Source organism: Amphibalanus amphitrite, unplaced genomic scaffold, assembly GCF_019059575.1.
Source record: "Amphibalanus amphitrite isolate SeventyFive unplaced genomic scaffold, NRLGWU_Aamphi_draft 000014F_arrow, whole genome shotgun sequence".
NCBI classification, from domain to species: Eukaryota; Metazoa; Arthropoda; class Thecostraca; order Balanomorpha; family Balanidae; genus Amphibalanus; species Amphibalanus amphitrite.
The window spans coordinates 405,740-475,591 of NW_024881510.1; the positions used below are offsets into that span (position 1 = coordinate 405,740).

The window sequence follows — 69,852 nt, forward strand, 5'->3', positions numbered from 1 at the left end:
CTAGCGTCATCTATGACCACACGCAGAACAGAACTCGGCCTGCAAGTGTCACTATTAGTAAAGGAATCCTGAGTGCCACAGGTTCTGCCCGGCGCCTCTGGACCAGCGCGGCGGGCTGCGGTGCATTCCCGCGGAGACGAGTGAGGAGCCTCTGCAGACTGGTGACTCCGACCCTACCAGACGACTGCGCACCAATGAAACGTCATCACAAAATCCACCCTGATCGACAGGTACTGCCTAGACCCCATGGATGTAAAAGAAATCAAAGTCAATGACAGTCATGTCATTATTATACCAATGTATTTGAGAAAACAAGACTAGGGTTTTATGCAGCGTAAATATAATGAAACTCACAACGTAAAATAGCATCATTGCTGTGTAAATGTCCACTGCATTTGCCAGCGCAAAACAACCAAGAAATAATAAAACACGATAAAGCTCATCTTGTCAGACATATACCAGCAGTGAAAGGGACTGGCAAAAAAGGCATAGATAAGTTGCAATCAGACGCTGGCTCCGACCCTTGAGCACGATTGAAAATGCCCAGTTGACGCCTAATTTTCTGTGAGATGAAGGAGCTTACGGCTGAGTAAATTTGGGCAGTTTTAAATAATAGATGAAAAACACTGCCGACATATAATCTCAAAAGAATCTTCATAAAAGGAAAAGAGCCACGCAAACGTATAATCCGCCAATTAAGTAGAAATTATAACCTTCCATTAAACATTTAGTCACTACTATCCTAATTGCATTGCCGCAGTAATGCATGCGCGGTTTGCGATAAAACAGTCCAGTCTGGAGGCATATCATACAACTGCGACTGATTAGACCTTCGTTCCCTAATCCAGACATGAAGCGGTCTTGGATAGAATACACCAGCGACGGGGACCATCGCTCCAAGTGGCAGGCGTTAGGCACACACACATTAACTACACAATCCGTCTGAGTTTAGCGGCTACTAGCGGGAAGGGCAGCAGGTGACGCGGAGGGCCCGGCGGGTCCAAACCGAACCACCACAAACGCCTGTTGGTGTGACACTAACAGAGCGCAGGACGTCGACAGAGGCCGGCTGTCTAACCGGGCCTCGCGAGGCTAGTCGGTGAGTACCTTCCCGGTCCCTGCATGGCACCTCTGAACCTGGCCTCAGCACAGCTGGGTAGTCGCCGGGCGCGAACCAGCTCACAGCTAGCCCTAGCATATGGTGAGTCAGCTTACAGCTAGCTCTGGCATACTGTGCGCAAGTCAGCTCACAGCTAGCTCTGGCATACGGTGAGTGAGCTCACAGCTAGCTCTGGCATACTGTGCGCAAGTCAGCTCACAGCTAGCTCTAGCATACTGTGAGTGAGCTCACAGCTAGCTCTGGCATGCTGTGCGCAAGTCAGCTCACAGCTAGCTCTGGCATACGGTGAGCGAGCTCACAGCTAGCTCTGGCATACTGTGCGCGTCAGCTCACAGCTAGCTCTGGTATACTGTGCGCAAGTCAGCTCACAGCTAGCTCTGGCATACTGTGCGCAATTCAGCTCACAGCTAGCTCCAGCAGAGGGTGTGAGTCAGCTCACGGCGAGCTCCGACCGGACATGCCTAATGTGAGTCGACTCGAGATACCCTGACTCGCGTGGCTCACCATGACAGCTCACGGTGGCTCATCTCACCATACTCATCCGTTATCAGTCTCAAATCCAACACACCCAACCTTCATCTTCGTCCTCACACGACCGACTCCGGTGCTCTGCATCCTCCCACCACCCGCTCCACCTCAACACCATCCCTCTCTCTCCCGTCTCACCGCTCTCACCGCCCGATGCGTATCTCACACGGCCGCTCAGTCCGCCGGGTCACCCGAGGCCCGTCATAGCTCGTCGTCGAAGCGGTGCAGGTTGGTCAGGTGCTCTCCGTAATCAGTCGCTTCGCTGCCCACGAACACGTCGTGGTGGTCGAGCACCTCTTCGAACGACAGCTGCTCGTCCATGTCGTCGTCGGCAGAGGAGAACAGGTGGTCCACCTCGTCGTCCGCGATCTCACTGCGGGAGGGAACAGGCCGGGGTTAGAGCGCAGCGAGTTAGAAGCAAGGTATGGCCGATGATGCATTTCTCGACAGTCATTGCTTGAAGAACTGCGATGATGAAAAATGAATCAAATAGGCAAATCGAGGAAATTTCGTCACCGGAACTGATCTGTTCAAAGGAAGGACCTAAACAATTGAAAGAAAACCGAAAAGGTGGTGGATGTCAGAATGAATTCCAAATCTAACGCACGTATTTTTTTTTCATGGGCATCAATATAAATACTCGCAATGAGTCTGAGAAGCCAAGCTTATAACGAAGACCTGGAAGTTTAGCTTTCCACGGACACACCATCCTTAGAAATATTTATGTGGGTGACATTTCGAAGAGGGACTTACTTGTTACTGGGCAGCACCCATCCGAGAATCTCGTCCCTGTTGAGGCGGCCGTCCCGATCCTTGTCGTAATCATTGTCGAACTTGTCCTTCTCTGAGTCCAGCCACGCCTGGTCCTTGTCCTTGGCTGTGAAACAATGGGATCAGAATCAGCCAGCGTCAATGTTTCATGATGAAAAATACCTACCAGTATCATTGACACCATACACAGGATGATTCCCAAATCCTAATGCCACAAATTTATCAGATTTCGCATTGAAAAGTTGGTTGTTAGCTAAACACATTGAGAGGATAAAGTGAAAATTGTTTAATCGTTTAATTGTTTTTTGAATGACCTCCTTACAAAATTATACTTTTCATTCATGTATTTTTGTTTTAGATGAATTTTCGGCCACGGGCCATGATCACATCAATGCCAAATATAGGAATATTGGAAGACAAAATACAAATTAGGTACAAGTCGAATCATCGTCAGTTTCTATCTTTCTACTTTTCGCGTGATAAGAATGACAGGCACTTTCACACTTGGTAATGGGTACACTCAAGTAATCGTTACATTCGCACATATCTGCATGGAAACATGAAAAAACACACTTAACCTCATCCTATCACTATAAAGGTAACACTTTGCTTTGCATGATACACATTTGGCACAAAATACTTAGGTATGAATTACTGACTTATGAATGTGCGTAGGCATGATGTCTGCGGCGAGTGATAACAGCTACAAAATGTGCCAAGAAGATATGTTTCGGTTGAGAACCGGTCTGTGTTTGCGAATTTGGATAGATTCACATATTTTTCTGTGTGGATGGTCACTTGTCTTTTGCAGGATTTCTACCGATAAAGGTGTGTTCCCTGAAGTGTCAAGATACTCCTGATGAGTGACGGTAAAATGATCTCCGATGGGCGTATCCGGTGTTTTGTTTTTAGCGTTTCTAAGGTGTTCGTTAAATCGCAGCCTGATGGGTCTTTTTGTCTCTCCTACGTATGTGACATCCTTCCCCCTTACTTTGCACAGCGCACAGGTGATTTTGTAGACTACCCCAGAAGTTAAGCATTTACCTTTAAGACCAGACTCACAAGCATGACATGTCCGTGTGCCAGACGGGCATTGTGGCTGAGAGAAAGCTGAACGAGTTAGAGCGCTTTTGAGAGTTTTAGTGTTACGCCATGCTACGCGTACGTTTAGGCCTGACTTTTTAACGATGGATTTCACTTTGGCGTTTACAGCTTCATCAATGTAAGGAAGAGTTAAGTATCCGTCCAGAGAGTCGGGTTCTTTTTTGCGTCGAGAGGGTTGCCCTCCTGCATCTGAGTCCCCCCTATAGCTTTGTGCGACCTCTCTGTGAAGTCGTCGCACGAGCTGTTTCCGGTAGCCGTTGGCTTCAAATAAGTCCTGTATTTTTTGACAGGAGCGGGAGGTGGCGGCTGTATCAGAGGACACTCGCATAGCCCGTAGGAACTCTGAACGTATTACGGCCTTTTTCGTGGCCATTGGATGTGATGAGGTTTGGTGAATGATGATGCCTGAATGATTGGGCTTGATGTACAGTTCTGTTGAATATTTGAAATTGTTATCTACCGTTACTAGTGTGTCCAGAAAGGCTACTTTACCAGAAGAGAAGCTGTCCTCAAGAGCATGGGTGTCGATTTGTATACCTTTGGGGGTGCTGCAGCACCCCCAATGCTCAAATGAGCACCCCCAATGGTTTTCCGGGCACCCCCAATGGTTTTGTCCCTCAATAACTCTGCTTTAGGAAAATAATTGTTCTGCAGTAGTTCACTACTAAAAATAAAACAATTACGCAACTTACAAGGCATGAAATAAAGATGTAAAGAAAAGAAAATTTATATTTAAGAAGAAGGGCGAAAAAAAACGTTAAGTTGCAAAGATGGTGTGGGTCCGTCGTACACGGGTGTCGGACCCTTAGAGCTGCTGGCGCGTACCCTTTACAAGCCGGCAGGGGGCTCCAGAGACCGGCGACGGGCCCTCAGAGGCCGGCAAAGGGTCATCAGAGGCCGGTGGTATGTACGTACCTTCAGAAACCCTGTGGGGTCATCTTTAGAGACCGGAACGGGCTCAGGCGCTGATGGGGCCCTCAGAGTCGCCGGTGTGGGGCCTTCAAATGTCACCGGTGGCAGGGTGGCCGTCACATGCGCACTTGTGGGGCCTTCAGAAGCTACGATGTTGGGCCCTCAGAGCCGCCGATATAGGGCCTTAAGAGGCACTAGTGTGGGGCCCTCAGATATGGCAATGTGGGGCCCTCGGACTGGAGGCGCCGGTGTGGGGGCTCTCAGAGACACTGGTTTAGGGCCATCACAGGCGCGCGTTGGGCCCTCAGAACTGCTGTTACGGAACGGATCCTTCATAGGCCGACAAGAAGATATCAAGAGGTCACCGGTGCCTTCAGGAGCCTTGTGGGGTTCTCAGAGACTGGCATGGTGCGCTCAGACGCCGCTGGGACCCTCCGTGTCACCTGTGTGGGGCCGTCAGGGTCGCTGGTAACTGTCAAGGGCCCTCAGAACCGCCCATGTAGGGTTTTTAAAGGCATTGGTATAGGGCCTCAGAGTTAGGGGTGTGGGGCCCTCAGAGACGCCGGTGTGGCGCTCAGGGGCGCCGGTGAGGGCCCTCACAGTCGCCGTTATAGGGGCCCTCAGAGAAATGGGTGTGGGGCCATTACAGGCGGGTGTGCAGCTCCTAGAGCTGGCCCCCTAGAGGCCGGTTAAGACCCCCAGAGGCCGGCAAATGGCCCTCAGAGGCTGGCTTGGGGCCCTTATGGAGATCTTAATGTTAGTACTTTTGGGCCCATGAGGTGTTCTTACGAGCCCTGTGGGGCCCTTCTGAGTCCAAATATAGCCAACGTAGACCCTCAGTGGCCAATTGGCGCCGCAGTGCCCCTCAGGCCCGAATAATCCGATGGGCCCCTGAACCTGATGGGGCGGGGGGGGGGGGGGCTCACGGGCCCACCTGGCTACGCCACTGAGGAAAATCGTAAACCCATGAATATCGAATTGCAATCACCTGTTATTTTTTTCAGCGATTATTGTGATCGTCTGATAAACGCCAGAGCCTCGTAGCTATACCGTTGCCTCCCGCGCAATGTCCGCCCCTGCGGACCGCAGGGGCTGCTGCACCGGTGCTAATCGCGGTCATCGGTTTCTGTCACCTTATTACAGAGGTGTCGGGGCTGCTGCCGAGCTGCCGGCAAATGTAGGGGAGAGTGGGGCAAAGCGGCCACCCTAACGCTTCTCACTATGCCAACGCTTGATTTTTAAATTTGGAAAGATTCTTTCTATACCAATGTGATCCCTATTAAGTTGCCTTTTATTTCAACAGCGTTTTATTTCCAAAGGCGTTCACATAGGAAAGATATTGACAAAACTTTAAACCTATGTATATTGGCCACTTTGCCCCATACCCTGGGGCAAAGCGGCCACCGGCGTCTTCTCAAGTCCCGATATGAGAAACAAAATAGTTGCCTCGTGTGCGACTAGGGTATTTGATGGTGACAAGGTTAAGCGAGGATGGATGTTTACTTTATCATCTTCCACCTGTAGGTAAACAAAGAAAGGATTTTCATGAAAAAAAAAAACATTTAATTGCATTATTTGGTAACTCATGCAACTGAAAAGTGGCCAAGATGAATGCATGACGACATATTTGAATATAAATAATGTTTTTTATCCAGATGGAAGCAACTTATGGCCAATTGGGGGGTGGCCACTTTGCCCCGGCCACTTTGCCCCGCGCATACCGTCCGAGACAAAAATATTCCAGCTTAGCTATTAGTGGGGTAAAAAACATTAAAATTGGTAGAATACATGTGCGATAACCATGCAATGCATGGACAAGAACGCTTATAAAAATTTCAAACGGTTATGGAATAACATAACATTTAAAAATTGTAAACATAGTTGGTAACCTGGCAAGAAATGCTTTCCGTGTTTCACAAAACAACGGTGATGGGCCTGAAACCCCGGTCTGGCTCATTCGAACGACCGTGAAGAGAAGTATAGGTAATTGGAAACCATAAATTGGAACTGACGCCAGCCATGAAGGGCTAAAACGATGGGTGGTCGCTTTGCCCCGGGTGGCCGCTTTGCCCCACTCTCCCCTACGCGTTTTTTCGGAAAGATGTTTATGTAATGAGGTAGCCAAGTACTAGGACGAGCAGAATGATTTTGAAGAACGTTCAACCTTTGGGAAATATTAGTGGAAATCCCGGGATTATCAGTACCTTATGGGGATACACAACCATGCCTTGTAGGTACGGTTGTGCCCCATGGCAAAGCTACAATCTTTCACCCGGTGCAGGGGTTGAGCACCCCCAACCATTTTGAAAAATCGACACCCCTGCTCAAGAGTGAATTTGATTGTTGGATGAATTGAATTGAGATAGTCAATGAAACTCAGAAGGTTCTCGCGACCGTGTGTCCACACTCCTATGCAATCGTCAATGTACCTGCCATAGAAATCTGGTTTTAGAGACGCGTTTCTGATGGCGCTCTGCTCGAAGTGGTGCATGAAGATGATGGCCACAGGAGAGGCCACTTTGTTCCCCATGGCGATCCCCACTTGCTGTTTGTAGTGGTCGTCATCGAATCTGAAGGTGTTGTTCTCCAGAACGTGAGTCAGAAGTCGTGTGACGTCCTCCGTGGATAGACCGCACAGGTCGATCAGAAACGCGTCTCTAAAACCAGATTTCTATGGCAGGTACATTGACGATTGCATAGGAGTGTGGACACACGGTCGCGAGAACCTTCTGAGTTTCATTGACTATCTCAATTCAATTCATCCAACAATCAAATTCACTCTTGAGGACAGCTTCTCTTCTGGTAAAGTAGCCTTTCTGGACACACTAGTAACGGTAGATAACAATTTCAAATATTCAACAGAACTGTACATCAAGCCCAATCATTCAGGCATCATCATTCACCAAACCTCATCACATCCAATGGCCACGAAAAAGGCCGTAATACGTTCAGAGTTCCTACGGGCTATGCGAGTGTCCTCTGATACAGCCGCCACCTCCCGCTCCTGTCAAAAAATACAGGACTTATTTGAAGCCAACGGCTACCGGAAACAGCTCGTGCGACGACTACACAGAGAGGTCGCACAAAGCTATAGGGGGGACTCAGATGCAGGAGGGCAACCCTCTCGACGCAAAAAAGAACCCGACTCTCTGGACGGATACTTAACTCTTCCTTACATTGATGAAGCTGTAAACGCCAAAGTGAAATCCATCGTTAAAAAGTCAGGCCTAAACGTACGCGTAGCATGGCGTAACACTAAAACTCTCAAAAGCGCTCTAACTCGTTCAGCTTTCTCTCAGCCACAATGCCCGTCTGGCACACGGACATGTCATGCTTGTGAGTCTGGTCTTAAAGGTAAATGCTTAACTTCTGGGGTAGTCTACAAAATCACCTGTGCGCTGTGCAAAGTAAGGGGGAAGGATGTCACATACGTAGGAGAGACAAAAAGACCCATCAGGCTGCGATTTAACGAACACCTTAGAAACGCTAAAAACAAAACACCGGATACGCCCATCGGAGATCATTTTACCGTCACTCATCAGGAGTATCTTGACACTTCAGGGAACACACCTTTATCGGTAGAAATCCTGCAAAAGACAAGTGACCATCCACACAGAAAAATATGTGAATCTATCCAAATTCGCAAACACAGACCGGTTCTCAACCGAAACATATCTTCTTGGCACATTTTGTAGCTGTTATCACTCGCCGCAGACATCATGCCTACGCACATTCATAAGTCAGTAATTCATACCTAAGTATTTTGTGCCAAATGTGTATCATGCAAAGCAAAGTGTTACCTTTATAGTGATAGGATGAGGTTAAGTGTGTTTTTTTCATGTTTCCATGCAGATATGTGCGAATGTAACGATTACTTGAGTGTACCCATTACCAAGTGTGAAAGTGCCTGTCATTCTTATCACGCGAAAAGTAGAAAGATAGAAACTGACGATGATTCGACTTGTACCTAATTTGTATTTTGTCTTCCAATATTCCTATATTTGGCATTGATGTGATCATGGCCCGTGGCCGAAAATTCATCTAAAACAAAAATACATGAATGAAAAGTATAATTTTGTAAGGAGGTCATTCAAAAAACAATTAAACGATTAAAATAAATGCCTTACATTCAGCAAGCACTTAACGAATGAAAATTGTTTATCACATAAGCTTCCATACGTCAACAAAGAACAAATTTAGAACAGTAACCCGTCACCCAAAAATATTACACAAGGAAAGCGATGACAAAAAGTCGTATCCTACCTCGACCCCAGTCTACAGGAGAGTTACGAACGCAAAATGCTCTCCTAATCGAAGCGTCATCCCAAACGCCAAATATTGAACGGGAGTCATCAATGAATAAACAAACCGGGTGAACGGTGGTAATAACAAAGCGGCGGACGGAGCCCGGGCATTGGCGAGGATAAGATACGATCTGCGGCTCTGATCACACCCGGTACCGCGCGCGCGCGTGCGTCTCTCTCTCTCTCTCTCTCTCTCTCTCTCTCTCTCTCTCTCTCTCTCTCTCTCTCTCTCTCTCTCTCCTCCGCTTCCCTCCCGTCCCCACTAACCCTGATCGCCGACAAACTCCTGGAAGTTGATGAAGCCATCCTTGTCCTTGTCCTTCTCCTCGAGCGTGTGGTCCACCACTACGGGGATCATGGCGGGGTCCTCCTCCGGGTGCGAGAACGACAGGAACTCGGAGCGCTGCAGCACGCCGTCACCGTTCCTGTCGGCCGCTTTGAACAGGTTGCGGTCCTCGCTCATCAGCTGGTGAAGAGAAACAGACCAGCGGAGAGTGAGATGATGGTTAGTGCCTGTTGAGTGCTGAACCGGCCGACAATATGACACAGGGACAACGGACAGATGGGAAATCCGCTGAGACGAAACCGGGTAGGAGAAACGACTATCGTTATACCGACCCGTGATATCGAGGGTGCTCAAACCAAACCACGACTAGTGATTGCCGAGGAAAAATGAGCGAGTCAAAAATAGATTTTCGAATGTGTTGCAATAGCTAATCGTGACACAGGACGTCGCGGATGGGACAGAAACAGAACACAACCTGAAAACAGTGACGGTCCCACCGCAACCTCCCACATTAGCGGCCCTCTCTCCGTCTCCCTTGTCGCCCCACGTCCTCTCCCGCGCCCCTCGTCCTCTCCCGCGCCCCTCGTCCTCTCCCGCGCTCCCTCGTCCTCTCCCGCGCCCCTCGCCCTCTCCCGCACCCCCACCTTGTCCTCCTCCGCCTTGTCGGCGGCGCTGAGCACGTCGTCATCGTCCTCGTCGTCTTTGGCGCCGTACGTCTCGGCCACGTACTCCTTCCAGGTGATGTGGTCGTCGCCGTCCTCATTCACCTCATCCCACCGTTCGGCAGACTCCTCCTCCGACAGCATCCTGGGGAGATGAGGGTAAGAGGATGTTTCCAGATTATAATTGGTCTCGCAGTTCTCCGTAGCTATAAATCACCATCGCTGATATGCTCGCCTCGCAGCTTTTCCGTCTCGCATTTCCTCAGGCAGCGAATTTCTCCGGAACAGGTAAAAACAATGTTGAAACGAAAAATGTGAAATGAAAAATGCCGTGACAAAAAAGCTTATAGGAAGAAATGCAATGAGTGATAAAAAACGCCGAAACACCCAAAGCTTAGTGACTCACTTGAAAGAGCGCAGTATCCACTTTTTCAGCTCATCCCTGCTGATCTTCTTGTCGCCATCCTTGTCCATCTTCAGCAGTAGCTGTCCCAGCCGCTCCTTGGCTTCTTCTGGCTCCAGGTCGTCAAACTCCTCAGCTTCCTTGTGACTCCCTAATCAGCCACAAACGCATGGACGTCAGTGAGGAGAGCATGCAAGACTGATAAGGCAGCTGCTGGCAGATCAGCTCAGTCAGCGAGAAACTGACTGGCTAACTTAATCTACCCCAGCTGAGGGGAGAAGGATTGGTGACACCCAATGGCTGTCTTTTTTTCAAGATTGCTTGCATGTTAGAGGCAAAGAGCTGACAGTTGGCACACCTCCCTATGATTCAAGCCAGATCTTGTGACACCAACTTCATTTTAAGTCGTCAGGTCACTGACCTATAATGTCAAATGAATTTGTCACCCAAGTTTCACCAACCATTTGAAAAGAGCACAGATGTGAAAAATATCAGATATGCTGACTGAAAATGGTTTAAATCAGGAAAATGTTCTCTCATTTTTTTTTTTTTTTGGTGGCTGGCAAAACTTGTGGGTCATTTTTAACTAAAAATAACCTCAGCTTTTGACTTTTCTGTTAGTAGGACTGGTCTCTGATATCAGGTCATCATTTCACCTGAAGTTTTAAACTTGTCTTGTATTGAAATAAGCACTTCTTTACTCAGCAAAGCTTTAGCTCAGTATAAGAGGCATAATAGCAAGGGAGGGGTACTTAGTACTTGCACCCTGGCAGGGGCATGTGCTGAAAACCAAGAAACCCTGCAAAAGTTAAATGTAGTTTGACATTCCAAAGGCATAATTTATCAGCAAACATTAATAATTCACAAACCAAAAAAACAGATACACCATCAGTAATACTTTGCCATCTCCAATGACTCTGTGACACACCTAGAATGGCCTCATGGTCAAACTGGTCATCATGGTCGTCCCCATCCAGGTGGTACTTGTTCCGTGGACTGAAGGCACCATCCTCCTCACGTTCACGCTGGCCCACATGCCGATGACTGACAGCTGCCTCAGCTGACAAGACCAGCAACAAGCTCATCACCAAACACAGATGCATCTTCCGTTGTGGTTGGTGGCTGTAATACACAAAGAAGACAGACACAAATTGGTGAACTGAGCGAATATTTAAATTTAGATGAGAAAATTTTGATATGCTTCCATACATTTCCAGCATAAAATAAAGAGCAAAGATACATTTAGCCCCTGAGGACTATTTTCTAAAACTTGAACTAAGGTGTTCAGTGTAACATCAACACAACAATAGACAGGGACGTCAGAGAGACTTGCGATTCTCAACATTCGTAAAGGTATTGGTTATAACTTATAACAATACTTACCAAAATTCAATGAAAAAATATTATCGAATTGTGATTAAAACAGAAGCACTGCGCCAATCAAAATTATCCCTTGTTTATTCAAAGCACACAAAGAATCCAACGTAGGCGGGAGAGACAAATGTCTCAAAAGCGGCATTTTTGAAGCAAAAATTTACGACTGCTGGACACCTAGCGGTATTTTATTTGAGATTAAAAAATGTGAATATACATTACAGATATATGCTTTTTAAAATTATGATTCATAACATTTTATCTCAAAAATAGGAAAACATTGTTCAATATATGTATAAGAACTAGAAAACATGAAACACGTAACAATACTGATGCGGCGACAACTTGCTTTCTATCGATTACCTACCGAATACCTTGGAATACCTACCGTATCCCTCATCAAACCGCACGTAAACCGCACATAAAAACATCAAGAATAAGATCTACAAAATATACAGAGGAAAATTGGTTGAAGGGTGCGTGAATATTTGATTTGTGCCTGATATCTATAAATACCTTGGTAAATGTCAAGTTTAAGTCCTAAGAAGATTTCATTGATAAATTTTTCATATTTTTACATTATTTGACATCCTGAATCCAAAAATGATACTCATATGTCTCGCAAATAAAAGAAAAAAACATAATCAAACCTGACCTAACCTTACCTACTTACCTATAACCTACCAACCTACAACCTACAAACCTACCCTAACCTAACCTAAATTACAAACCTACCTACCTACAACCTAAAACCTACAAACCTACAACCTAACCTAACCTAAAACCTAAAATTTTTGCTGTTTCATATTCGTATCAAAAGCGCCACAATTGTAGTTAGGACCTAAACTTGACATATACCACCATGGGCACCAATATCATGTCAGTGTTTTGAGACAACAGATTGATCATCATTTCGCTCCAGCTCAGCTTGAGCTAGCTGGTTTGAAGTTTGAATTACAATTAATTCAATTGAATTGAATTGAATTATTTGTATTCAATTGAATTGTAATAGGCATCAGCATCGCCATTGCCATGGCCATCTACTAACAGCTAAAGTTGAAGTCACCTCATTTTTCGGCCAGATCAATCGTTTTATTTGTATAGCCTTGAGAATCGCGACGCATTGTACTCATACTCCCCAAAAAGGTTCTCTATTTTCCAAAAGCTACGAAAGAAAAACCACTTAACGTGGAGTTTTGAATCGGAATAGCAGGTTTGTAGCTTGAGCCGATTCTGAGAATAACATTTATGACCTGACAGGAGGATTATATTTCTTATAATATAAAGGTGTAATCTGCAAACTGTGCTAAATGTGCTGACAACTGTCTCATCTCAATCTCACACAAGTACACAAATTCTGCAAAAGAAGTTCATAGTTCTAAACTTAATACCTCAACCTGGTATTGGTACTGATAATACTGCCAATCCTGACTATCCCAGTCGGGGAAACTATGGTAAAATCTGCTATTTTTAGCAGTCTGCTATTTTTAGCAGAAATCTGCTAAAAATGGGTACGCATGTGACGTCATCGTACCCAAATATAGCAGATTTGGATACGGCCCCCAACAAAAGCAGATCTGCACCCTAATTGAAGCAAATGCGCATCAAATGCCTGGCAGATTCGTGATTAGAATAGTGCTGAGAATGTCCTCTGATATTTTTGTTCAGATCCGACTATTTTCAAATAATGAATTTGAAAATAGTCGGATCTAAACAAAAATAGCAGAGAACACTCTCAGCACTATTCTAATCACTAATCTGCCAGGCATTTGATGCGCATTTGCTTCAATTAGGGTGCAGATCTGCTTTTGTATGGGGCCGTACCCAAATCTGCTATATTTGGGTACGATGACGCCACATGCATACCCATTTTTAGCAGATTTCTGCTAAAAATAGCAGACTGCTAAAAATAGCAGATTTTACCATAGTTTCCCCGACTGATCCAGCATTTCCTGGACTGAACATCTGTGTCATTAATGACTTCCTTGACTGAATGTGTGTGACCCACAGTGTATTCTGTATCTGCTGAGCTTGGTATGCATAGGTACTGATTTCAAACAAAACCTGTTAAAATACAGGATGCTTGCATAATTTCTTGGAGGATCTTGTGTAGTCTAGCTTGGCTTTAATCCTAGACTAAAGGTGTAATCTGTAAACTGTTGATGGGCAGCCAGGGAAGGTACCTACTACCTACAGCAGTAGACGGTGTGCAGGGTTCCAAGCATTAGGCAAATTGTATCTGCCTTGGGGCTTGGGGGCAGCTTTTCATTTCTGTGTTATTCCACTTTTGCTGTGTTCTGCTCTGCTCTGTATTGGTGTGTGGTATAAATGCTCAAAACTTGTTTTTCAGACATCATGGCACCCTCCAAAGAAAAGAAACCATCTACTGACTGGAAGAAATGGGTAAAATTTGAGTACATGCGGCTGCGGGCGCTGCGCCGTTACAAGCGGGCCGATGAAATTAAATCGGCGTGGAACGAGAACCGGCAGCTGCTGTCAGGTACGTGTCATTTCAGTCCCCGCCCTTCCCAGATTGCGTGACTCTGCGGGCTTAGTAAGCACCGTTCGGCCAGGAATAAACCAGCTGGGCAGATTGATCCTTGGTTCGACCGAGTGCGCGATTGCGGTCCCTTCCACCGAACTGACGCGGCGTGCACTCCTCTCCGAACTCGAGGGGCGCGGCTGGGGAGGGGCGGCCGGGCTGTCGAAACCCTCTGCACTAATGTGGCTGAATGCATAAGTACGTATCGCAAATGTTCGCATGACAAAATGCACGTTGGCAAATTTGCGTAGGACAAAGTAAGTATCGCAAATCTTCGCAGGGTATAAAGGAGTTAGATACCGACAAGATTTATTTAGGTAATGTCAGGTTAGGTCATATCGGGTTATGTTTACTTTGGTTGGGATAGGTTGGATTAGGCAAGGGTCAGGCTGGTTTGGTTAGGTCAAGTTAGGTCAGTCGGGTACCTGAGTATGTTTTTAGTGATACTTACTTTTGCCCTCGAGTACTTTATAGCTTAAGTACTTTTGCGTAAGAATATTGGTGTACGTACTTTTGTCCCACGTACTTTAGCGAAACGTACTTTCGTCCTAGAATCGCGAAAATGCCATGTTGGTGTGTGACGACAAAGTGGCGTTTGGGCCACTTGGTGTTCCAGAAACCTACCTGTATGTCAGCCAGTACCTCACCAAAGATCGTGTAAAACGCACCCGTCAACGGCGCATCAGCTAGGTGTAGATCGTCCGTGAGATGTCAGGTGACAGTGGGTGCTTAATCGGTAGACTACCAGTGGTTGCTTAGTATTATCACTAGATCTTCATCTGTTGTCAGCTCTCCTGACCCCTAATCTTTGAGCTGACTTCTGACCCACAGACCAGCTGCTTGACGAGGACCGCCGTCAGCTCTCCTGGCCTAGTCTGACCTGACCTCTGATCTGACCTCTGACCTGACCTCTGATCTGACCTCTGACCTGACCTCTGATCTGACCTCTGACCCGACGTCTGACCCACAGACCAGCTGCTGGACGAGGACCGCCGCCAGCTCTCCTGGCCTCTGACCTGACCTCTGATCTGACCTCTGACCTGACCTCTGACCTGACCTCTGATCTGACCTCTGACCTGAGCTGACCTCTGACTCACAGACCAGCTGCTTGACGAGGACCGCCGTCAGCTCCCTGGCCTCTGACCTGACCTCTGACCTGACCTCTGATCTAAGTTCTGACCTGAGCTGACCTCTGACCCACAGACCAGCTGCTCGACGAGGACCGCCGCCAGCTCTCCTGCCGCGCCGTCTGGGTGGCGCCCGTCGAAAAGCAGCTCCAGGGCAAGATTAACAAGATGGCGGTGGCCGATGTGATGTGCGGGGAGAGGCGCGATAAGCACAGCGTGCCGCTGAGGATGCTTTATCAGGCCAACCCGCTGCCCACCATGTACAAGTGGTCGCCGATACAGAACAACTTCATGGTGCGTACAGAAGGAGTATGGCGGGCTGGTGGTGCTTGGTGATTGGTAGTTGACTGCTGGGATGTGGAGAGCTTTTAGGATGATGGATAGGTTAGGAGAGCGAGAGGGAATGGCGGGTACGCTATCGGAGGTAATTCAGGTGTCCCGCTTGACTTGATAATTCCGATTTTCATTGTTTTCTATCTAAGTTTTGATAACTTTTTCGTATTTTTTAAACTATTGGTTCCAATCGAGAAGCGACAGCCGGCGTACTGTATAGGGATAATCGTGGTTTACAGAGGCGACCAAGTGGCGTGGTACGTCGTGATCGACCACGTCGAGCCCATAATGTAACTACAGCCGTGGCTTGCATAGCAATTGTCTACCTTCAGTTGCATCCACTTGCCAACTTTGCCACCAGGTGGAGGACGAGACCGTGCTGCACAACATCCCGTACATGGGGGACGAGGTGTTGGACAAGGACGGCTCCTTCATCGAGGAGCTCATCAAAAACTACGACGGCAAGGTGCACGGCGACCAGGAGCCCGGCTTCATCGACGACGAGATCTTTGTCGATCTCGTGAAGGCGCTCATCCCTCACCAGGTGAGACACGAGCCACTGGTTAGATGGGAGAGACAGAGAAGAGAGAGGGAGAGAGAGCAGGGAGGAGAGGGGGGGCTTTAGTGATAAGTATTCCAGCCGAGAGCGCCAATGACGTTAATTGTCTGCGAAGAAATGGCTGTTTTCACAATGATAAAATTTTGTTTGTCAGTGTTTGGCTTTAGAAGCATCTATTCTTTCAACTTGAACCCACTACTCATTCTTTCTAAATGCTGTATAAATATCAAATATGTTGTGACGCCCCACGCCCGTGCGCCCCTGCCTGATGTCTCCCGTCCGTCTATCTCAGAACAAGGACGGCGGCGAGTCGGAGACTGACAGCGGGGACCCGCCCCAGCCGACGATGGCCGTGTTCGAGGCCATCTCGGACATGTTCCCCGACAGAGGATCGCCCAGGGAGCTCAAGGAAAAGTGAGTCGGCGATCTCGTGCCGTGTAATGTTTTGAGGGATAAGTCTCGTGCATTAGCTGATCCATATTTTTATTCAGCAATTGCCTTTCAGATGGAGTTAAGTGCTTAACAACGATGTGTGTAGTTGCTGTGCCATTCATTACATCATAGTTTCTGAAACTAACAGTTTAGGACTAGTTATGAAAAAGTGATCGAGGCTTCATGGGCGCCGATGACCAGACTGTACTCAGGGCGCCCAAAACCCCAATTCATCATCATCAGTGATCGAGGCAGCAGCTTGAAGATATAGCGTTGAGTCCTGTTTTTTTATGAAACGACCTTGTTTTTATGAATCGGATAGCTTCTTCCAACACTGATATTCTCCAGCGCTCGGCTCAATCGCTGTGCCTCGCTATCACTGCTAACACGCTTTACCTCGTCTGTCCCAGGTACCAGGAGCTGATCGACCCCCAGGCGCTGCCTCCCGAGTGTACCCCGAACATCGACGGGCCCAGCGCTCAGTCGGTGCCGCGGGAGCAGACGATGCACTCGTTCCGCACGCTCTTCTGCCGCCGCTGCTACAAATACGACTGCTTCCTGCACCGTGAGTAGATGCGTGGGGAATCTGCGCTCTGGGCGGAGCCGGGCAGTGGTTAGAGTTTGGGAGGTAAAATTATAGAGAAACGAGAATGGGAACGAAAAGTTATTGAACTTTGAATGCGATAAGCTATGTGTCGTTTATTGATAACAACCTTGATCGGCTGGCTTTGAGTGCATTATGAAAACGGTAGGTGATTGATGTTTCAGTGACCGCCGACCGGTAGGCGATGTCACTGTTTGAATGAGTAATTGTGTTGTCTTGCATTCAGTTCTGATACCACCAATTCCTATTTGCCCGCCCGCCCGTAGCCCGAGCCGAGCCGAGCCGAGCCGATCCGCCCGTAGCCGAGCGAACGTTCAGTTCGTCCTCCATTCTTGAGGACACTGTGAGTTTGTAACGTGACTGCAATGATTGTGTTTAAAACTTAGAATAAAGTTAGTTGAATTTCCACGAGATTCCTATTTTATCGCAGGTCTGAAGTCGTACCACCCGGGACCCAGCACGCACAAGCGCAAAACTCCTGACCTGCCCATCTCTACGGAGCCGTGCGGCGAGAACTGCTACCTGCATTTGGTATGAATGAGTTCAGTGACCAGTCCCCCTCCCCTCCCACCCATCCACACACGGCGAGAAGTGCTACCTGCATTTGGTATGCAATATGCATGCATGGGTTTCATTCCCCTCGCCCCCTCACACACTCCCCATCCGGACCTGACCCTTTCGCTGGCTGCATCCAATCTGAACTACTATTGAAATATATTGATATCGTAATGGGCTTAGCGATGTAATTGCTCTCATGCCTCATGTCATACAAGCCACCCCCTCACTCACCACCATGATAGCCTCATATGAGCTGCCACCCCCGGCGGCCCATCCAGTAACACCTCACCTTCTGACCGTCGCCCGCCGTCTCCCCCTGTGCACAGGACGGCGAGCGGGATAAGATCGTGGCGCGCCTCCAGCCGACGGAGGAGGATGCCGCCGACAGACAGAGGAAGACGCCCAAGCCGTGGTCGGTCGACTCGGGAAACGAGGCCAGCTCGGAGGACAGCAACGACAGCGTGCACCCGGAGACCACCAAATCGGCACTCACGGGTGAGCCGTGAGAGGGTCGGGAGACCCGCGCCGGAGGCTATTATTAACTTCAGTGACCGGTGGTGTCTTAATGGTTCGCTTCTGTTGTCTGTCTTTTCTGGTTCTGATGCTAATAATATGAACATGTTTCCGCATGTAGTTCTTCCTGGCAGGAATCCTGAATTGTGGTGTAGCCATTACGAACTCAAAGGGGATTACAAAATGCGGACTTGACTCCCCCTCTCTCTGCCCCTCTTCCTCAAGGATCATTTCAGGCTGTGGTGACGATCATGAACTCACGAGGCACAACCTGACGACCCCCCCCGCTCCTCCCCCCCCCCCCAGAAGCCTTGTACGGTTTGCTAACACACATCGATTCCCTCCTACCCATCAGGCGCCCTGCAGGGCGTGGTGACCAGCATGGACCGCAGTCGCCGCCGGACCGGCTCCGGTGACGCCTCCACCGGTACGGCCGCCTCGGGCGTCTCCCCGGACCCTACCGTCGAGGACGAGGCGTGGACGGGCGCCGACCAGAGTCTGTTCCGCGCCCTGCACCCCATCTTCCTCAACAACTACTGCGCCGTCGCCCAGGCCATGATCTCCAAAACGTGCCAGCAGGTCAGTGCCGTAGCGTGTGCTCTATCTTTGCTGAGGACTCAGCTGCGACCGTGGTCACTGGGTTTGATGAACATGTCAGACTTTTCCTCACATCTTCTGGTAAATTGATGTATTCTTTTGATGATTACTCAGTCTGTCTTATAAACTTATGATTAATTTCGAAATATCACTGGTGTTTACACAGCTTCTCTCATAGTCATCATTACGGCCGAGATACCGACGGGTAGCCGGCCGTCCTCTGACATTGCTCGAACCGCGTGCGCGCCACAGGTGTACCGGTTCGCCCAGGAGGAGGCGTCCAACCTGCCGGCCGAGGAACACGTCAAAGACGCCACGCCGCCGCGCAAAAAGAAGAAGAAGCTCCGTCTCTGGTCAGTGCACTGCCGCAAGATCCAGCTGAAGAAGGACTCTTCGAGCAACCACGTGTACAACTACACACCGTGCAACCACCCGGGCCAGCCGTGCGACGAGACGTGCTCGTGCGTGGGCGCGCAGAACTTCTGCGAAAAGTTCTGCCAGTGCTCCCTCGACTGTGAGTGTGTCGTGGCACGCCGGTAACCGGCGTGCGACGGCGGACGGCGGCGGCGACGGCTGGGAAAGATAAGAGGGATTGGGACGCCGACAGAGGCACACAGTCGGTTGTTACTGCATCATGGAAATTGGGTGCAGGTTAAATCGCTTTGGAGATCAGAGTGTTAAGGGGATTGACGAAATTGTCACTTTCCATTTGGAATTACTTGCTTTGGAGGATGTGAGACACGCCGTTCCCGCATTGATTTTAGCGGTTAACCCATTTTAAGGGGAAGCGTGTTTCACTATTTGGCATGCTTGCCATCAGCGGTTTAATATTTATTCAGTAAGGGATTCGTTCACTTGTGCACACGTTTACTTGATCTGCAGCAGCTCGATCTGCTTTGGTGCCATCTCGCAAACCAGGAGCTGCGCCGACTCCGGACTGCAATGTCTCGGTCAGCTGCATGCATCAACTCCTGTTTCCTACCGCTTCCTTGTTTCCTGGCAGTTTACACACAAGTTCTGCAAATTCTTTTGATAACGTCCCGAACCATTATGTATGAAACTAGCTATGGTTCTCTGGCATTGTACCGATATAACCACCAGCGACTGATGTCCCAGTGAGCCGCTGAACAGTGTGACCTATACATCGTTCACGCCCTCCGGTTCTTTGACATACACCCGGGGACGGTGTTGCAGGCCAGAACCGGTTCCCGGGCTGCCGGTGTAAGGCGCAGTGTAACACCAAGCAGTGTCCGTGTTTCCTGGCGGTGCGCGAGTGTGACCCGGACCTGTGCCGCAGCTGTGGAGCCCACCACCTGCAGGTGAGAGAACCAGTACCGTACAGGCGGCCGGTCGGCGCTGGACAGGCGGCATGGAGCGGGCTCATACTCTATATGGTACTCAAATATGTTACTCGGTATGGCGAGGGTGTGTTCGTCTGTTCGACTACGAACTCAGATTGTGGATGTGAATGCCAAAAAAGCACGGATTGGAACTTAAGGGTCATGCTTGAATAATGCACTGGTTTAGATTATACGTGGCGGCTGGCTCAAGATGTTGTTACGGTTGATTTAGGACGCAGGATCGCACCCAGTGGTTTGTGAAAGCTTAAAAATCTGGTCTGGCATCAGTGAAGCCAGTCCCACAGTTCCCTTTCTGAGCTACTTTACGGCTCGCCATGGCTGTTTCAACTGATGCGATGTTCTGACGCCCTCTCCCCCGCCCGTCCGTCCTTCCAGGTGGACAAGATCCAGTGCAAGAACGTCTCAGTGCAGCGCGGCCTGCACAAACACCTGCTGATGGCACCCTCTGACGTGGCCGGTTGGGGCATCTTCCTGGAGGATTCGGCGCAGAAGAACGAGTTCATATCAGAGTACTGCGGCGAGGTGATCACCCAGGACGAGGCTGACCGGCGCGGCAAGGTCTACGACAAGTACATGTGCTCGTTCCTCTTCAACCTCAACAACGGTGAGTGAAGAGTCTGTCGGCGGAGGGGCTTTGACCGTATTGATCAGCGAATGCGATGGTTATCCTAGTAAAAGTGTGACGGTTGTAAAACATACGTATACATCCTCTATATTTTTATCGGAAATACCTGTTTACCAAGAACTGGCTCATCTTGCCTTCGGAGGTTTGAAACTGTGAAATTGATATTTGTGTTACAATTCCTATTCGTCCTTTTGTGACCAGTGGGCTACGAATCCATCCCCAATAACGTCCTAACATTTCCGTGGCCCAATTCTGTGGAGCTAATTATCACCGATTTTATCTGGGTTCCTCTTCGTCGGCAGACTTTGTCGTGGACGCCACGCGCAAGGGCAACAAGATCCGATTCGCCAACCACTCCATCAACCCCAACTGCTACGCCAAGGTGATGATGGTCAACGGCGACCACCGGATCGGCATCTTCGCCAAGCGACCCATCCAGCCCGGCGACGAGCTGTTCTTCGACTACCGGTGAGTGGAGAGCTTGGGTGGCAGTTGAAACGGCGGGCGTTGAATATGTGTATGTTTATTTTGGTCGGTGGTCCGAGCACAGCTGGCCAGTAATTATCCGTTGCGCATGTGGGACGGATCCGCACTCCGCAATGTGCAGTTTTAGTTCTGGGCGCCAAATGGATCTGAAACGAGTGAAGAGCAAAGCAAGCTGTTAGCCTTGATAACGCTTGTAAAGTGATGGAATTTAGACTGCGCCAGCCGAATTCAGCATCAACGAGAGTCGAGAAACTCGTTACGATCGTGAGGCAGGCTTGATGTTTGTCGTCTCACTCTCATTGGTGCTTTTTTAGCCGGATCGGCGTAGCTTCTTTGAATTTTAATCATGCGTGCACAATTTCCAGTTGCACATAAACCACAACGTCCCATCACGCTTACGGTCGAATTTCGCTCGCCTGTACCTCCCTGGCACACCATTCTTTGACCCCCTGTCTCTGCCCCGCCCTTCCGCCAGATACGGACCCACCGAGCAGCTGAAGTTTGTCGGCATCGAGCGAGAGATGGAGTTCCTGTGATGGCACGCCCACTACTAGACCTCCATAGCCGGGCCACGTGACACCTGGCGCCGTGCGAACACCCGCGCCAAGTGTAACTGAGTCAATGTGGCAGCCCGTGGGACACCCGAGCGCCGCCACGTGCCGCGCTGGGTATCTAAGCGATTTCGTCAATGTTCAACAATAGGATCTCGATCATTCAATCAAATGCATCAGAACGGGGATTTCTGCGAAGGCTTCATGTGCGAGAGTCAGTTAATGTGAACTGAACTGGATGAGTCGTGCAAGTCCAATGACGGCCGATTGTCGTTCATTCACCTTAGCCCAGCGGAGGGCTTTGCTGCAGGAGCAAGGTGTGGGTGTGATAGACTGAAATGACAGGCGCGACATTCAGATGTGTCGCCTTTTAGTGACTGAAATACCAATGTTGTGATGTCGCGGTTCAGGCAGGCGTTCAATGCTCACGATTGCGCCGTAGACTGTCGAACACTAACAGTGTCCTCGGTGACATATTCGAGCTCGATCGTGTTGGGAGTATCAACTCTAACGGGACAGGAGCCTGGCCATCTACGGCATCGGTACGCTGCACCGCACGGGTGCCGCTCCTAGTGTGAGGAGAGTTTGTTGCGCTGGGTGTGTTGTGGATCACCTCCGGCCAACGGAGTTTGGTTTCTGGAGAGACTAAAACACTGGAGGAACGCGACGATTCCCCTGGGGGATCGGGGATGCACTATAGGTGTTAGGATAATGAGAAGAGCAGATTCGAGTCCACGAGGCAGACCTGCGAGCCCGCTGAGCAGATTCGTGAGCGGATTTTAGCGACTGTATCGAGGTGATTCATCTAGGAATACCCACAGGTTGGGTTGAACCAGAGTGGTTGTAAGCAAGGCCAAGGCAGATTTGTGTAGGAAGCACCGGTATATTGCTCATACCAGTTTTCGCCGACGCAGTCATATCGAGGCATTAACGACATGTGTTCGATAATGTGAATACTCTCATTGGATAGAAGTTTCATACTGGTCGGATTCAGGCGATTCGGGCATCATCGCACACTTCATACCGAATTTTGCTCAATCAGACACTGTTTTACTTGCCAACCCGCCGCTTCAGTACCGACGCTGAACAACCATGGAACCATTTTCGCAGTTCAATATAACAGCTGATGTACACCAATAGACAATTGTTTCAATGTGGGCTGCTGTTGGTGCCAATTTGCTGTTGAATGGACCAGAGGCGAGCAAATCCCCATAGGCGCAAATAGCTGTTACGGATTTGCCACCAAGGACCTGGGCCAGGACATTGAAACTGATGTGATTATATGTTTCACGCTTGAAGCAGAAACAATGCGCGATCTGTATGCTAAGTGATAAGTGACCCGGTGAATCAGACGACTACCATTGTGTGCTGATCGCGTAGTCCGTCGCATTTAGTTTGACTGATATCCACTAGACAGCAGCATCGCGTGAAACACGTTCAAATATGACGATGGTATATTTAATGACGTCAAGTGATGATCATCGCACAAAAAAGGACTTCTCGCTGTCTCTCCCCAGATGATCGGTACAACTTCCCCGAGCGTGTTGGTACCTACTGAGTTTTATCTGAGACGACCGCACTACCGAGAAGCCAACACTTCACCTCTTAGTAATCAGGCCATCATTGCTGATCAAACAGGAATCTCCTGTTCCTGCTTCCACGTAACGATATCAGCACAGTAAACCGAGAAGTTCTTCACTTCATTTCCCGACGTGCCCTGGTGAAAGCCGCCGCCGTTCTCGCCATCATCAATGACAAAGAATCACACCACCTTCTTGCCGGGAGGACACGGCATCCCGAGAACTGGGGTGACCACGCCGCGGCGCGCCAGCCGTCAGCGGGCGTCGAGCACCACCAGTCGGCTGGTGCGCTTCTTGTAGAGGATGCGGTAGCCGCACTCGCGGCACCGGATGGGGTCGCGGGCGCGGATCTCGTTCTCCTCGTTGCAGTCGCCGCAGATGTAGATGGTGACGCGCGCCTGCGTTTGCTCCTTTTGGTCCATGTCGGCTGCTGTTACTGGCTGCTGCTACTGGCTGTCGGACACAGAGTGAAACCGGTGAGCCAACAAACTATCGATTGTCGCCAAACTAGGTGGAACATGCATACTGAAAAGGTAATATGATTAACCCAATCTAAGATGTGGACCCTCGTGTGTCATGTTATTATTGGTTATTATTGGTTCGTCCAAAAAAGAATATGTATGTCAAAGTAGGTAATACGACCCCCACAAATAGCCGCAAGGTAACACTACCGCCACAAACCTACCACACATGATGTCAGGCCGCAGGCGCGTAACCACGAGTTTGAATTTACTGGGGACCACATAGAGGGCTGCTAAGATCGAATATTATATTTTAGATGTGGGGCAAAATACGTAGGGTGGGTGGAAAATTGTTACGAATAAAATCCGGGCTCCTCACAAAAGTCGGACGAATTTATAACTAATATATTTTAGGGTGTGTCGGTGTTACAAAAATAAATTAAGTATCACTTGAAAGCCTAGTTAAAAATACCTATTTTGTTTCAGGGGATTTTGACCGTCGGCGATCGCCTTACTGAGCCGCGCCGGACCTGTTCGAGATGACACCCGTTTCGCTTGATGCACAGTTAAGCCCCGTGCAGCACGGCCTCTGTTGCAGCATGGCACACGGAAGATGGCAGGCTGCGTACCGCCGACCTCATTGCACCCTTCAGGTCTTTGGGACTTCTTGGGTGGTTTCGGTACACCTGGGACTTGAGGTGGTCCTACAGGAAAAAGTCCGGTGGGGCAAGTCCGGGGAGCTCGCTGGTCACGGATGTGTCTCAAACCTCGAAGTCACACGCTGCCCGGAGCGCTCCTGCAGCCACTCCCGGTCTTCTTTGGCGGTATTGGCCGTGGAAACGTCTAGCTGGAACTATTGGCATTTGAGTGGTTCAGGATCGCTGCCCATTGTGGTCTGCAGGACACTCCAAAATTTGTCAGGGTCATCCGGTATCGCTGACCGTTGACAGCTGGGTAGCGCATCTCTCACACGAGCGACGTTCACCGGGCTTCTTTGATTGGGTTTGCGGCCGCCGCTATGTTCTTTGAACCCGCAGTTAACATTTCCTCGAGCCAGAAACTTTCAACCATGTGGAAAATAGCATTTCAAGATGGTGCTCACTTTGCAAAAAAAAAGATTGCGGAAGTTCCATTGTGTTGAAACGACTGACTTATTCTGAAAGTAGATTTTCTTTGAGTTTGCTATTGCGTCTTAGACCACTGTCTCATTTTTTAAACTCAACAAGTATGGTAACATATAAATCTCCTAAAAATTTGCTTTCTTTTCATGTGCATTTGTTTTGTTTAAATATTGCTTCCAGTCCACTATCCCGCAAAAGAAATTGGTCCGACTTTTGTGATAATCCCGGTATATCCAAAAAATATATTAAATCGATCTGTCGGTTAACTTCGGTTCCTTTGTATTTTAGGTGTTATACAGGGAACTTGTGTTGTTGGCAAACACAAAGTCTAAATATGAACGTAAAAATGTATGTATTGTCGAAAGACATTCTTAAAATGTCTTCCGTTGCCTACATTTCACTCTTCACGTCGATCTAGAAACAATATTTGGCTAGGCAAATTGAGGAGGCCGTCGGTTTTACTGGGGACGGTCCCCAGTAACCCAAAAGTTACTGGGGACCGGTCCCCAGTGTCCCCAGTGGTGGTTACGCGCCTGTGTCAGGGGCAATGCTTGTACTTCATCGTATCATAAGTCACCTTTTAAAATAACTGCAACGACAGTGGAATCCGCTTAATAAATCGACCATGGTGACAAGGTGTTTTGAATTTATTAAGCAGTGCCTTTATCAAAGTCAGCTGTTTTCATTAACCCTCGCCCTGGCAGGGCATTTTTCATAACACGGCCTGGCAGGGGGGGGGGGGGCTCGATGCGACCCCCCCCCCCTCGCGATTGGCTCCTATGGCACCTAGAAAAACCAAATTTGGTAGGTAGGTGGGCCCCCTGGAGTTCTCGCCCCTGTGCAAATTTGGTTGCTCTAGGTCAATATTGAAGGGGGTTTTGGGGGGTATAAATGTAAAAATTTCGCTAAAAACAGGTCAAAAGTTTTTCGCTTATAACTTTTGATCTAATTAAGATAGAGCAAAAAGAAAAGCACCAGTGAACTCAGCACGTCAAGGCGCGTCGAATAATATACTTTTTAGCTTGCTTAAGTGTACTTAAAGTTTTTCTTAAATTTTAAGTAAACTTAAATTAATAAATTAAGTTCAAGTTAACCCGCGCCGGGCCGGGGGAGGGGGTGTTTGAACACCCCCCTTGCGGTTTTTCGCAGATATCTCAAAAACGGCGGCGCGGAGCGCCGCCGTTTTTGGCACACCTGTTTGTGCATCTTTTCCGCACATGTTGTGAAAATTTCAGACCCAGGTCACCTTAGGTCAGGTCACCAGGTCACGCCAAGTGACCTCACCTCAGAAAAAATTAGAATGCTCGTCATAGCTACACCGACTGAACGATTGCCTTGAAACTTTCAACGATTGATAAGAGCAACACTATCTATAAAATGTATATCTCGGAATTTTGATATCGGTGACCTAAGGTCAGGTCAATTTTGCGGCCTCTCCATTATAAGTCAATGGGAGAAAATTGAAAAGCGCCTGTTTTGCACGAACGCTATTCTAGACACTCTCAAACATCGAGATGTAGGTAAAATAGACACACTGAACCAGAAAATGGCAACTGTGACCCCTCGTTATGTCCCCGAGGTCATCTCAGGTCACGAACAGAATCTAACAGTTTTTCGATGATAACTTCTGATAGAGGCGTGCTAGAGCGCTGAAAACGCCTTAGATGTGTTCGGCTCGACGTTGCGGATCGACTGATATGCAACATGACCTTTTCCGGTCAGGTCATGACCTTGACCTGAGGTCAAATTTTCAAGTTGACCTTTCAAGGTCAAATTATAGTTCATTCGACGCGTCTCGACGAGAGAAACACGATGCTGGCAAAAGTAATGTGATAGCTTTTTTGAGTCAAAAGTTATTGCCGAAAAAACGTTTTTCGTAAAAACGGCTATTTTTGGAGTTTTCGACCTCTGGAGGCTAAACCGTTGACCTGAGGTCAAATCTGAGAACATTATTCAGAAAGGTCTGTAAAAGGGCTATCGAATGCGCTTTTTTGCGGCGCTGTAGCTCTGTCGGTTCCCGAGATAGCCGTTGGCAGTTTCCAAAATGTTGAAATAGTCAACATTTTACCTTTGGTGACCTCTGGTGACCTGACCTTTGACCTGACCCAAAAAATGACTGAAGTGTTTTCGTCCTTATTTTTGACGTTCTTTCGATTGCCGCTTACCGCGTGTCGCTACGTGGCCCAGGAGCCGAGTTAGAAGGGGGGGTGTTCAAACACCCCCCCGCGGCCCGGCGCGGAATTTCAGAGCACCGGCCCGGCGCGGGTTAACCAAATTGCATCATATCGCATATCATTCGATTCGGCTGATCACCAGGAACACAATGATACCATTTTTTAAGCTCTAGCGTCATTATGTGCCAAGTTATTGGCAAAAACGTCATTTGACCTCAGTTGACCTCATTTGACCTGACCCATGGATAAGTACACCAAACAAAGAAGCACCAAGTGACCTGCTGTTAAGTACCGTGGTTTCAAAGCACAAAAGTGATAGAACGAAGCGGATATCTCCAGTATTTTCCGAATTTAGTATTTTCCCATAGGCTTAACATTACGACGTAATGACCTCTAACTGACCTCAGGTCAGTGACCTCAAAAAAGCCGGAATATATGTTATACAACTCGAAGAACTTAGCACATCCTGAAAGTTTGAAGGAAATCAGTCAAAAAATGTGAGTTGGACAGGTGCAAAAAGAAAATTGAAATTTGACCATGACCTTGTACTGGTTTTTCTGACCTGGTGACCTGACCCAAGGTCACCCGGACCTGAAATTTTCAGGTCATATGTAAAAAGGTTGCCCCATAGGCTGTGCCAAATTTGGCGGCGCTGCGCGCCGCCGTTTTTACGCTATCTTCGAAAAACCTTAGGGGGGGGTCGCATCGACCCCCCCCCCTGCCAGGGCGAGGGTTAAAAAGCATGTACTGCAGCTGCACGTTCCGTTCCTGTGAAATATAAGCATATAGGCTAGCATTCCTAATTGCCTTACTTATTCCAATGAAAGTGACATGAGTCTCCACCACAGGCTCAGCTTTTATGTGATGGACAGTGGCTCTGTCTTTTTCCCATTCACAAGACCAAAGCGACAATTTCTTAGTTTTGAAGTATCACTTTTTGCATACCTAACATATTTTTCTACCTATTTAAAGAAAAATCTCTCCGTCATGGGCCTTTTTTCAACCATAATGATACATTTGAAGTCAAAAGTGTACCCAATGGAATAAAAAAAATTGATTCCATGCCCATATTTGGTCATGGCTCCTCCCACCAGAATCAATTTTTTGATGCCTCCATATTTTGATTCCAGGGTCCTGTTTCACCGGTGATAGCAGCTTTATAGCAGCACGCTGCTATTACACGTGTCAAATTGGGTTTCCATGGAGACGTCAACAAGCCTATTCCTCCAGGCTCCAACACTACCAGAAGTGTGATGTCAGCTCGCAAAATGGAATAGCAGCATGCTGCTATCACCAGTGAAACAGGGCCCAGAAGTCTAGTTTGGGCGGTACACATGGAGGTCCCCGCTTCAAAATTAGTTGATCCCTATAATATAGACATCATTCTATAGAGAAACTCATGTTTAGTAAGAATAATGTGGTTTCCAGTTATCTGATCGATAATTTTAAGACCAAAAGCTAACTAATCGTATTCTTACCACGATCTCGGTGGAGCCGCACCGGCACGACGGTCTGTTGTCAACATGTCAATTGTTGTTAAATACCATTACGCAGAAATGTAGTATCTTCATAAAACCCAACACACTAGGGGAACTGTGGGAAACCGGGGTTTTGGGTGGGGGGGGGGGGGGTACTATTTTTATGAAAAAGTGATAGACATACACAAATAATTTTGGATTTACGGTTCTGTATTTTTAATATTTAATTCTTTTTTGGTAAAGCGCCTCACAAGATGCGCCAGATCTGTCGACGAATGATAGCGACTTTTCTGAAAAAGTCTTCAGAAATGTTTCGTTCGTAAATATTTTCGTTCGTGCATTTTCTTTATTTTCGTTTTTTGGTCCGTGCATTTTTTTGTCTGTACATATTTTCATTTTCGTCCAACATTTCTTCACCTGTACTGTACATGTTTTCGTCTGTGGCCAACTCGTGGCGAAGCAGTGCAGTGCCGAAGGCAATGCCTTAGGAGAGATTACAGGCAATAGTAAATCAAATATTTTTAGGTTAAATGGTTATGTATCTGGCTTCAGGCCGAAGGCCTGAAGCCTGATGCATGACCACTTAACCTGAAAATATTTGATTTACTATTGCCTGCAATCTATTCCTGCGAGTAACTATTTCCTTATCCGGTAGGCAAAAATCAGTAGGTTAGGTTAGGTTAGGTTAGGTTAGGTTAGGTTAGGATTCCCGGTAGGCAAGAATCAGTAGGTTAGGTTAGGTTAGGTTAGGTTAGGCTAGGTTTCTTAATGCCTGGTAGGCAAAAATCAGTAGGTTAGGTTAGGTTTCTTAAGCTCGGTAGGCAAAAATCAGTAGGTTAGGTTAGGTTAGGTTAGGTTAGGTTAGGTTAGGTTAGGTTAGGTTAGGTTAGGTTAGGATTCCCGGTAGGCAAGAATCAGTAGGTTAGGTTAGGTTAGGTTAGGTTAGGTTTCTTTATGCCTGGTAGGCAAAATCAGTAGGTTAGGTTAGGTTTCTTTAAGCTCGGTAGGCAAAAATCAGTAGGTTAGGTTAGGTTAAGTTAGGTTAGGTTAGGTTAGGACACCTCTTTGGATTTCATCGAGTAATAATCGCTTTTCTCAAATTTAAAGTTGTCCGCGCTTTAGACATAACCATTTGAGAACCTTGGTATTGTTTGTCATTTCTGGCTGCGATAAAAAATTGTGCACGCGAAACGCATCTGATATTTTTGCAGCCTTGATTGTTTATAAATTGTGTTCATCCGCCGTAACCAGCATGGCGTCAGCGTCGGTTGCGAGGGGTGAGGTATGTGGTGTTTTGGGGTCAATTTTGCCAGCTTTAAATGGTAAGCTGTTGCATTTTACTGGCAGGGAATGTTAGATAGTTGGATTATAGCATGTTGTGATACTAATTGGATTCATATAATTAAAACGAAAACGCTTGGGGACCTCCGTGTTTCCGACCCTAGTTTGCCAAACTGATACCGGATAAGTCACTTACACTACGGACTTTGAAACTCCCAAGTAGCTTTATTAAGCGGAGTGCGTGGATTTATTACGCGAATTTATCAACCATGGGTGTCTATGGAGAAAATCTTTGAACAGCTCAAGCATCACAACAAGCGGTTGGATTTATTATCAGAGGATTTATTAAGCGAATTCTACTGTAATCGCAGGCTTCTAGAGCGAGCCTCAGCTAGAAACACCCGCAAAGGTACCTACCTACCTTGTTGGAAAATTACACCTTCGATAAATTATATTCTTGTAAGAGAACGTAGACTGTGTAGGCACGAAAAAAACGGAAAGCAATCAATAATCACCTATCTTCTCCACAATTCAAGCAAAATCCGTCGTATCACGTAGGTATCCCCTATAATATAAAACATGAAATGCATGAAATCGAAATCGAAAAACACGCACGCCTGAAAAAGGAGACAAACTCAGCGCAGTCGGTAAATAAATAATGGACAGCACTACTTTACTGCTACTTTTGAACATAAACAGTAACCAAAGATCGGCTGTTTATCATGTGCTAAAAATGCAATCAACAATTTTTTCATTGGCTATTTAATCAGCAAAGTTAAGATTGGTGATCTAGCAGGACATTTACTCATCGAAAAAGATCAAACAAGTGAGTTTATCCTTGGTAAAAATTGAGTCATTCGGTTATCCGTGATGTAGACGAGAGCCAGGCTGAGGAGCTTGAAAATTCATCATCTTAAATCTTGGCGAACAGTCTCAAGTGAGTTTAAAAATGATTAAATCATCTGTTGAAGTTATCTATCGCCATGGAGCTTGCCACAAGAAACTTCGTTGTCTGCTGCGCCTGGAACTGTCGCATGAGCGCCACTTCCAAGGAAAGCAGTAATTTAATGAAGAAGATTTTTTACAAAATAAATTACGTCACTGGCTAAGTTCGTAATTGTTTTGTTTTTGGTTTTTTCTTTCAAATAAATTTATGTATCCTATTGGATTAAAATTAAATAAAAGTGTTCCTTTGTTTTCAGAAAGATCTCAGCTAAAATGGCGTGTTTCTTTTGAAAAATCACTTCATACACCCAATCAACGAGTTATCATTGGTGAAGGTTGATTACGCGGAAAACTCTTGTTTATCATCACTTGCGCTTAGCATATGTGTTTCTCGTGAGTGCCGTCAATGCACAACACACATCAATTGATTTCAATTTTATGGCACAATGAAAATAATTAAAACTGGTATTTGTTAATTTGAGAGTTGGATTGGTTCAGCTAGTGTTGTATGCATATATGGGCTTCCGGGGCTGCAGATCAGGTTATTGGAGACGGATTATACACTACTCTTTGGCATCTCGGTCTTCTAATGGTGAGTACGTTGATTATTATTACGTAACGGTTTTGAACTAGGCTTAAGTGTGACAAGATTGCAAAAATTGTATGTATTTTTCATTTGTGAGGCTTTGTGGTCATATGCATTCATCAGACTTCTTGTTCTTACCTTACCTAGCCTTACCTTACCTTAGTTGGTCATCGGGTTATAAGGCCAGGCCACTCGGCCTATGGGTCCCGCTCGTATCGAGTGAAAGGCATAATCGGAGAGGCTATGGTCCTTAGTACAGGGTAGGGATGTCGAACATCACGCTCGACCAGTGCCAGTCCAGCCGCGCCTTGAAAGACGACAGCGACTCAGCAGCGACGACGTCTGTTGGCAGGGCGTTCCAATCGTTGATGATTCTTGTTTTGGATGTTGTCTGGCATCAATTCACCTTGAATTTGCTCCAGTAGGAGGTAGGTAAATATCATTAATTCATATTGTAATTGGAAATATATATCCAAATATATATCCAAAACTAGATGCCGGCAGCGCTCGTGCGTTGCCTTGGGCCAGAATTGGAGGATCCATAGCCCAATGAAATGTGCATTATTTTGGAGGCCTTGCCTGGGACTACCATTGAACCGATTTTGAGGTTGATAGCTTAAAATTTCTTTGAGCCAGAGGACCTCACGTCAAAACGGTTTTTCGACCCCAGCACGTGCAACCTGCACCCCTCGCAGACGGTGACCCCCCTGGAAACTGGTTCAAGGTGTTACCGATGTGTCCCGCCAGTATGGCTTTGCCCGTGACCTCGGGTTGACCTGTAGCCTTGACAAAAAATTCGTGTCACCGAAACTTTGAAGCGGAATAGCATGTGCCACGAAGCACCGAGCGAACCGAGGCCAGCACCAAAAGTTTACCTCACCGGAGACGAATCAAACGGTCCCACTTTCGTCCCGATCGGTCCACCCATTTTGACTCCAGGTCCAAAAAAGCTTGGACAAACTCACTCACATACTCACTGACAAACATGTTCAGCCGAACTTTTTTCAGCGACCCACCAATGGGAATTTCCGGATGCAAAAGCATGCTATCGCATGGTTTTGATCCTCCAATTCTGGATAATGCACATTTCATTGGGCTATGGATCCTCCAATTCTGGCCCAAGGCAACGCACGAGCGCTGCCGGCATCTAGTCCAGAATTGGAGGATCAAAAGCATATGCGATAGCATGCTTTTGCATCCGGAAATTCCCATTGGTGGGTCCCATGTTGAATAGTTGTTAATAGGTGTTTGAAAGTGTTCAGAATGGTGTCCGTCAAAAAATAACGCATATTAATTTCCTTCCATTGTTTCTGATTTTAAATGTCTGACTTTCGTCCCCGTCTTGAGTTGAGATGTTCGTTTGTCTGGCCGCTATGTCTGCCTCGAGTGGTGGAGTAGTTACAACTGTCGCCTATCACCCGGGCAACCCGAGATCATTTCCCGCTGACCACAGGAGCTTTCGATAAGGTATGAAGCGTACGGCGCAACGCCACCAACACCCAGGGTCTTTCTAAGGACCAAATATAACAACTGACGATGGCCGGAGAAGCAACTGGCCGAAACGTTGTGAAACTAACATCTCGACTCAAGACGGGGAAGAAAGTCCGACAACTAACATCAGTGATACTAATACCTCGTCTCAAGCATTCCGAAGAATTATCCCATGGACTTATAATGGGGAGGTGGTAAAATTGACCTGACCTTAGATCACCGGTATCGAAGTTTTGAGATATACCTACATTTTGTACAAACTGTTGGCCTTATCAATCGGTGAAATTTTCAAAGCAATCAGCTACTCGGTGTAGGTAGGTATGACAGACATTGGAACTTTTAGGTGAAGTCACTGAAAGTGACCTGGTGACTTGACCTTGAATGACCCAGGTCTAAAATTTTCACAACTTGTGCGAAAACAATGAATACGCCGTTTTTTATGTAGATATCCACAAGAAAACCGCAGGGGATGTTCAAACACCTCTGGCCCGGCGCGGGTTATGTCGACGACTGCGCCGTCCCGACCGACGTCGGACAGCCAATCTCACACAGACTCACAATCTCTCGGTCAGTCTCGGTCAGTTACAGCTACAGTCGGGAGTGAACCGCTATCACCCCGCCCCCCGGCCTGTTTCGTATTCAGCATTCAAGAAAGTACCTAAATTGACGGCTCAGAATTGAACTCTGTTTTTCCGTGACCCGCCTTAATACTCTACAAAACTTCATCATATGTGGGTAATATCCCTGTTCTTTATGAACACCCTGGCAACTAAAATACAGCGAAAAATACATAATTTGATCTTTGGACAAACTTTTGGCATTTGCCCACCCAGTGAAAATTCGTTATTCGAGGCCCTGATACAGGGTGTCCCAAAATTAATGTCACACCCTACCACAGCCTTCATTTGCCTTCTACGGCGCAGTTTCAATATAATTTCGCCGGTACTGGCTCCCAAACCATATTGGTTACATTCTAGTCACATGACCTTCAAATTTGTGTGGCCTTGACCGGTCAGGGGGTGAACAAGTCTTTTCCGTGGCAGTACCCGGCGCGCGTGTACCAGGTGTCCGCAGAGCAAATCGACCCGCAGCCGGGCAATCGGCATAGTTGCCGGCGGCATGACCCACGGCCAGGTCGCCGAGTCACTGGGAATGGGTCTTCGCACGACAGGGGCGGATCCAGAAAATCTCAAAGGGAGGGGCCATTAGAAACCAGGAGGCCCCCCCCCCCATAATCCCACCTGTTGGAGGCCCCATCTTCCCACTTGTTGCCCCCCCCCCCCCAAAAAAAAACTGCGTCTATTGAGCTTATCTAGCTGTTCAGGCAACATCTCAACATCTGTGCAGGCTTGGAGGCCCTCTGTGCAGGTTAGGAGGCCCTGTAAAAGTGGTCATCTCTGTGAGTATAAGAGACCTCCAAGTTATGAAAAGCTTTACCAATCTTCTAACAAAGAAGTCTTCTCAGCTAGTCTTCTAAGAAATAACTAAGTGGGTAGGTTAAAAAAAACTCATCGGATTTCGGCCACTTTATTTTCAGGAGGCCCCCTTTTCAGCTTTTTAACTTTTTAACTTTTTATTTTATTTTTGAAAAAAAATCGGCCAAGGGGGGGGGGGGCCATGGCCCCCATGGCCCCCCCTTGTATCCGCGCCTGTCGCACGATTTGGCGCTGGTTGCTACGCGACAGAGACGTATAGACGCTTGAGGGCAAGCCAGGTCGCGGCAGGAAGACTTCCGTCAGCCGGGTGGTGGCGCAAATCGTCATCGCGAAGCGCGGTGCTAAAGGCGGGCTAATCCACAAGGAAACTGGCAAGAAGGCTGACTGCCAGTGCCAACGGTCATCCAGTATCCAAGTCAACAATCCATCGATACCTGAGGTTGTCTCTAAATCTGAAGCCCACCAAGCCACGTTTCCAGCCGAAAACTTCTGCAGTTCTCAGTTCATGATATCATGTAATAGGGACACACAAACCAATCGGTGCACACATCAGTATACAGTAGGTATACACACACAAACATACACAGACATACAAACACATATAATTGACCTTGACCTAACGTGACCTGCAATGACCACAGCCAGCAAAAACCTAGTCGGATGGTGTGTCAGAGCTGTTCGCTGGGGCTGGCTTGGCACCACAATACGGCAGCGTCATCGGTATGATGGGCACCGCACGTGATATTTCAACGTGACCCCAAACAACATTTTTTTAGTTTGATCTGACCTGGAAGGTCAATGACTGACATAATGATGTAAAATTGGGTACCACTGGATTCGTCTCTTCCCAAAGAATCTGTTGGTCTTTACCGCGAAGCCTTATCTCCAGCAGGAACGAAATGGCGCGGGGGTGGCAACCTCTCCCCCCTCCCCATGTGCGTTCTAGGATGGGAAAATTGCATGTATAATGTATATTGTATCGTAAGCAATGTTTAGCTGAAGTAATCGACAGAGAGCTAAGCTGGTACCTTATGTCAGTTTTTGATGACGAGAACATGCTCATTATCAGTGTGCAAGTGCTGCGGTTCAGGCTGACCGGCTGACGTGGATTTCACGCTTCCACGTCATCACTTTACGGCAGCGTCCAAGTATGAACTCCGTGACCCGTGTACGGCCGAGCGGGCCGAGCGGCAAGGCTCAAGGTCCGATAGCGCTGTCTGAGTCGAAGCCAGCGCGCCCTACCGGCGCCTGTCGCGACAGGCATGTGGGAGAAAACGGCGCGGGGAAGCCCAGCCGCGCGCGCCGGCGCGCGATCCCAGCTGATTCGAATTCACTTGTGCGGCTTGTCGCGAGGAATTGGCGCGAACGGCTGGCAGTTGTTCGGATACCCCGGAACTGTGCACATCGGTGGTAAGCGTTCCGTGACGTTTTATTGTGAGAGAAGTTAGTAGCCATGGTGTTTTCTGTACACTAATCTCATTTGTAATGCAAGCTTTTGTTCATCCTCAGAGAAAGTGTGTGTTGACTGGTGTGTGCCTTTTGCCTTTTCTTGGTGCCATATTTTGCAGGAGACTGTGCTTGTAGAATATTTAATTTGGGGCAGGATTTTCACCTATTGTTATTGAAATTTGAATCGATCAGCTCACCTCGTCAACTCACCTGGTAGGTTTCCTGCCTTAGCTGTAGGAACTGGACAGGCAGATCAAGAGGCATGGAAGTGAAAAGGGGAGAAAGAGCAAACGCGCGAGCAAGACAAGCCAAAACGCAAAAGCAGTTGGTAATAAGGTCCATCTGTGTTTTTTATTGTTTTTTTTGGGGGGGGGCAATGTTTCCACCATTTCTTGACATATTCCTTGTTGTTTTGGTCTCTAATCTGGTAATTTTTCGAGGCGGTATCCTGATTCCTACCAATGCTATTCGTAACTTCTCTCTTCCCTTGCACTGGAGTATTGGTCGTGACAGGTCATTGTGACACTCCTTTGAAAGTTCCCCAACCAAGTTTCAAAGCAAAAGAAGTGCATCTTAAAATGCATAAATAACCTTCCAGGCGGTGGGGGGGGGGGGCATTTTTTGCATCCCCCCCTTTAGTTTTTTCGATATATCTCGAGAACCGCTGCGCCGATCGTCACCAAACTTCCAGTACCCTCCCGGGAGTAGCTAGCGCACATAGTGACCAAAATTTTTTCCAAAGACTATGATAGGTTAGCCACTAATGACGTCAGAGTGACGTCATTTCTGCCATTTTCGACCCAAAAAAGGGTTTCGTGGGAAGAGCTGTCAGGCCTACAGCTTTAGAGATACAGAAAAAATGTTACGACATAAAAGGTGTGGAATCAAGAGGGCTACAAAACTGCTATTTCGGCTTTTTGAATTTTTTGGATTTTGACCCCCAAAAATAAAAAATAGATTTTTTGAATATAATAGCCGAAAAATCCAAAAAGTTTTTTTGAATTTCGAAAAAAAAAACCGGAATATATGTGATAATCCCTACCGCTTTCTATCTCCATACCAAATTTGAGATCGATACCTCTGTTTTTGGCCAAGTTATAGCGTAAAAACTTCAAAATTGATGACGTCAAATTTCCAAACTCAATTTTTAGCAATTCTGGACCTCGTAGCGCAAAACAAAGACCACCATTAGACTTCCCGTGACGAGCTGCATCGAATCAATACCCATTTTATGCAAAATATCAACTTTGAAATTTGACCTTTTTGACCTGACCTTGACCTGAACACCAGAAAGTGACCTAAACCGTACCTGATGGTCTTATAACCAACACCATTGAGTTGGAAATAAAAAACTGGCCATAAAGCATGCATCGCACAACCTTAGTAAAGTTGGGTTCATGTGGTGACCCTTGGTGACCTTTGGTGACCTGACCTGGTATCACCAGTGACCTCTAATAGCAACACATGTACTAGACAACTGACGCCTTATCGCTGATTTTCGACAAAATGCGTTTTACTCGGTGTTATAGCGCTTTCCCTAGAAGCCCCGTGAACGGTGAAAAAAAAATTACTTTGACCTGACCTGTAACGTCATCGGTGACCCCGAGGTCAATGAAATTCGGTTTCCTTCGACAAATTTGACAGGGCTATCGAACGCCGTTTGAATTTTCCGGATCCGTCCAGTAGTTTCGGAGATACGGGGGGGGGCAAAAAATACCCTCTCCCCCCCCCCCCCACCGCGCGGAAGGTGGCCGGGAGGCCCACCGCCTGCCGGGTTAAGAGTTGCAGCCTTTGAATATTGACAATGTAAATGTAATCCTTTAGCCACCTCTGTAACAATCGTACTTTGCAAATTTGCATTTGACACAATTAACTTCAAAAATAAATTATCTAAATTTCATTGGAATTTAATTGGAACCCCCTCATTCAGGTGTCACTGTCAACCATTAGATTCGTCCGCGAGTCCGGCCATCCCTGTTTTGCATTTAAAAAATCCTCGAAACTTTTCGATCCGCTGTGCTTTTTGTTGTAAGTGAAATGTTCACTGAAATGTTGTTTTCAGGCCTCCGTGATCGTGTCTTCTCTTTGATTGGCGGCCTGAAGATGTCTGCGGGAAAGAAGATCACCATCTGTGTGGAGGGTAACATCGGCAGTGGTAAAACCACCCTTCTGGATCATTTCGCCCAGTTTCCCGAGGTCAAAACCATCTCGGAGCCCGTCAATAAATGGAGGGATGCCGGCGGACACAATTTGCTCGTAAGTCTAACTCGTAAGTCTATTACATATTGTTTCGTTTGGCATGAGTATTATGCGCAAAGACTGAAATACGAGAATGAGGATAGGGTGGTGTTCCTGTTGTTACATAGGATGACTGAGTGGTGGTTTGTACTTTTTATGTTTGAATGGAGTATTACGGATCGACAGAGCTGGACTCCGGAGCCTACGCTAAACAAAACTTATTGTGTAGCGGACCCATACTATCCGATTACATAATTCCGGGTAACGGGAGAATTCAAAGACCGAAGTTAGTAAGCCCATCAAATTAAATAATATGATAATCAAGTGAATGCAGTGTTTAAGTACCGCGAGCCGGCCGCCTGGGATAGGTATTTGACGTCTAACATAATGTGTGACGTCTGACATTTGGCGTGTGACATTTGCCATTTGCCTGCCCAGGAGCTGATGTACTCGGACCCGGCCAGGTACAGCTGCATGTTCCAGAGTTACGTGCAGCTCACCATGATGGACAACCACACGGCGCCGGTCGAGAAGCCTATCAAAATGATGGAGCGCTCCATCCACAGCGGCAGGTGGGTGGTGCGCTGTCCGGTATCGCGCCGATATCCGGTGGTATAACACCGGTGGAGTAAAGGCCTGGCCAAGAGGCCTGGCTACACTATGCGTTTTCTGCGTGAGTTTTTTTGCGGGATCGCGGGTTTTGCGTAGAAAAATAAACGTCATTACATTTTGTGATGTTTTTTATGTTAAATTTTAGTTAATATAAGAGTTATATGAATTTTTGTAGCTAATATAAAAGCTATATTATTTATAACTTTTTTCTAGAACGCTATTACGCAAAAAAACGCAAACCCGCAAAAAAACGCACGCAGAAAACGCATAGTAGCCAGGCCGGCTACACTATGCGTTTTCTGCTTGCGTTTTTTGCGGGTTTGCGTGTTTTGCGTGATATCGTTCTAGAAAAAATAACGATATTACGGCTTTGTGATGTTTTTTATATTAAATTTTAGTTAATATCAGAATTATAGTATTTTTTGTATCCAACTAATGGAAAAGTTATATCATTTATGATTTTTTTCTAGAACGGTATTACGCAAAAAACGCTAACCTGCAAAAAACGCACGCAGAAAACGCATAGTGTAGCCAGGCCTTTACACCGGTAGACCGGCATGAACCTGGCTTATTGGCATAGTATGCAGTTCTATAGAGCCTTGGTATGCAGTATCAAATGATACAGGACCACAGTGCAACGCTGAATGCGTTGTCTTTTATTACATTTTTAACTTTTAAGCTAAACATTTTATTGTGACCTATGAGTAACGTGAAATATTTTGCCGGTCATGTGTCGGGTGTCGAATAGAGAATAGATCAATCAGCGTAGATGGCGCTTTCGTTGTGTGGAGTGCGGGTTCTAATGGCCCTTTGTTGAGTCTGAAGGAGAGCTTTGCATAATTATATTGATATCTTGTGGAGCACCATTATGCCTATTTATGCGATTTACGCTCATTAAAATATGTGATGCGAAGAAGTCCCAGCTGCGGCCACTCGCGGTGACCTGTAACCCGCCGTAAGATCTGTCAGCCAGCGCTGACGGCAGCCCTCCGTCCGCCATCCCACTTCCCAGGTACTGTTTTATCGAAAATATGCTCCACGGCTGTTCTCGTTACGAATGTTACAAATGTTACGCCCTGGCAGGTACTGTTTTATCGAGAACCTGCAGCGCGGCGATTCTCGTTACAAATGTAACGCTCTTGCAGGTACTGTTTCATCGAGAACCTGCACCGCGGCAGCTCTCGTTACAAATTTTACAAATGTTATGCCCTGGCAGGTACTGTTTCATCGAGAACCTGCACCGCGGCGGTCTGATGGCTGACGCCGAGTATGCTGTGCTGGACCAATGGTTCCAGTGGATCACGGCCAACGTGAACGTGCAGCCCGACCTGATCGGTGAGGCGGGCCGGACTCGTGGACTAGTGGGGTGGTCTGGGCCTGTGGGCGGGGGGGGGGGGGGGGGCTGAACGATTCCGGCTTATAACGAAGATGCCATTTATATATATATATATATATATATATATATATATAGAGAGAGAGAGAGAGAGAGAGAGAGAGAGAGAGAGAGAGAGAGAGAGAGAGAGAGAGAGAGAGAGAGAGAGAGAGAGAGAGAGAGAGAGAGAGAGAGAGAGAGAGAGAGAGAGAGAGAGAGAGAGAGAGAGAGAGAGAGAGAGAGAGAGAGAGAGAGAGAGAGAGAGAGAGAGAGAGAGAGAGAGAGAGAGAGAGAGAGAGAGAGAGAGAGAGAGAGAGAGAGAGAGAGAGAGAGAGAGAGAGAGAGAGAGAGAGAGAGAGAGAGAGAGAGAGAGAGAGAGAGAGAGAGAGAGAGAGAGAGAGAGAGAGAGAGAGAGAGAGAGAGAGAGAGAGAGAGAGAGAGAGAGAGAGAGAGAGAGAGAGAGAGAGAGAGAGAGAGAGAGAGAGAGAGAGAGAGAGAGAGAGAGAGAGAGAGAGAGAGAGAGAGAGAGAGAGAGAGAGAGAGAGAGAGAGAGAGAGAGAGAGAGAGAGAGAGAGAGAGAGAGAGAGAGAGAGAGAGAGAGAGAGAGAGAGAGAGAGAGAGAGAGAGAGAGAGAGAGAGAGAGAGAGAGAGAGAGAGAGAGAGAGAGAGAGAGAGAGAGAGAGAGAGAGAGAGAGAGAGAGAGAGAGAGAGAGAGAGAGAGAGAGAGAGAGAGAGAGAGAGAGAGAGAGAGAGAGAGAGAGAGAGAGAGAGAGAGAGAGAACAGACTCGTTTGTGACGTTTCGATATATGTGTATGCTTATATCTTCGTCAGAATAATAAATCGGCGTATCGTTCACACTTTTCGACAATAATGGCACACAAACACGATAAAGATGGGTACAAAAACACTTAAAACACGTAGCAAAATAATCACATCTAATTTCACTTTGTCCTTTCATTTGCAGGATCCAATATTTCTATGTGCCTCCAGCAGCTGGATCCATACTATAATTCGACAGAATAAAGAGCAGACGGCGAAAGCAATGCAGAATACCCATTAACTGGGCTTGACGGTTGTACATAACTAATAATTTGCAACACCTGAAGTGGAAGAGATGCACTTGGGTTAGACCTTCCCACCTACCCTTCCTTTCGGACATTTTCTCCTTCACTTTCCCTTAGTGTTCCCAGAAGTCCCACCCACCTCATCTCTCTAAATTTCCTACGGTCCTCTGAGTTCCCCCATGTCCTTTCCAGACCGATTATTCTAAAGTCGCCCTCTTTGTGCCCCCCTCCTGAGAAGTGGCGGTTCACGGGAATCCTGCCCTCCCTCCTACACCGTATTGATGAAAGGTGGTTCTGGGTACGCGTGTATATTGTATCGCCTGTTTGTCCTACATATACCACCTTTTCACACTTGTTGCACCAGACACCATACACCAGGTTAGATGACCTACACCCTATGGTTTTGTCATAGTGTACGGGCCCTCCCACTCCTGGTATTGAGTGGGAGGGCCCGTACACTCCCATCAAACTCCCCTCAGTACACTCCCATCAAACTCCCCTCAGGACACTGGAGGGGGAGTTTGATGCTCTGTCTGAAGCAGTGACCGCTAATGGGACTGCACAGGACATCGAGCATGCTAAGCTGTGGGTAGATAGGGACAGGCAGGCCACGAAAAGACGGATGGCGGAAGTAAAGCAGCGTAAATTCAGTAACCTAACGGAGTCATTAGAGAGGCCTGGTGTAGTAGATGCAAGGGTCACTCCCAAGGGATCAGACAAGAAGGGGCATAATTTCCAGAGGGGTGGCACACAGCCCAAGACTAAGGGAGTGGCATGGAGGAAGTCCCGAGGAAGACACTACGGCACAGGCCATGCTACGAACCCCAGCAGTTCTAACTCTCATAGAGGGGGTCAGGGGGTAGTGGGCCGGTTCGATGAGAATAGTGTCAGGAGACAGAGGGCAGCTGGTGTGGTAGATCACCCCGATGAGAGCCCCGTCCTTGGTAGTGTATCCGTGAGGGATGTCGGTGATTCAAGGGGGCGCGCTGGGGGAACAGATGAGGAAAGGGGGATGCCAGCAGTCCCTGTGGTAACTGAGACGATAGAGCATGATTCTCCAGAACCAGACACCATACCCAGACATCCAGATGGCCGTGCACGGGTAGAGGTAATCAACCTATCAGATAGGCGGCTCACTGAGTCGGAGCTCTCCTTATTGGGTAAGGGGCTATCTTTCGTACCGACGAAGCGTCAGACGATAGCACAGTTGACAGCAGAGCTGAAGGAGTGGGAAAGGTTAATGCGGTTGAAGGAATACTGGGACGGGCAGGATAAAAAGGATAGTGGCGGGGACAGAGATGGGGACTGCCAGTATAAGACATCACGATGGACCCCTCCCAAAGGCAGAGATCAGTGGTTGGATCTTTATATTGAGGAGGTGACGTCTGGTGTGATACAGGGATTGCGTAAGACGGGAAGGTTCAACTTGAGTAAAGGGGAGGAAGAGGCGCTCCTCTCTCTGATGAAGGACGACTCAATCATTATCAGACCAGCTGATAAGGGGTCGTCCTTCGTGATTATGAACAAGGAGGACTACATTGATAAATTGTCAGATGAGATGGATAAGGGAGACGGGTATGAACCAACAAAGGGTGACATGACCTCAGTGATCTCGAGGAAGGTGAGTAAGTTAGTGACACGACTAGAGGAGAAAGGATATATCGGTAAGAATGAGAAGAAGTATCTTGTCCCTCCCCGTCCGACCCCAGGTATCTTACAGGGTAACCCTAAGATTCACAAGGAGGGGGCCCCAATGAGGACAATTGTAAGTGGGAGGGGGCAGGCAACTGAGAAACTAGCGGGGTTAGCAGAGAGTCAGCTGACGGAGCATGTGGAAGCACAGGACTCGTACGTAAGGGATACCGGGGATTTCCTCAGCAAATTGCAGGAGATTGGTCAACCAGTTGAGCGTAATGGAGGGCACCGGCCTCTGATGTTCTGCATGGACGTGGCAAAATTGTACCCGAGTGTCCCGAGGCGGGAGGGGTTAGACGCATGTCGGGTGGCGTTAAATGAACGGACAGAGGCAAACATCCCCACAGAGGAAGTCTTGGAAGTCATTGAGTTAGTCCTGGACAATAATAATTTTCAGCTCGGGGAAAGTAGGAATTATAGGCAAACGGAGGGTACCGCGATTGGGTCTAAATTGGGCAGAAATTTTGCGTGCACGTATATGGGGGCATGGGAGAAAGATTTGTTGTGTAGGTCTGCGCTCAAGCCGCTCAAATGGTATCGTTTTATTGACGATATCTGGGGTCTATGGGTACATGGAGAGGAGAGCTTGCGGGTCTTTCATGATTTGGCCAACCAGATACACCAAAACATCAAGGTGGATCTGAGGATATCTGACAGCCACATCGAGTTCCTTGATGTGGAGGTACATCTCAGTGAGTCGGGTCACATATCTACCGATCTCTTCACCAAACCAACTGATGCTCGAGCGTACCTGCACTACACTTCGGACCACCCCCCATGCGTTAAAAGGGCTATACCAATGGGCCTTGGAGTCAGGCTGAAACGTATCTGCTCAAACCAATCTGACTACCAGCGGCACAAACACAAGTTGGTCGACAGATTGGTTGAGAGGGGATACCCTAAGGATAAAGTCAAAGGTGAGCTCCGTAGAGCAGACCGTATGAAACGAGAAGATCTGCTTAGTGGGAAGGGTCAGACACGACGGTCGAAGGAGCAGGATAGGGTCCCATTGGTAGTAACATACAGTAGCTACCTGCCAAACATTAGGGGGATCATGCACAGTAATAGACACATTCTACACAGATCAGACAGACTTAAAAACATATTTCAAAAAGACCCGATGGTGGCGTATAAGCGTGGAAGGAATCTAAAAGACCTTTTGGTACATGGCAAGACGAGGAGGGCACTTACAACCCAAGGGAGGCAGGACTGCGGGAGGGACTGTGCAATCTGTCAGGTGTTCTATGAGGGTGACTCAATACCAGGAGTGGGAGGGCCCGTACACTATGACAAAACCATAGGGTGTAGGTCATCTAACCTGGTGTATGGTGTCTGGTGCAACAAGTGTGAAAAGGTGGTATATGTAGGACAAACAGGCGATACAATATACACGCGTACCCAGAACCACCTTTCATCAATACGGTGTAGGAGGGAGGGCAGGATTCCCGTGAACCGCCACTTCTCAGGAGGGGGGCACAAAGAGGGCGACTTTAGAATAATCGGTCTGGAAAGGACATGGGGGAACTCAGAGGACCGTAGGAAATTTAGAGAGATGAGGTGGGTGGGACTTCTGGGAACACTAAGGGAAAGTGAAGGAGAAAATGTCCGAAAGGAAGGGTAGGTGGGAAGGTCTAACCCAAGTGCATCTCTTCCACTTCAGGTGTTGCAAATTATTAGTTATGTACAACCGTCAAGCCCAGTTAATGGGTATTCTGCATTGCTTTCGCCGTCTGCTCTTTATTCTGTCGAATTATAGTATGGATCCAGCTGCTGGAGGCACATAGAAATATTGGATCCTGCAAATGAAAGGACAAAGTGAAATTAGATGTGATTATTTTGCTACGTGTTTTAAGTGTTTTTGTACCCATCTTTATCGTGTTTGTGTGCCATTATTGTCGAAAAGTGTGAACGATACGCCGATTTATTATTCTGACGAAGATATAAGCATACACATATATCGAAACGTCACAAACGAGTCTGTTCTCTATTTTATTATCGGCATTGGTCTGTTAACTATATATATATATATATATATATATATATATATATATATATATATATATATATATATATATATATATATATATATATATATGTATGTATATATATATATATATTTATATATATATATATATATATATATATATATATATATATATATATATATATATATATATATATATATATATATATATATATAGGCATTTTGCCATATTCTGATTTATTCATGTCATTTGTATCTTTAAGTGATTGTGAATCAAACACCCATTATATTAGCCGGGGCATTCCAGGACGATTCAACAGGTGCATAACACCCGACCCCCTCAGATTTGCTTCTAAATTGCTGTATAGGGTTATTCTGTGCCCAGAAGCCGAATCTGAGATTTTTAGACCTGTAGGAGCAACGGTTTTTGAGTTATAACATTGGGAAATTTTGGAAAGTTAAAAAACATCATTGTATTTAAGTAGCTATATCTAATCGAAAACTTTTTTTAAACTATAAAAATTATACATATTTGAACTCGCCACATCACAAGCTTTCAGATGGTATGCAAAATTTTTCAAAATTTTGAATTTGAAATTTTCAAAAAATTGTTCAAAAATTTCTTTCAAATTTTTCAAAGTGTGGCCAGTTAAATAAAATTTATTTTTTTAGCTTTTATTAATGCTTAGGGTATTGGGAAACTATATTGTGAAAATTGGAGATAGGTATTTTTTATAAATATTTTATTTTATTTTTTACTTTCTCCATGTAAATATACCATTTTGCTTTGATATGGTGCCGACGGTGCTATCTCGGGAACGGATGATCGTAGCGCGCCGGGCGAGGCGGCAATGGAAAGATCTCAACGAGATGCATCTAGACATTGTCCGAATGTTGTTCTTAAAGGTCACGGGTCAGGTCAAGGTCAGGTCAAAGACCAAAATTCCAGGTTCTCATTCCCCGGCTGCTCCTGAGGCACTTTCATAATGATGAAGCGATGTGAAAGTCGCACAGCATGCGTCCAACATATTTATAAAGGCGGTGAATCAGTAAATATGCAGTCACAAGGTGAGGTCAAGGTCAAAATCAGGTCACGAAAGGTCATGATGAATAAACAGGGATTAGGGACATGCGACACATGTTATATGGGTTATTTTCCGATTCCAAGTCAATGATGATGGGCATTTGACCATTCGGGACCAAATCAGGTCAGATTAGGCCAATGCCGAGGTCAATGTGTAAAGTTGCTGTTTCTATGTCGGCATTAAAATACCTACCTAATAAAATTGTATGATATATGGCTATACTACAGTAATGAGTGAAATGAAATGAATAATTTTTACATTTGTCTCCGTTTCCAAATTTCCATTTGGCCCATCCCGAAACCTATCGCTATATCATCTGCGCCTGTGACAGACCAGTCACTGCGAGCTCGGCTCGCTCGAATGAGCCTTGGCGCGATGACAGACGACGCGCCGGTCCATGCGGTCAAAACAGCACAATAAAATCATCGGGTGCCATAAACGCATAGGGTGACGTTGGTCGCTGGTCACAGTTGCGCGGGACAGTTGCGGGATGGGGACTCCAGTATTCCGAAAGTCACCGCATGCGACAGTGCGTGTGAACCGTTCGTGCTTGGAAATGTCACCACGTGCAGCAAGAAATTACTGCCAGGATCCGTTTGATTGTCATCATCCGAATCGAGTGCTGAAAGGAGTTCAGAGAGTATCCGCAAGACTAGTGAGTGAAGTGAATGACGACAGGGTAGGAACTGGTGCATTTTTATGCGTTTCCTGCCGGAAACGACTGCTTAAAGATCCAAAATGTCTACCGCCAAGAGAACGGTCATCGCCGTTGTCTCAGGGAGAGGCCGTTGTCGTTGGGGACTTCAGTGAGAACTATATGTACGTTCGTCATACAGGATGAGGTGCAGAGTCATCACTGGGACGCGCCACAGTGCACCGTTCACCCGTTCGTGGTGTACTGGAGGGAGAATGGAGAGGGACAGCACCAGAGCTTCTGCATTATCTCAGATAATCTAAAGCACAACACGACCGCTGTCCATGCTTTCCAAAAGGCTCTGATTCCATGACTGAAGGAAAAAAATCCGTCTTTGACTAAAATCAGATACTTTTCAGACGGCTCAGCAGCACAGTACAAAAACCGCTTCAACTTTTCAAATATCTGCGCTCACAAAAGTGACTTTGGGCTAGACTGCGACTGGCAATTTTTTGCCACCTCGCACGGGAAAGGCGCATGTGACGGCGTGGGAGGCACCGTGAAGAGAGCGACCGCTCTCGAGAGTCTACGCAGGCCCACAAGGGAGCAAATCACAAACGCGACCGAAATGCTTGAGTTTTTAAGTGACAAATTCGAGACTACAGTGAACTTTGTATTCGTGTCGAGGGTCGAAGTCGAAAAAGCTGCAGAACACCTCAAGGAGCGTTTCAGCAAAGCGGTGGCAGTGAAAGGCACGCAGAGTCTGCACTGCTTTATTCCGGTCAACCACGAGACACTGCGAGTCTCAAAGTTGTCAGGGGGACCAGCCGGCTGGTGAAAGTGCGACGCAGTAGGGCACCGAAAAGACGAAAGTGAGCCCGCGTAGACTTGCTAGCACCCCTGCCGTGTGTCTGTATGGTGGCTGTCTGTGCACTGTATTGTTGGTGATATGTGTGCCCAATACATTTCAACGAGCTGGTCACCAAAATGTGTGTTGTATTTCCTTCGTTGAACAAGGGATTGGTTGACCTGACCGTGACCTGACCTGAACTGACCTGATTTTGTCCCGAATCGTCAAATGCCCATCACCATTGACTTTGAATTGGAAAATAACCCATAAAACATGTGTCGCATGCACATAATCCCTTTTTATTCATCATGACCTTTCGTGACCTGACCTTGACCTGACCCGTGACCTTTAAGAACAACATTCGGACAATGTCTAGATCCATCTTGTTGAGATCTTTCCATTGCCGCCTCGTCCGGCGCGGTACGATCATCCGTTCCCGAGATAGCACCGCCGGCACCATATCAAAGCAAAATGGTATATTTACATGGAGAAAGTAAAAAAATAAAATAAAATATTTATAAAAAATACCTATCTCCAATTTTCACAATATAGTTTCCCAATACCCTAAGCATTAATAAAAGCTAAAAAAATAAATTTTATTTAACTGGCCACACTTTGAAAAATTTGAAAGAAATTTTTGAACAATTTTTTGAAAATTCAAAATTCAAATTTTTGAAAAATTTTGCATACCATCTGAAAGCTTGTGATGTGGCGAGTTCAAATATGTATAATTTTTATAGTTTAAAAAAGTTTTCGATTAGATATAGCTACTTAAATACAATGATGTTTTTTAACTTTCCAAAATTTCCCAATGTTATAACTCAAAAACCGTTGCTCCTACAGGTCTAAAAATCTCAGATTCGGCTTCTGGGCACAGAATAACCCTATACAGCAAATTTGAAGAAAATCTGAGGGGGTCGGGTGTTAATTTGCACCCATGAGCTGTTGAATCGTCCTGGAATGCCCCAGCCATAGGCGTTGGTTGTTCTCCCACCAGTCTGTGTGTTCTCCCCGAGCCTGTCCCTCTGACGCAGCCCGCTCTCCGGCAGTGTATCTACGCACCTCCCCGGAGGTAGCCCTGGAGCGGATACGGCGCCGCTCGCGCGACGAGGAGCGCGCCATCCCCGAGTCGTACGTGCGCGCGCTGCACGAGCTGCACGAGGACTGGCTGGTGCGGCGCGCCCAGTTCCCCGTGCCCTGTCAGGTGCTGGTGCTGGACGCCGACCAGGACCTCAGCCTGCTGTGAGTACCGGGTCGGGCAACAGCATGCTGTAATTACTAGAAAGTATAAGTGTTCAGCGTGTGGTTGTTTCAGCTGCTTGTCACCCATTTGTTCTCAGTAAGGAGGTTTATACGCAGTTGTTACAGCGGGCTCATCTCTGGTTTGTTCTCAGCAAGGAGTTGAGTGTGCGGTTGTAACAATTATTTCGTCCGTTTGTTTTCAGGAAGGAGGAGTTTAACGTGCGGAAGCAGGAGATCCTGTGCCGGTCCGAGGTGAAGAGCCCGGTGAAGAGTGACCGGCCCGCCGCGGCCAGTGCGGCGGCCGTCTGACAGACCACCCGGCCGGGCTGGGACTGGATCGGGTCGGTGTGATCCGGCCCTCAGCGGCTGGATCAGGCCGCTATGAACCGGCTCTCAGCGGCTGGACCCGGTCGGGTCTGTCTCCGAGACACACCGGCCGGCAGTGGTGTGTGAAATTGCCAAATCTGGGCTATACGCTGGGTGGCGAGAGGTCTCAACTTTGAGTAGCTAGTCGGGCTTTGCTTTGTCATGTCAACTGTGTTTTAACTTTCTGAAGTGGAACGAGAAAAGGCAGCAAGGCTGTAAGCTCTTGACATTCTCATATATTTTGGCAAGTGTTTATGTCAAACAATGAACTATCTTTAAGCCAGGACGTTGTTGTGCCATCGTCCTTACAGGTCAGTCGTTTCAGACATCCAAGGGAGACCCATTAAAGTGATACTCGTAGTGTGAACTGTATCACATGTGGCAGTTGTTCCAAGCCCTCAGTCTGACGTGTAAGTGAAACATTACGGTTATCAGTCAGAGTCAATTCCAGTGTCAACCAAACTAGTCGATCTCACGTTTTGAATATTTTGCAAGCCAGACGTATCATTTTAATTGGCAGTGAATAAGTACCTAAAACGTGACTGCAGCCGCGGACGCGTATTGCCACTGTCCGTTGGTTCTCGCTTCTCAGGCTTTCTCAGTGTCACGAGATGGATGCTTACTCAGCTGTGTTATCACCTTTTTCTGAGCTAAGCGACGACGTGCTCATTTTCATTCAAGGAAGCCTAGTTACCGTCAACACCCACGTTCTCAATCTCCCCGGCATGCCTATATTCTGATCTCCGAAACCGTTCTTTTGCCGAGCTTAGTTTTGTTTATGATTTTCTGTTTCGGTTGGGGGCCCGTGCTTGGTCCTTCTGCAGCTGGTTTTCCAATCTTTAAAGATCCACATTCAGCTGTTGTGGTTTTCACAGGGATTATTTCACTTCGTATTACCGACAAGGTTATGTGTTTGACATGTGATTGTACTATCTTTCATGTTGCTTTATCTCCCATTTTTAAATACTTATCTTGTATGGGGACAGAGCATTCCGCGTGCGTGCGAGCAGATAGTGACTAGGTTCTTCTGGTCCCTGTTGGGTTCCGTATTACTCTCTGTTATCGGTTACCCACCTCATAATCAGACTCACGACCATTTGGGCTGTCGGCTTGGGCCACACGGTGGTGTTTCCACTTCTGCTTTCAGCCCGTGTGCTCTGCGATTTCACAGACACTCATATTGTAAATACATGCGTTTTCTACAGTATGCTTTTCAAAGTGAACTGGGGAGTGTGGGAGGGCGTATTTGCTACATTTAACGTTAAGACCTCGTCTTGACGACGGATTGGGCCGAAAGTCGCGCGCGAGGTGAGACTACAGGGGAGTGAACCGAGTATCCCCGGTAGGCTGCCGCGAGTGGGAGCGTGCGCCTTTGCCGTGTCTGCCATCGACCTCTGTACACTTAACAGCGTCATATTAAGCATGCCCGGAACCTCGGCCTGAGGGGTCGATGGCATATGTGTCCGAGTCATAAAAATGTGTCTACCTGTGATCAGCCACATACTGCTCCATTTGGTTAACTCGTGCCTTACTCGATGTGATATCCCTGCGGAGTGGAAACACTCCCTCGTCAATCCCATCCATAAATCCGGCGATCCTTCCAATCCCGTCAACTTTAGGCCCATATCCATCATCCCAGTTATATCCAAAATAGTTGAGCGAGTGGTGCAGCGACAGCTGTACCACTACCTCACTATCAACCACCTCCTTTCCGACACCCAACACGGCTTCCGCACTCGCCATTCCACCGAAACGGCACTGGTCACCATTTCGGATCGCGTTCTCCTGGCTAACGATCAAAATCAAATTTCGCTCCTCTGCCTGCTTGATCTTAGTAAATGTTTCGATGTCATAGACCATTCTAAGCTTCTTCAAAAACTTCAGTTACACGGTGTGGACACTGCATGGTTTGAGGCGTACCTGCAGAACCACACACAGAGCGTCAGCTTCACTGATGTCTCTGGCAACAGGCAGACATCAACCGCACTTCCGAACAACATGGGCGTTTTTCAAGGTTCGGCACTAGGTCCCCTCTTATACACCGTCTTTTCAAACGACCTCAGCCTGTTCGTGCCGGATGCGACCGTTGTCCAGTACGCGGACGACACCCAGGTCATGGTCTGCGGCAACAGGACAGCCCTGTCAGATCTGACTGAGCGCATGGAACAGGCCCTTTCCTCTCTCGACCTCTGGTTCCGCGCAAATTCTCTCAAGGTGAACCCCGACAAAACTCAGTTGATAGTTTTTGGCAGTAGACAAAATCTGCGGAACATCACACCTTTCGGCGTCAAATTCCGCGAGCGTACAATTCAGCCCGTCTTAGAAGTTAAAAATCTAGGGGTGGTCTTTGATCGCCACCTGTCCTGGGACGCCCATGTGCAAGAAATTACGCGCAAATGCTTCGGGATCCTCATTGGCCTGTCGCACATCCGTCACTATCTTCCGGTCGAGGTCCTCCCCACCATCGTAGCCGCCCTGGTGCTTTCCCGCGTCCGCTACTGCCTCCCTGTGTACGGCAACGGCAGCCGAAAGAATCTAGACAAGATTCAAAAAGTGATTAACTTTGCTGCGCGTGTCGTATCAGGTCGAAGGAAGTTCAGCCGTTCAGCGGACGTCAGGGCGGCACTGGGGTGGCTCGATGCGGAGGACCTATTTAAATTTCATACGCTCGCATTACTCCACAAAATTTGCATGCATCACACACCAGTGTCGCTTTCATCCTCACTCCAAACAAACCGTGAGGCACGAGAACGGAGCACTCGACATGATGATGACCTGCGTCTGCCACGTGTACGGACGGAGACTGGGAGGCGCCGGTTCTTGTACCGTGCACCGATGCTGTACAATGCCCTCCCAGTGGAAATGCGCACGATGACAGTCGCCAATTTTAATCACGCTCTCAAGCGAGTTATTAGCACGAGGGAAACATAGGAATGCGTGTTTTACTACTAGTTACTTGCTGTCGTCGTCATTATTGTCTTATTTTAGTTTTTCCCTTTTTATTATGCCCGTTTTAGTTAATGTGCATGTGGAAAGTGTGAATGTCTTTTTATATCACTGCATTTCACAACTTGACTGATGGCAAGGAATAGCCACTATGAGTGGATTTGCCTGAATAAAAATTGGTATTGGTATTGGTATTGGGATTGGTGAGATGAGATCAAAGGAGGCCGAAGTGCTGTCACAAACCGGGTGGACGAAACATCACAATAATGTATGCCACTATCGTTTGTCCCTTCACCCTTTCCACGTGACCGCAAGTGACTTGTCCCGCTGACTGAATGGAAGGTCAAAATAGATGTTACGAATTACGATTACACATTTTCATGCGAAGGCTTCATGACGAGATGTTTTTTTAAGTTTATCAGGGCCTTTTTTTAAGCACGATTTAAATTTTTAAGTTCTTTGAGCACTTTGAGCACCGACCACTGCATACACGCTATAGGGTTGTTAAAAAAAAAAATTGGAAAAGTATACGGGCTTATGGCTCATGTGGTACGGTATACCTTTCTGACTTGAATGATGCCCTTTTTCCGAAAAGTATTAACTGCTAAAGTGCTAAGGATAATTTCCTCAAAAAACTTGATACCTCATGTTAGGCCTTGGTGTACGGGTCTGTTTGTATATAAACTGGCTGGTCTAAGTAATTTTACTCTGAGATATTTCGCTTTTTACAATGACGTTTTACCTTCTTTTCGTGTATGTTTTTTTTTTTTTTTTGTCGCAAAATTCAATATGACCATGATTTTTACTTGAGAGGTCCAGATTCCGGAATTCGATTTAATTATGAAGGTCCTGAATGACACGTTCACTTCGTTGCTATGGTGACTGTAAGCCACGAAGCACTGTTGTCATCAGCTGATGGGTACCGGGCTGACGTAGACGAAAGCGACGAACTCGACGGCTCAAGAACGCGTTGTGTTTGCTGACCACTCGCCGCTGTGGGATTAGGGACCAAGGAGTTGAATATTGTAAATTTGAATATGGTAAGTTTTGATTATTTTTATTAGCATTTTAAATATGGTCATCAGTCAACTGTGTCGTTTTTGAGTCATATAAATTTGCGAATGGCGGGGGTCGGCCAATTGTTTATGCCATCAGTCCGAGTACCTATGTGCCTAAGTCGATTCCAGGACAAATATCTGTATGGACAAATCTCTGTATGAATGTTTTTAACCAAAAGAAATGAAATAAACATAACCTGAATTGACCTAACCTGACTAAGCCTGTTGCAGCCTTAGTTTGTCCGTATGCGGAAGCTTTACAAAAAAGTGTGATTGACAAAGGTTTGGGTAGGAACAGTAAGTCTTAAAAGTATCGCGCAAAGTACCGGTGGATCCATCAAGCAAGATCGAGGAAAGCCCTGCATAATTTGAAGGTCACCGAATTAATTGACCTGGATAATGGACGAGGATGTCCATTGCTTCGGTGACTCAAATTTAGCAGTCCTTCCATGGTCGGGCTTGATGGATCCCTCACACTGTTTTTTTCCTAGTGGCCCTAACTTATGTTACCGGCCTCGCGTGGAGGGCGGCGTCCTAACTACGCGGTGCGAAAGAAACTGGCCGTCCTAACTAAGACTGGTGGCCACTTTTGCAGCAAGATAACATGGGAAAACCCATATCCATGTACTATGCAATGAATATGGGGAAAAACCCATGATTTTACGTTAAAACACATAAATGACAGTACTTTAAAGCCTGACTATACACTGACAAAAATTTGTCCCGAAATGGAGCAAGTCAATTTTGGGTAAACTTGAACCAGTTTTTATGTTGATGCCCACAGTTCTGTTGTTTGGTTACTGATTTTGTACATTTGATACAGATTTAATATTGTCAATGTCCATGGACAGATGGCCCAATCTTCTATCTGCCCTGTTGCCCAGTGGATATGGGCATTGGACTATGTAGTGAGAGCCGAAGTTTGGTTCATTCTAGCATTCAGCAGTTCACTTCTTCCTGGGATAGTTTGCCGTTGGCCAAAGCAGTTTCAGGCGAACTCTGAACTTGCCCAGACAATCTGCCTGATTGCCACTAGGGCTCCAACCCTGGCCCTAAGAACTCTGAACTGGAAAGTTTTACAAACGAGTTATAACTAATAAGTGGAACCTATCTTGGAATGGGAAATGCAAACCTATTTCTAAATCTCTGAAAGAGATGTGCGAGCTTCAATAAATGAATTTATGGCATTTGTTTCACATGTTTGTGAGCTGGGAGTATATGTTTGCAATATAGGTGTGGTATTGTTCAGACTGGGGTTTAGGCTAAGGATCAGCACTAGGACCAATACTAGGCAGTTTAAGTGAGTCAGTGATAAGTGGATGGACTGTGTCTTGCTTTGATGTGCCTTGGGCTAACCAAACTTCTGCACCCTAAGTGTCACAATGCCACCAAGGATTGCTTCTTATTGTTTGGGGAGCATCCTGATCCTATGCAGCAAGCTATATTCAATTTTATTTGAGCATTATTAATAGAAAGTAGGCAGACTACAGATTCACTCAACAAGCTGGCTTTACAAGTTCTTAATCAGAAAAGCTTGCATTTGCTAGAGATGCTAGATGATATTTTGAAGATAGGTGTATAACATTGTATTCCTAATTTGTTAAGTCAGTCATGCTTTTCTACAAAGTGAGTTTGTGTGTGTGAGTGCACTGTGACTCCCTTCACAAGTAGTAGGTATGTGTGTTGTTGTGACATTGTTTCATTATGTGTGCTGTTCTGACCTCTCTTCAGTGTCTCTGCTGTCGATCTTTTGATTTCTTGATCTTTAGTTCAATGTATGGCGTATTGGTATCCCTCCAGTGTCCATATTGTGACCAGTGCTGACTGCCTCCAATACCTATTATTGTGATCTGTAATTCACTCCTTGCATTATGTGTAGTTACATTTGCAATGGGCTGTTTCACATTCTTCGCATTCTTGTTCTACTTTAAGCCACCCAGTACATGTTTTTGTCTGTCACCAGGCCCTGATCGTTATAGTGTATCGTAGACACTCCCTCTCTTTGACACAGCCCCATGACTCTCCAGTGTGCTCTGTTAATGTCATTTGAGCCTGCCCTCAGTGTATGTGACGAGTTCACCCACAGTAGGTTCAGGGAACTGTTACCGGCCCCTGTGTGTCCCCGTAGTCGGCTAGCTCGCCCTCGGCGTCTGTCTGTGCCGAGTTCGCCCACGGTATGTCCCCCGTTATAGTGCTGACCATCCCTGTCTCCCCTCCTCAGCCGGCTCCAGCGAGTGCCACCTCCGTGGGCGGCGGCGGACGGTCGCCCAGCAAGGGCATGGCGCGCCCGGCCGGCGGCGGCGGCGGCACCGTGCGGCAGCGCAAGCCGGCCTCGGGCGGCAGCGTCACCGCCAAGCGCAACACGGGCGCCGGCAGCGGCGGCATGTGGCGCTTCTACACGGACGACTCGCCCGGCATCAAAGTGTGAGTGGCCGCTGCGCAACTGTGGCCGCTCCTCTTGTCCAACTCTGAGACCGTCTCTCAGTGGTGCTCAGTAACCGGAGGCGCGGGTAGCCACAGTTTCACTTTAGCTCTGGCTGACGTCTCAGTCTTCAAATTTTTGCTCACTTGAAAGAAGTTCGACACTTTTATCGCCGGAGAAATTTGGCGAAGAAATTAGCAGTGCTTACGTTTGAATCTAATCGATACTGACTGTCCACTTGACAGTCGCTCAAGTACGTTTCACCGCACTTGCGATCACAAGTGAACTGTCGTTTGACTCTTTACCCTCCGTCCTCCACAGCGGACCGGTGCCGGTGCTGGTCATGAGCCTTCTCTTCATCGCATCCGTCTTCATGCTGCACATCTGGGGCAAATACACGCGCGGCTGAGGTGCCGCTCCATCGATACGCGGACATTGACATACGGAACACAGAGAAAGGGAGAAGCGACGCCGCGCCATCTCTCTATTTATTGTCGGGCACCGGCGGCGACGCTGTGCATTCCGCTGCGCCGCTCTTTTTACTACCCGAGTGTTGTTGATGTACCTGTTTTGTGACATGTCGGGTCGACAGGCGGCTCATCAGTTGTGTAATAAAGGGTCCATGGGGGTCCGTGGAGATCTGTACCGTCGAGTTTATGGGAGAACGAACACTAGGTGCGGGGGAACGCGGCTGCACGGGGACTTTTATTTCGTGTTTCATGACAGACAGGCAAGGACAGATAATCCGTACATCCTAGTTTTGGCGTAACAGAAGCTACGTAAAACTTCAATGATTTGACGCCAAAAACCTTCAGCTTGTTTCGTAGTGGCGCCTTTGCTAATTTCGCCTCGTTATGGTGCTTCAATGACTAAATATTCCATGATATTGATTGATGTCACTCGCCGACTGTATCGGACTTTCGGGGCTGTATGGACGGCAGTGCTCGGCTTGCTGCTTCTCTATTTCCGTTCGCCGCCAGTGGCCAGTGGAATCAGTCGCTGTTGATTCTCCGCTGTGTCGGTTTTCCTGTCTGTGCAATGCCCGCACCACCGGCTGTCCTCGCCGGGCCGCCGCACGCGAGGTCGGCGGCGACCACCGACTTTCCTATTGCCACGGCTTGGCCTCCTCGGTACATTGATTCCAAAGGGAAATCTACCGGTCCAGTTGTCACCGCGGTACTGGTACTGGTATGGTGTGATGGCGGGCTTCATGATCGAAACTGCTTATTCTTACTGACGTGTTCTGGCAGAAACCATGTGAGGACGCATTGCCCACGACCACGCCAGTTATATTGCACCACCGCGAGTTCCCTTGTTCAGGTCTATTCGGAGATGAACGTTAACCAATCTTCCGGCACGGGCCTCCGTTATGAGTTACCTCCACCGTTTGGGACGCAACCGGTCGCTACAAGATTATACCTGTAGAGCAACGTCGCTACCACCTCGCTCAGCTTGCGACAACAATAGCGCAGCCCGCCCTCCGCAGCGCCACCTGTAGCCGTGAACCAGACCGCTGTTCCCTCCACCACCTCGTGTCGGCGTGTGAACTATTGTCAACATCACGTGAAAAATCCGAGCACTGTCTACTCGAGACATACTCGAGAAGCACTGTCCAAGACTTCCCGGCTCCGGTTTACTTTTCGAATGGACAAAACGGCAAACGCAGCTGTGCGTTTTTATATATTTATTTCATCCAGCAAAACACCAAGAGAGAGTAGAGCGTACATGCATTTCTACCGGCCCACAGTTTCCAGACGCCCTCGTCGAGGCTACAAAAGCGATCCCGTCGTATAGCTAAGGTAGCGCAGAGGTGCCCGTAAACGGGCCACCGTGAGAAAAGGTAGCACGTGGTGATTACATTAATAGATCTGGTTGAATGTCGTAGGCGTGTGTCGGTGTCTCTGGCTATGGCGTTAGGTGCGATCTCCGCGGCGGCGCGGCGCGCGCAGGTCCGCCGCGGGTCGGGTCTCCAGTATCCGGTAGGATGTCCGGGCGGGGCCGATGGGCCGCGTCCGCTCAGTTCTCGGCCACACACTGCTCCACGGGCAGCGGAGTGATCTGGATGGCCGGCTCCGGCATCGGCGTCAGCGGCCACACGGCGTTACGGACCGCCTCGCTGTGGACACAGGGTTCAGATGGGTCAGATGGGTAACAAGGGATGACACAAGGCAAGGGTTCACAAATGGTCCGGTCAGGTAAAATGACAGGACATGGTTAAGACACTGCACCAACTCGCAATTATGCAGATCGCAGTGACTATGTAAACTATATAATATGCACAGATCTGCGTAACCTCCACCGGATTTATGATGCGGCAAGCCCATATCATCGCCCAGGATATCTGGCATGGCGGATGGCGTGGGCGCGGCATATGGTAGTGGGCAGAGAATACTGAGAGAGGGCAGTAGCTGTACCTCAGTTTGGCAGTGATGACGGGGTAGACGGTGGCGCGCGGGAAGCCGTTGAACGTGCCGGCCGCCGACAGCGTGTAGGCGCCCATGTTCTCCCAGACGAGCCAGCTCTGCGGCTCCAGCGGCGGCAGCAGGCACCCCTCGCAGATGCGGTCCATCGAGTCGCACGTGGGGCCCCAGACGGTGGCGGGGATGCTCTCAGCCGGCGCCTCCTGTGGACGGGACGGCGGACGGTCAGGGGTGGATGGTCAGCACTGCACGATAACAGGTTCACTGCAGCACGGGTCCCCAAATACACCAGAATTGCCCGTCCACATCCCACAGCTACACACTGTTCTACGAGTCCCCATTCCACAGTTACACTTCAATATGGGTCCCCAGAGGCCAGAACCTACAGCTACACTATTTTAGAGGTCCTCGCAAGCCGCAATCCACCGGGTCCCTCACATCCCCAGTGTCACACACTGCCCTTGTGCACCCCGTATCATGGCGCTGTGCTCACCTCCAGGGGGCGCGGCACGCACACCAGGTGGTCGTACAGGATGCAGTTGAAGGCGCCGTACACCCCGTCGTTGACATAGTAGTCCACAGAGTCGGCGGCGCGGCGCACGGACGTCACCTGGGTGGCCAGCGTGAACGCCGAGGCGGCCATGTAGCGTCCCGGCTCGGCGATCACCGTCACGCCCTGCGACTCGGGGAAACACTCGTCCAGCGCCGAGTTGATGTAGCCGGCCGCCTCGTCGAGCGAGGAGCCGCGCTCGCCGGCGAACCCGCCGCCCAGGTCGAGCAGGGAGAGCGTGTAGCCCACCTCGGCGGCCTGGTCGAACACCAGTCGCGCGGCGCGGATGGCCCGCTCGTAGACGGCGAACTCGCGGCAGCCGGAGCCCACGTGGAACGACACGCCCACCACGTTGAGGCCCTGGGCGGCGGCCAGCTTCAGGAGGCGCGGCGCGGCGCTCGGCACGGCGCCGAACTTGATGCCCAGCGGACACTGGGCGTCCTCGGCGTCGACGCGGATACGCAGCACCAGGCTGGGAACGGGACGGGATGGGCGGACGACGTCAGACGGGCCACAGCACACACACTGCAGACACGACGGTGTTAATGACAGACATACAAAACACACACGGCAACAACTGACCGAGACAAGCTGACACATCCTGCACCAGACTACCAAAAAAAGCAGAACAAAAGAGAATTGATCTTCTCTAACCCAAAACAGAGCGACATGGGAGGGAAATCAACCAATTAGAACCAACGTCTAATTATTGTTGTTAATCAAAGACTGAAACAGGCATAACTTCGTCAGAGTATGGACAGTTTTACTGTAGATGTTATCAAACACTGAAACAAACGAATTTGTCAGAGAAGGGACCGAAAATGACCAGAACAGGTGACCCAAGCACGTCATTCATACGTGGACTATTCACGGGTCATGAGTTCGTTGTCTCGTCGCGTCCTTCCACATCTGTTGAGCGTGGGTGTCGGCAGGTGACAACATCTCCACGGAGAAAACTGCCGCCACCGCCTAGATTTGAACCGGGGCCCCACAGATGTGACCAACAGCGGGCAACCAGCGATTCCGACGAGCAATCCAGTGACTGTCAGCGATTCCATGCGCAATCGACCGAAACAGAACTGAAATGAACCATGGTTCTCTGGTCAGTTAGGGCATGCGGCGTACATTGACATTCAAACGAAAAAACAGCGATGCTACGAAAATAAGGTCGTTAGTCAGCGCACAACGTTGCGAATGCTTAGCCTCAATAACCCAAACACAAAGCACACACATTAAACAGACATGTCGCTACAGAAACATCACATGACATCATTTCAACGAACACTGCTCCGCACAGAGCCTTCTCTATTTACTGTCGTGTTCGTAGAAGCGAGCACTGGCGTGCTTTCTAGGGTGTCCCGGCCACGGCGGGTTCCCGTCGGACCAGGCAGATCTGGAACGCGCCGGGTCCGCCCAGCCCCTCCACCAGCCTTACCGGATGCCCCCATGGCGCCGCGACCGACCGTCTCAACTGACAAATAACCGACGCGATGCCTAAGATGAATCAGGGAGATGGTTCCTCATTGCTTGGATTGGATTTCAGGAAGAAAAGTAAGTCATTTGAGCTATACATTACAACTCAAAGTCCGACCGAAATCCATAGACGGTAGCCCTCGCGATCAAGAGTATTGTTTGAAGAAGCTAGGCTCAGGAAGAGATACGCCGTCCCGGCAGTAATCTTCAGTTGAGCATAACGAGACTTATTCAAGTTTCGCGTATGTATCGCTAGTGTGTGTCCGCTGATCTTGACGCAAACGCTATAAGCGAATTATTTGCATTGATGCGATATCAAAGGATTTCCCGGTTCCAACCTTCAGTCACGTCAGTCGTGGATATTTCAACAGCGACAACATGAAATGAGTTCCATGAGAAATTTCGTAAAATGACTTCAAACAAGCCTTCAAAATTTCATATCTTCGTGTCAGCAGTTTTAGAACCAACTGCCACTACGTAAACGCTAGAACAGCGGAGCGCTGGGTCAACGCCCGGCGGTTGCTTTCCGACAACAATGCATTAGAATTAGATATTACTCCGATACAGACGTGCCACCCACTGCTGGCATATCGAACAGCCTCCCAAAGAGGGCGGTTTATTTCGCGAAACTCGTGAATTCTTCCGGCGATTCGGCCCATTCGCCGCAGTTGGGGCCTCCTCAGTGCCCCCGGCGGCGGGTTGCCTCACCAGGCTCGGTCCCAGGCACGGGTGACGCGCCGGGCACGTGGCTCTGACCGCGTTCCGCCGGCAGACGACCCTGTTTGCGCAGTCTCGGCGGTGGCGACCTCTAACACAAACAGAGGCGTCGGGTCCAGCAGGACGCTCACCGCGCAGGCCACCAGCCAGGGCACCTCCCGTAGCGGCGGCAGCGACCGGTCTTTCCAGAGACTCCCCTGTCCTCCGGCGGAGCCTGTACGCAGATACCGGGCCCGACTCTCACAGCCGGGAGACGGCGGTTAGCACCGCGCCCGGCCAGTGAATCCCGGCTATCTCCGGACAGGTCCGGAGCTGTCCGGATCGCACCGGCCGCAGCCGGTCCAGCCGTGACGCGGTGTGCTGCGGGCGAGCAGCGACCCCCACCAGAGCGCCAGGGCCGTGCACAGGGTGGCTTACACCCTCACTGGGCCAAACCGCTGGCAGGCCGACCGAGAGCGATCCTATGCTCGCGAAAACCAGCTGCGCACACCGGCTAGAACAAGTTCTATCGAAAGTGCTGCGACGTGAAATAAATGTCTGAAATATGACGACATAGTGCACACCAAATATGGAGAAAATGACCAATGGCTAATTTCAGATCATATTTTATGTATCCTAGCTGACTCCTGACACCTAACATTCATTCTACGAGTATGAATCTTTGTTTCCTTTTCGTTTTCTTTTTAGCTCGAAAAAATAAAGGAACGAAAACTGAAAAAGCGCTTGCTGTATAGAAGGAAACATTTACGAGTCTCTTAAGTGTAGATACAGGCTGAAAACTCTATAATATCGGACAGAACAAATGAAATACGATTTGAAAAAGATTTACAAGTAACCCATTGAAATAATCGAGAAAAAGGTTAAGTGAAAATCAGAGAGAAAAGAAAACAAATGTGTGGCAAAATGAGATTTTTTCATCGAAAAATAGGCCTAACAACAACCCGTTTTCCTTTTAAAAAATAACCATCACGAAGGGTGTTTCGCAAATCGAGTGATGACACTCGGACGCGCTGAGAGATTCAATAATTCGCAAAATATCGCTGTAACTAAGCCAGAAATGTGATTTTTAAGATGTAACAGTTAGTTGATATTTTTAAGATGTAACAGTTAGTTACTATCTGCTCTAGTGAAAAAGTTTTAGTCCACCTCAAGATTCCACCATTTCAGACGTAGGAAACGGAAAATAAGCGCTAAAAATATAGCGAGTTGCCGCTTCTACACCGTTGTAAAAGCCTGAATAGAGTGGAGTGCTGCAACATTTGTTCAGCCCATCCCAAGCGGAATTAGGGCTAATTACGACTCCCTGCCGCGAACTCCTAACTGACGAGCGAGGGTTACCGTTACGACTGCTGCTCCGGAGGCGATGTACTGCTGTTCAGCGCGGTTCATACCTTACAGTGGACCCACCGCCGACTGTGCAGGGAAAGACCCGTCATCGCGCGCGCTGTTGAACACTCTGTTTTAATTACCTGCGGCGGCATCCAGCCTAGCTCTCCCGCGGTACGTCCAGCTCCCCGGTACCTCTCACGCGCGGCTGTGCCCCTCCGTTACCTGTGTGTCAGACCAGTTCACAGGCCGGGTCAGAGGCCGTCGAGAGACCGCCTCGCACCAGAGCGGCCGGCCGGTAGGCCGGTAAGGACCTGTAAGACCCGACCGGTCAGCAGACCTCCAGTGCCACTCCGATCCCAGCGGGCACTCACCGCGCGTTCGGCGCCAGCGTCTGGACCTTGGTGAGCTCGGTCTCGTTGTCGAATGTCATGAGCTGCACGTCGCGGGCGACGGCGTAGCGCAGGTGGGATGCCGGCTTGCACGGGTTGGCGAAGATGATCTGTTCCGGCGGTACGCCCATCTCGGTCATAGTCTGGATCTCGGCCTGGGGGACGGGACACAGGGTCAGTGGTCACAGTCTGATCTCGGCCTGGGGTAGAGACATCGGGTCACAGACTGGATATCGACCCAGTGACGGGACACCGCGCCACAGTCTCTGCTGCTGCCCTGTGCCTGGGACGGGACACTGGGTCACATACTGAATATCGGCCTATCGCCCTATCTGTCTGGGGACGGGCACTAGATCATCGACTGGATTTAGGCTTGTAGTCGCAGTCGCAAGAGACGGTTATGTAATACATTTCGGCCTGAAACATCCCACTGGAAGAAAATGTCTGGAACATGAATGAAACTGAAAACGCATTATATAAAGTCCAGCTGTCAGCAAATCACCCAAACACACCGAAAGCGAGACACGGCACACCGCGAACCAACCTTCGAGGCGCAGTCGAAACCGGCGCCCAGGGCCTTGAGGACTTGAAGTAGAATCGGGTGGTTGTTGCATTTCACCGCTGAAATGGAGCGCAAGACATTCGTCAGGTTAGGAATCGGTCGCAAGAATACGCGCAATTCATTGAGCAATGACGGCAAACAGAATTATATAGATAACCGGAATTCATCCAGCGAAGCAATAACAGAACTACTTGACCAGAACACCACGTACTGACAAGATCAGCCAAATTGTGAGCCCGCCTCCCCTCCGACATCGTTTCATCCAAACCCCTCCCAGGGACACCGTTTCGTCGAGGAACGTCGACCGATCTGGCCCATGACCGTCTGGGGGATGCGGGAACACCGGGGCGGGGCGGGGGAGAAACTGCGCGACACCGTCGGGATCGATCGTGCCATCGGCGGCGGTCCGGCCCGTCGGCTTCGGGTCTGTGCGGATCGAGAACCACCGCAACCACCGCGTCCCACGTGACAAGGAGCTGCCGGGATGTGCCAGATGGAAGGCAACTGGTGGGTGCAACCAGTTGCCGAATACGGGGGATAGAAAAAGAGTAAATGAGAAAAAACGCTCGACTGATGGCCACAGCAGTTGCCCGATACAAAAAAAAAAATGGGAAAAGAAAACTTAGTGGGCAAGATGACAAACACCAGACTGACGGAAAGGAGGAATACAACCTGAACTACTAGAAAACAAAGAAAAGGCATGCATACATAAGAGAAAATGGATCAGTCTCCTGTCCATTAAAGCTTGTTTTCAAGCGGTGACAACCAACACGATTTTTCCAAAGGATGGAATAATGCCCAGGCCAAAAGTACGAACTTACCGTAGAATGGCAGCACGCGGGGTAGTTTCTCTAGCCAGGTGTTATATTTTAGAATGACGTCATCGACGTCAAACAGGTAAAAAGCATCTTCAGTTTCCTGAAAAAAGAAATAAGCATAATCATTGAAATTCATATAGGGAAAAACAGAGCGCGCGAGGCACGGGGCACCCACACCTTCAGAGCGTCCCAGAAATCTTGGAGCCATTTCGGTCACATGTTTCTCGCATGCACACGCATAAAAATAAATTAAACCTTGTCATTTATAAACCACAAGCACCAAAGTTTTGATACATGAGATTTGCGCACGTTGACATTTGTCTCAGCCTCATGAGACCGAACCGAGTCGAAGGAATGAAATGGACTGTTTACAAGCGTAGCAAATCAGGAGAATTTGACGACGAGAATATAACTCGGAGCCCGAAAAAGTCGGCCCATCGCAGCTGCGGTACACTGAGCCAACCTAAGCCAACCTGCGCTTCTCCAAGTCCTCCTTCTATAGAAAACTCCATGAGTGGCTACAAGTTTTACCAACTACGCGAAGAAGTAGCCACTAGCCGCTGATGTGAAAAAAAACATGAGACTGACTGATATTTTTCTTCACATCAACGATTTTTTCTCACTTGGCTCGCAAAACTCGCGAGCGGCTTAAGGCTAAAAATATTCGTAGGCGGCGGTATAACTGTTGATAAAACTCGACTTTGATTAGAATTCAGTAAGGACGGATCCTGCTAATAACGTAAAGATCAATGACCCAACATCGAGAAAAATATTTTTTCAATAAGGACACTGGCAGCCATGGTTCCTTGTCGGCCTTATCGAGCTGGGATCCACTGGAGTAGGTCAATGAACTTGCATGGCCTCCAGTATACCTACAATCTCGATAGAGATCATCACTGAAAGAACATCGAATGTGACATTCAAAATGGGTGTTCCAGGGGCACTGGTACACAGATGTCTCGAATGCTGGTATCGTGTCGCCGTCCTTCGGGTCGGACGGAGGGCGGCTGACGTTCGGGCGCAGGCTGAGTGGAATTTTACACAAAACTGGCTCACTCGGGCCCACCACCCAGTCGCCGCGGTCTAAACGACGGTACCGTGCCGCTCTCAGAGTCGGAAACTGACCAGGATCGCAGCCGACCCGATCCAATCGGTCCTACTTTATATGTAAACCCCGGGAGGGTTTTCTGGGGATCCCCATGGATCCACTACCGCTGTCTTGTTGGCTACTGTACGTGCATTATCGCAGCAAATCACTCCGAAGATTTCGACTGTGGTTGCGTGACCGATATAAAACCTCGTAATCGCACGTTCTACAACACCTATCGACACAGATAAGATCAAAATTCCGACCGATTACTTCTGACAGACAGACAGATAAGGTAGGCAGAAACTTGAGAGCACAAACACTAAGCACTTCAGATGCATTTAACCCTATTCCTGGCGGGGGGGGGGGCCTCAGGAGCCCCCCCCTGAGGTTTTTTGGTTATATCTCCCAAACGCGTTGAGCTAGGAAGCTCAAATTTTCTGACTTTTCCTAAAAGGCTTCTACGCAACATGTCTGAAAATTTTGAGCTGATCTGACCTCAGGTCAGGTCACCAGAGGCGGTTTGGTGACGCTACCTCAGAAAAGTTTGCAATCACGCCAGAGCTAGAGTTTTTGACCGATCAATTTCTTCTCTTCAGGGTTTAGTTAGGCTACCAGTATGTGCAATTTGTATATCTCGGAATTTTGATATCGGTGACCTAAGGTCAGGTCAATTTCGCGACCTCCCCATTATAAGTCAATGGGGGAAAAATCAACTCCCTGTTTTTACCACTAAAACGGGTCGGAATGGCCCCATATACCATACATGACTTCATATACGATCAACCTTCACTACCTTTAGGTCTGTTTTGCTGTTGGGCAGCTGTGAGGTCATGTGACGTCATCAAAGGTCACCAAAGGTTTTTGGCCAATAACTCCGTACAGGAACAAGATACAGACGCGTGGATGGTCTCATTGTGTTCAGCTCGTCAAGACGCATCGAATGATGTACATGATGACCTCGAGGTCACGTGACCTGAGGTCAACCTTTGACCTTGACCTTTCGAGGTCAACATATATATCATTCGATGCGGATTGACGAGAGGATCATGATGATGCCCTTAGTTTGTTCCTATCTTGACTAATTCGAAAGTTATTCGAGAAAAACTCTCTCCATATCTAGTGCCGCCATTTTGACTTTTTCGACCCCTGTGACGTCATCTTTGACCTGACCTGAAAATGACCTTTGTAAAAATTGTAGATCTTGGCCGTGCGTATCCGATGCCGTTTACCGCTTGTCGCTATCTTGCTTCGTTCTCGAGATCTCAGGGGGGGGGCCGAATCGGCCCCCCCGCCAGTTTCTTGTCCCGGCGGAGCCCGCCAGGAATAGGGTTAAATGCGTGTCAGTACACAATAAATAAACGAGAGTCCATGACGAGAGAAAGATTCAATGGCGATTCGTGCCCAGGAAGAAATTTAGTACGGCTCCTCTGAGCAACCACCCATGACTTGACGACATTGCCAACTCAAGCATCCGCCGTTCCGCTGCCAAACATGGATTTCGATGGGGTACCGGGTATGTAATGTTTATCGCATAAATTCCTCGCCATCAGTGTGCCTGCTCAATGTCTGTTATGTGGCCATTTATGTAATCGAGGTGACCTCGCCAGGTCGCCGGCTGGGGCCCCGTTTCGGGGGCGGCGCCGGGGCAGAGGGCAGCCGGCCACGTGGCCACGCGCCGGCCGCGTGACGACGAGCGTCGCCTGTTACCAGCCGCTCGAGCCGGCTGGCCGGGGGCGGGCCGACCTGGCCAGACCCGTACCAGGAGCGACAGGCCATACCCGTCCCAGGAGCCACGGGACCGGGTCGGCGCGGACCAGGGGACCACTCCCAGCCGCCGCCGACCAGCGCCGCCGCCGCTGGCCGCGGGCTCTCGTCATCTCGGCTACACAATCTCGGCTAACACGTCAACGACCCCCGAACGGAAACACGTCAGGTACCTACTTCATTGTCAGAACGATTACACAAGCCGGAAGCTAGGGACAAGTCGTGTAAATGAGGTAATAAGGCCATTGGGCTAGGCTGGTGCGAGTTCCAAAGCTCGGTGCAACAACAGAGTGTAGGAGGAATTTTACCCTGTTCGATCCGACAATTACTAGCTTCCCTGCAGCGCTTCAATTTCCATGTTCGGCTTTCAGTTCGATAATATCCTTTCATCAATGCTTCGATACATTATGAACAGCAGCTTTTCTACTCCCAATTAGCATTCGTGCAGCATTTGATTCTACAAACTCATTTGATGTCCGTGGCACTAAAAACAAGCCCCCCCCCCCTCTCCCGCCCGGCTGGATCCAGGCTGTCCGTGTTCCGTAGCTCGCTGGACGCACCAGCTGGCAGTGGCACCCCTGTGACGTCACAGATACGTCAGCAGCACGGCCGCAGCAGCCTGCTGTTACATGTCCGGCGTACCGCACTGAAGCGGCGTGTCTAAACACGCAGACCATCCCCAGGCTGCTACGCAGACAACAGGGGAAGACAAGATTATCAGAAGACGAGGGACAGACTCTGACAAAGGATGAGATGATAAAGAGACAACAGGTGCGAGAGAAAAAAAATAGGACGGGATGACTAGGAACGATAGGGACAGACTCAGAAAGGATGAGGCGAGAGACGACAAGGGGCGACAGAAAAGATGGACGAGATGGCACGTAGGCAAAGAACGCGAACCACATCAAAAGTCCGGTCGATTCTCGGCCGGGTGACATAGTAATACAGTGATATAGCGATATTCGGACAGGGGGGATCAGGGATGTCGTTCAGCACGGCAAGGTCCCTGAGAGGGTCTGACGCCAGACGGTATATCGACCAAGTACACGCCAAAGACGGCCACGCTGTCAGCCCACCAGAGGAACAGGAGCGAAAGTCGAAGGGCACACGTAACAACGCCAAGCGCTACCACCGACGGGATATCGAACACCGGGGCACCAGTTAATGACTTAGAGACATCCGCTGTAGGTAGCATGACAGCCATCAGTGATTCGAAATCGTTCTAAGGCGACAAGATACCTGATGTCTAGATACTGATGACATATGGCAAGAAGTGGTGTCATGTTAACGTGCTTTCACAACACCCGCCTGTTTTGTAAATGCTCCTCCAATGTCACGCCGAGCTCAGCATCACTGCTTTCTGATGATTTGTGAGTTGTCTGACTGTAGGCTGTTTACGAGAGGAAAAAACATACGGAGCGCCTACTAAAGACCGATTTGCCGTTATGAAATACAAGCTCTACCAAATTGATGGACATTGGATAGCGTCACTCACCGAACTAATACCTTATAACTATTGCAAATTACAGGATATTTTCGCCACCGACGTATGTTGAAAAGGTTCAGTTAAAACTGTGTATAATTGTGGCCTAATGAGAGCCTAAAGCGCGAGGGACTGTTAATGCATGTTTACGCCAAAACTTGAAATGCATCAAAACGCATGAATAAAAACAATGCAGATAATTTCGGAATCATTTTCAGCAAAAAAACGTCAAATTTTAAAAAGTTTTTGCCCTCTGGAGGCTCAACTGTTGACCCTAGGCCAAATCTGAGTACTTTAACCAGAAAGAGCTGTGATCGAAAAATGACCTTGATAATTCTAAAAGATCCATACTGCGCTATTAAAATGCCTTGTTTTTCAGTCTTTCTTAGCTTTAGAAGTTTCCGTCTTCCGAGATAACTGGGTGTGGCCAAATACGCCCTCCCCCAAGACAAAGTTGGTTTAGACCCCCATTTTCTTGGCACGTGTTAAATAGTCCATTTCAGAGGCTGCGAGAGTGGCGAATGTTCTAAACGCTGCCCCCTGGATTTACCAGTCTGATTTCAAAATTCGATAAACCACCCAGCATTGAGGACACCGCCCCGTTTTCGTCCGGTTTGCACTCACCCGAGAGATTTTGGAGACGAGTTGTTGGCAGACGGCCGGGGACATAGTGGGGGAATCCACCACCATGACCTCGGCCGTCTGCTGCGGAGAGTTCTGCTTCATCGGTGGGTAACGGCGGCTAACGACGGGACGGCGGAGCGAGCGGCGACGGCGGGCGTCTGCAACACGGGGACAGAGTCAGAGCACCGCCGGACGGAGTCAGCCCACCGCCGCACAGAGGGACACGGGAGCAGAGTCGGTCCACTGACAGTCAGAGGCCACTGATGGACAGCAAGAGGCTACTGACGGACAGCTAGGTATTTAGGCCACTGATGCATCGCCAGACCATGCTGATGTATCTCCACCTCACAGTGAGACATCAACTCACACACATGGGAGATGTGGGACCAGTCCAGAAAAGCAGTGCAAAAGTTTTACTGGAGATGACATACTGGAATGCTATTAGGAGAATTTGTGCTAGTTTGAACAAGTTTTCCAGGGCTTTGGCCCAAATCATTTACCAAATCTAAGAACTTTCAGATGAAATATTTGCTGTAACTTTAAATATCAGCTATGTAGACCAAGCTATTGAACATAAAAATTAGCATATCTGTTCTTAGCTCTGAAGCAATGGCTCCTGTCAGGTCTCACCTGTTAACTGTGGGCCGGTCTAGGTCACTGGAAGTTGTCAGAACCAGGGCGGGAGTCCGCTAGGCACCAACCAAGAGTTGACGGTGAACAGGACGAAGCCAATCAGCTCCGGGTAGGCAGGCAGCAGCTCAGGCTCAGTCTGATGGCAGTGAGGGTTCAAAGTAAAAAAATACAAAGTCATGGCTTCAAAAACATTTATAATGAGCTCAAAGTTCTCACAGCTTATAATGCATAGTAATTTCTTAATAGGTCAAATTCTAGCATGTTTAACTGAAGTCTTTAGTAATAAGATTCAATATTCATAAAAAGAATGCCTATTAGGTACTCAGGACTCGATACAGATAGCTTACAACACAAATCCAAATGTCAAATTAAATGTTTTCAAGCATTCCTCCTAGCTAATATCACCACATCCCTCACATGACTGTGACTTTATCAAGGATGTTTCTAGGCAGATCAAGAGTAAAAATCACTTTATGTTGCAGCAGTTGCACAAGAAGCAGTCGAAAGTCAGGAGATCTCCAAGCTGAAATGTTTGATATCGATATTAATCAGAACTCAACTATTAAAATAGTAAGGTTTGGTATCTGGTTCCTTATCATCATCATAATGAAACTTAACACCAAAAGCGCTCAATTAAAAATTAATCATATATCAATAGACATTGACATTTAGACAAT

At 48.1% G+C, this 69,852-nt stretch overlaps 5 protein-coding genes across 12 annotated transcripts in view; 3 read left to right on the top strand and 2 right to left on the bottom strand.

Moving 5' to 3' along the window:
* Nucleotides 1–281: 281 nt before the first annotated feature.
* On the bottom strand, nt 282–11,589 carry LOC122384090 (reticulocalbin-2-like). Of its 2 annotated transcripts, none has more exons than XM_043371101.1 (7): nt 11,474–11,589; nt 11,019–11,212; nt 10,094–10,241; nt 9,670–9,832; nt 9,007–9,205; nt 2,402–2,525; nt 282–2,021 (listed from the first exon to the last, which is right to left on the bottom strand). In XM_043371101.1, the coding sequence occupies exons 2-7, from the start codon at nt 11,191–11,193 to the stop codon at nt 1,850–1,852; spliced, it is 981 nt and encodes a 326-aa protein (XP_043227036.1). In that variant the 5' UTR covers nt 11,194–11,212; nt 11,474–11,589; the 3' UTR covers nt 282–1,849. The 2 variants fall into 2 exon arrangements, with proteins under 2 accessions (XP_043227036.1, XP_043227028.1); XM_043371093.1 differs by lacking the exon at nt 11,474–11,589 and adding an exon at nt 11,424–11,454.
* On the top strand, nt 11,375–22,889 carry LOC122384073 (histone-lysine N-methyltransferase EZH2-like). 5 transcript variants are annotated; one of them, XM_043371089.1, is made up of 14 exons: nt 11,375–11,443; nt 13,815–13,964; nt 15,210–15,427; nt 15,828–16,010; nt 16,318–16,439; nt 16,868–17,022; nt 17,492–17,592; nt 17,946–18,114; nt 18,488–18,711; nt 18,982–19,243; nt 19,924–20,048; nt 20,466–20,694; nt 21,018–21,183; nt 21,677–22,889. In XM_043371089.1, exons 2-14 carry the CDS (start codon nt 13,820–13,822, stop codon nt 21,735–21,737), a joined length of 2,160 nt encoding a protein of 719 aa, XP_043227024.1. In that variant the 5' UTR covers nt 11,375–11,443; nt 13,815–13,819; the 3' UTR covers nt 21,738–22,889. The 5 variants fall into 5 exon arrangements, with proteins under 5 accessions (XP_043227024.1, XP_043227000.1, XP_043227009.1 ...); XM_043371065.1 differs by lacking the exon at nt 11,375–11,443 and adding an exon at nt 11,810–11,940; XM_043371074.1 differs by lacking the exon at nt 11,375–11,443 and adding an exon at nt 11,825–11,874.
* Nucleotides 22,890–30,995: 8,106 nt separating this feature from the next.
* Nucleotides 30,996–50,101, top strand: LOC122384099 (thymidine kinase 2, mitochondrial-like). Of its 3 annotated transcripts, none has more exons than XM_043371133.1 (6): nt 30,996–31,384; nt 37,817–38,010; nt 38,431–38,564; nt 39,821–39,939; nt 48,339–48,531; nt 48,735–50,101. In XM_043371133.1, exons 1-6 carry the CDS (start codon nt 31,309–31,311, stop codon nt 48,838–48,840), a joined length of 822 nt encoding a protein of 273 aa, XP_043227068.1. In that variant the 5' UTR covers nt 30,996–31,308; the 3' UTR covers nt 48,841–50,101. The 3 variants fall into 3 exon arrangements, with proteins under 3 accessions (XP_043227068.1, XP_043227050.1, XP_043227059.1); XM_043371115.1 differs by lacking the exon at nt 30,996–31,384 and adding an exon at nt 35,452–35,715; XM_043371124.1 differs by lacking the exon at nt 30,996–31,384 and adding an exon at nt 35,741–35,967.
* A 2,622-nt stretch (nt 50,102–52,723) lies between these two features.
* LOC122384113 (protein transport protein Sec61 subunit beta-like) lies at nt 52,724–55,967 on the top strand. Its single transcript, XM_043371146.1, has 3 exons — nt 52,724–52,883; nt 55,123–55,325; nt 55,645–55,967. Exons 1-3 carry the CDS (start codon nt 52,881–52,883, stop codon nt 55,730–55,732), a joined length of 294 nt encoding a protein of 97 aa, XP_043227081.1. The 5' UTR covers nt 52,724–52,880; the 3' UTR covers nt 55,733–55,967.
* A 1,025-nt stretch (nt 55,968–56,992) lies between these two features.
* The window catches only part of LOC122384123 (ornithine decarboxylase-like), a 13,120-nt gene continuing 260 nt past the window's right edge, over nt 56,993–69,852 (bottom strand). Inside the window, exons 2-9 of the mRNA XM_043371156.1 lie at nt 69,173–69,311; nt 68,543–68,700; nt 63,585–63,681; nt 62,746–62,822; nt 62,184–62,356; nt 58,237–58,765; nt 57,738–57,946; nt 56,993–57,439 (exon numbers count right to left, since the gene is read on the bottom strand). Of these exons, the coding sequence (XP_043227091.1) occupies nt 57,340–57,439; nt 57,738–57,946; nt 58,237–58,765; nt 62,184–62,356; nt 62,746–62,822; nt 63,585–63,681; nt 68,543–68,644 (1,287 nt within the window). The 5' untranslated portion in view covers nt 68,645–68,700; nt 69,173–69,311 and the 3' untranslated portion in view covers nt 56,993–57,339. The remainder of the gene's footprint in view (nt 57,440–57,737; nt 57,947–58,236; nt 58,766–62,183; nt 62,357–62,745; nt 62,823–63,584; nt 63,682–68,542; nt 68,701–69,172; nt 69,312–69,852) is intronic.

Bases quoted from the DNA above. Each gene is read 5' to 3' on its own strand.
- LOC122384090 (XM_043371101.1), bottom strand. From the start codon at position 11,193: ATGCATCTGTGTTTGGTGATGAGCTTGTTGCTGGTCTTGTCAGCTGAG. The intron at 10,242-11,018 runs GTGTGTCACAGA...GTGGCTGATTAG, and splicing joins TGACCATGAGGCCATTCTAG to GGAGTCACAAGGAAGCTGAG. The intron at 9,206-9,669 runs GTGGGGGTGCGG...TCTCTTCACCAG, and splicing joins ACAAGGCGGAGGAGGACAAG to CTGATGAGCGAGGACCGCAA.
- LOC122384073 (XM_043371089.1), top strand. From the start codon at position 13,820: ATGGCACCCTCCAAAGAAAAGAAACCATCTACTGACTGGAAGAAATGG. The intron at 18,712-18,981 runs GTCAGTGCCGTA...TGCGCGCCACAG, and splicing joins TCTCCAAAACGTGCCAGCAG to GTGTACCGGTTCGCCCAGGA. The intron at 21,184-21,676 runs GTGAGTGGAGAG...CCCTTCCGCCAG, and splicing joins GAGCTGTTCTTCGACTACCG to ATACGGACCCACCGAGCAGC.
- LOC122384099 (XM_043371115.1), top strand. From the start codon at position 35,568: ATGTGGGAGAAAACGGCGCGGGGAAGCCCAGCCGCGCGCGCCGGCGCG. The intron at 35,716-37,816 runs GTAAGCGTTCCG...TGTTGTTTTCAG, and splicing joins CGGAACTGTGCACATCGGTG to GCCTCCGTGATCGTGTCTTC. The intron at 38,565-39,820 runs GTGGGTGGTGCG...ATGCCCTGGCAG, and splicing joins CGCTCCATCCACAGCGGCAG to GTACTGTTTCATCGAGAACC.
- LOC122384113 (XM_043371146.1), top strand. The intron at 55,326-55,644 runs GTGAGTGGCCGC...CGTCCTCCACAG, and splicing joins GACTCGCCCGGCATCAAAGT to CGGACCGGTGCCGGTGCTGG.